A 72,089-nucleotide genomic window follows, 5' to 3' on the forward strand; every position below is an offset into this window, starting at 1 on the left:
GGCGCAGTGGGGTGTCCTCACACTTCTTAGCTAATGTGATGAGGGGGTTTGTAGTGCTGTTTTGCTGCGTTAACTAGGTTTAGCAGTTTAAGGGTCATCAGCGGAACCACTTTTCGCTTTACAGGAATTATTCAGGTGGGCTCATACGAGCAACAGTTCCTTTTTCTTAAAAGTGCTTTATGAATCCACAGATATTTCATCTTACCGCTTACAAATATGTAGGGCGGCCGGTGAACGGGCTTCTCATACAGGAAAGTGACGTTGGCGTAAAGTGTTTATAGTTGAGTACTGTGGTAATAAACTATTGTATGCGCCCAGAATATAGAAAAAAATGCTCATGTTGAGACGTCTAACCGTAGTATTCACCAGCGAAAGCGAAGAGTGGGCACACAGTATAACGTTAAAGTTTGCCTTTGCTTGACATTTCGCAGCCTCAGGTGGCTATATGTGTTTTATCATTCAATTAATCCTGTCTCTTGCACTGATGGGCGCACGCAAACAGCCCATCCGGCAAGCCATATTGATGGCGAGACTACGTAACCGCCGGCAAAGCAAGCGTCAAGGAAGTGCTTTTATGGTCGTGCATCGTGGCTGTCTCGTCTTTGTTCCTGTAAGGTCGCTCAGCACGTCATTTTCACATGCCAGTCGATAAACCCTCGACTAGTCACGCGGGTAGCTGGCGCTCAGCAGCACGCTCAGAAAGCCCAGCAGCCGCTGGGTAACAAGGCGCAGCCGAAACCGCCATTTCCCCCTCGCCTAGCCAAGCGGTGTCATTTGACTCTCGCCTAGCGAGGTAATACCGTTTCCCCCTCGCGTAGCAAGCGCAGCAATGAGAAAGAAAGGCACAGCTTGCTCGCCTCCGACTTAAGATCATTGCGACGAGACGAACGAGTTTTCAGTATCTAGCGTGATAAAGCTTTCGCTCTGCAACTGGAAGAAAAGTTGGAATATTATGGTTTTCATTCCAAACGGATCTGGTTACCCTGCAGAGCTATGAAAATTTGCCGAATAGAAGGAGCGTTATGCGCCCCTGCAAGAAATCACGGTACTAATGTACTTTTACTTGGACATCGTCCAAAGAATAGACAGAAATTTATTCTTACAGAATATCCAGCTTTGTCCGTAAGCAGTGGTCTTTATGTGTCTAACATCTTTCACTATTCACTATTTATGCACTATGCAAGTGATCCGGAACATTTTGTTACACCCAGGTGGCCCACTCGCGTCTTGCAACATGGCTGGAGAAAGAACGCTGGTTTTCGTGGCAACAAGCCCTACGTTTGATACCTAGAATTTCAAGTTACCAACGTAGCTTGCTGAAGGGTACATATTTTTCTTCTAAGAGTTCCGACTGTAATTCTTTCTGTCTTAACGTATGTAGTTAATTTTCGAAAAAAATATGGCAGGTTTATAAAGTGTAACAGGTTTTTTTTAAATTGCGGTCATTTTGCTTCACAAGGGACACAAAACAGGTACTAATCAGGGTCAAATTGACGCTGGCATAAAACATCCCCTTCCATTGTGCTGCCCGCTTGATGCTGTTCTGTATATCCCTGCTAGCCTTGGATGTGCTGCCAGGAAACAAACGATTTGTAAGCTAATGGAGCGCATGCTAGCTACACGTCTTACTTGGTGGCTTGAGCAATATTCCTGGTACAATCCCACCCAAATTGGATTCCCACCCCAGTTGGGCAACGAACACGGACTGCAGTTTTCTGATATGAGCCTGTTCTGAGGATGCTCTCGCCGGATTCGAACCGTCCTTGCAATGCATATTAAGAAGGCGTATGACAATGTCAGGGGCGAAGCCATTGTTCGGATCCTAGAGTGGATTAAACTGCCCAGCCGTGTCTGCACATTTGTGAACGCCTTTCTTCGGGACTGCACCTTCACCCTTCGCTTGACCGGGAAGGCTGCAAGACACTTCACATCGCACCGTGGTGTTCCACAGGGCTCTGTGTTGGCGCCGGTATTGTTCAATATCGCCTTGCTTGCCCTAGCTTGGCGTTTGGCGGATATACCTGACGCGTATTACTAATGTATGCTGACGACATTACTGTGTGGTCCATGCATCCTGACATCTCTGTCCAAGAAAGCGCGCTACAAACGGCGTTAAACATGACTGATTCCAGGTGCGCCCAAGTAGGACTTGAACTAACGGAAGAAAAAACGTCATACATGTCAGTGACTAACAAACATGGGCGACGCCAACTTGAGAAACGGTCTTTCCGGTTGTTTTTTCATCAACAGCCTCTACAGGAGGTCCCAGCTATTCGTGTGCTGGGCCTTGATGTTGCCTCGTATGGGTCCGCGGCTCCATGGGTGAAGAGTGCAAAGGATCGTGCCGCAGGGACAATACACTTGATACGTGGAATGGCGACGAAGGCTGGCGGGTCGCGCACCAGCATTTCTCGCCTCCTTGTGGGGTCAGTATTGCAACCCAGACTCGTGTACCAGGCTGAATTCCACCATCTCACCATGAGGGACTGGGTACGCCTCGAAGCCATCAACCGGGATGCCATGCGGGCCATTACTGGACTACCCCGAATGACCCAGATACCAACTCTGCAGGGGGAGGCCCAACTCAATCAGATAGATGAGCAGGTGCACCAACCCCACTCTGTCCGGGCCTGTAAAATCTCGATGACCGGTGCCGCCGCCGCGCTAGCCCGGTACATGGGGTACATTGTACCAAGTACCAGAGTGAAAGGTTCAAACATTCCTCCGTGGTAGCGAGTACAGTTAACAGACCACAAACCAATCGGTCGGCTCCGTCACCCGGTACCTCGCCAGGACACCACCCAAGTCTCTCGCCTGCATAGCCCAGACGCGGAGACGGCAATTGCATATGTAGACGCCAGCGCAAAAACGGCATGGTGCACGCTGCACTCATCTGCCACCAGCTACCAGAGATGAACCAATGTTGCTCTTATGAAACTAACCCGATGCCACCAGCGTATCGTCATGAACCAGCAGCGATACACGATGGGATGGCCGCAATACTGCCTATTGTACAGGCAGGGCCATACCGAATAATAATACGCACAGACTCTACGCAAGCCATCCACGACATCCTCCGCGTAACGCAAGCTACAGCGCTCGCAGATGCCATTCACCACTTAGCACGAAGCACTCTACTGCAGATCCGCACAGAATGGGTACCCTGTTAAGCTGTACCTGGCAGAAGGGACGCAGACACAGCTATTCGCCCGCATTCCTTGATGCGACTACTACCACTTTTCCCTGAAGATCCAAGTGGAAACCTGGCACAACAGAAGGAAATTCTCCGGCGCACCACGCGAGTCCTCATACCCCGTGTGGTTCAAACGTCCCTGGTGACTAAACTCGCCGAGAGGAGGTTGCGCTGCGGAGAATACGCGTTGGGATGGCCCTTACGCCGCCTGTGACCGCCTCTTGGCCATCGCAGTACCGCGGCCCATACGACTCTACCTGCCCATTCTGCGACTCCTCCGTACCGAATATGAATGAGCAGCATCTGGTGTGGACCTGTCCCGGACTGCATCAGATCCGATTACGGCACCTTCTTGCAACCGGCCTCCACCATGGCCGCCCTCCAGACCTGCAGCGCTGGGTTCAAGGACCATTTAATCGGCACCCTCTGGACTTTATACGAGAAGCAAACTTGTTCGTGTACCTGTGGATCGTGCACTGTTATGTCGCAGGGCAAACGTTCCAATAAAAAAAAAGGTTTGAAGAAGAGTGTAGACACGTAATCCCACGCACAAACTATAGCAGCCACAAAATAGTAAAACACGCAGTAACGCACACAAAAAACGCGGGAGCATGTTTGAATATAACTTTCATGAAATTCGATCTAAGCCGCAGTCAAGAAGTAAATAAACAAAGCCTGTGTATCTAATTCCCATTCTGTATAACATACGCTTTAGATGTAGACCCAGTGCGTTATAGCTATAACAATGGCTGTAGCTATATTAGAATGCTACAAAGAGGATGCTTTCGTTTTTACGCGACATGACAGTGACGCTTTATTTATTAACCGTTATTCTTCACAGCAGTTTCCCCACCAGCAAAGCACCATCTGGACGTACCAGATGCCCAGATATTAACGAATGCCGATTGTCTGGGCACCAATGTACCCGTGACAGCTTTCCTAGGACGTCTAACTACCGGGAAGGCGATGTAAAGAAATGTCTTAAAGACCAATGTGTCTCTAGAAGCGTGTGGGTATGCTTAATGACAAAACCTATTCATCAGCTTAAAGCTTGACTTATTCAACTGCTCATCTAATATTCCAAGGCTTTCCACAGCACGAGTGCTTCCTACAACATAATAATGTACGAGGTTGCGCAACTTCGTTACGAGGCACTGAAGATGCCAAACGCAGATTCATAAACAAGGACGGAGAAAAGATGTACACCACACAAGGGCTGACATCGAACTGGTCCTTCTCTCCAAAGAGAGAAAATATAAAGATTCGAGCGGAACACCCCGAAAAATATTAACATTAAGTTATTCCGGACTGCTGATACTCAGATTAGTTTTATGACGTTGAGCTTTGGGAATCTGTAACGCGACCTGCTTGCACAAAACAAAGATCTTCAATACGGAGGTGCTAGTGGCTCGTATACCCCCTCAACAAGAACTCTTACCTTTTTTTTCAATTTACATTCATATTTACGCTATTGCTATTTTAAAATGTGCATTCGAGAACGTGTCTCTTAAAAATATTGTATGCGTTTAAACAAATCGCTGCGCGGTGTCACGTCTTAACGCTCGGCTTGGTATAGGATCATCACCTCTCATTTTGCATAAAATCAGATGTCGTAGAGATAGTGTCCCAATATGAAGCTTAGCTGAGCTGTAGCCAAACGTTTATGTTCGCTGTAAATGTCAGACGAATCAGTGGTACAATTCTGGACAGAAAACAAATAAAACCTTCCAAGTATGTGGGTTTAATGTTTTACAGGTGCTGTAAAAAGTTCTTATCTATTTACACATTTCTCAATTCAAGCTTTTCTATTCACCCTTCTATCAATATTTGCAGCCCTCTAAATACATTTTCCACTTGTGTGGAACAATCTATTCCTTTTGAGTCACAAGTAAACTTGCCTCATAGTTAAACCTGCGTCTGTCCCGAATTTGTGTCGAACGAACCGAATTCGTGTCTTTCGTTCTGTTCCGGTAGACACCATGAAGCGCGTTACCAAATTTAGTCTGCCAAATTAAATCTGGGGCCATCAAAACTTGTGCTTTAAAGTTTAAAATAAAAATTTACCTGCTGCAACTGTCCAAATGCGCTCTCTTTTTTCCAATAAATCCATCTATTGGGATCCGAGAGCCTTATTTTCGGTTCTTCTTTAGCCCACATTTAAAGAAATTCCCACCACAATCTGAGCTTACATGTGCGAATTGCTTCGCGTACAAAAACCAAACTGAAATCTCCAAATACGTTGAGTTATAACTTCCCCCTTAACGGTAAATCCTGGTTTGACCCAGCTTATCACCGACAGTCGGTAATGTACTGCTGGTAAAAGAACGATAGCATTTCGCCATTTTTGCGATGGTGAGTGTTGACTGTGCTTATATTTGTCTAGGTTTTCTTTGTTTTCCATGGGCAGCGTTTTAATTTGGTCCTCGTATTGTACCGAACCCCTTCCTTATTGCTTCTTTAATAATATGTCATTCTAAACGGACACTGCAGTGAACACCTCGAAGCTTGTTTTGTGGCTCCATCATCATCTTCATCATCAGCAGCCTTTGAAGGTCCACTGCACGACGAAGGCTTCTCCTACTGACCTTCCACTGCTCCTGTCCTGCGCTACTCGATTCCACAGCTTACCGCCGAAGTTCCGTATTTCATCTCTCAATCGTGTTATCGGCATTGCCCTTCTTCTAGACCCATCTCTTGGTATTCCGTCTATTACCCTAATATTCCACCTTTTGTCGGTTCACTTCACTCGAAGACCATTTCTTTTTCTTTATTTGAACTATCATACCATCATCTCTAGTTTGTTTTCTGACCCAGGCAGTTTGTTTTCCCTGAGGGTAATTGCTAACATTATTCGTTCCATGGCCCTTTGAGCCCACCTAAGTTTACTTTCTAGTTGTTTATTAAGGCGCCAGTTTTCAGCTCCGTACGTCACCACCGGCACTATACACTGGTTGTCAGTTGTTCTTTTTAGGGACACAGGTCGCTTAATTTTTATTACTTGGGAGTTCATGCCGAGTGGTCCCCATCCCATGCCTATTTTGCGCCGAATTTCTCTCTCGTTGTCGGGGTCAGCACCGTTCGTTTCCTAACCTGAAGAATGCGTTCTTGGCATTCTTATTCCTCACTATTTTACATTTATTCATATTTCTTTTAGCCACATGGCAGTGCTTTCCGATTGTAGTTCTTCAAGCATTGTTTGCATGTCTTTTGGATTCTCACTCAGCTAGACTACGTCGTCCGCGAACCTCAAATGGCTCAAGAATTCCTCGCTTACACGTAATGCTAAGTTATCCCAGTAAAGCATTCTAAGTACACTCTCCAGACATGCGGTAATAGTTTTGAAGAGGTGGCACCTCCATGTCTTCCTCCCTTTTGGATGGGAAACTTATCGGTAAATTTTGGAGGGTTATCCTGACCGTGCACCCCATATGTCTCCATGGTAGGTGCTGTGATCGAATATTTAGGTTTTCAATGAATGTACAAGACTTGATGATTGATTGATTGTAGGGTGTAACGCCCCGACGCAACGCAGGCGATGAGGCGCGCCGTAGTGGAGGGCTCCGGATTAATTTTTACCACCTGGGGATCTTTAACGTGCGCCGAAATCTCGTAAACACGGGCGTTTTTGCTTTTCGCCTCCATCAGAAAAGCGGCCGCCGCGGCTGGGAATCGAACTCGCGACCTCGTGCTCAGCAGCGCAACGCCTTAGCCACTGAGGCACCGCGGCGGGTAATGTACAAGACTTGGCACATATGAAGTGCATGGCTGAACATAAATTATGCGGCCTTCTTGATCTTCCCAAAAAGTGCCGAATTTGTCATACTGGTCTAAACAAAGTTCCATGCTATCTCCTCAAAAATATTTTATATTTTCGCCTAAGTTATAGAAAGGCCGATTTCTTATTTTTTACACCTGGCAAAATATGGCCAAAATGGACTGAAATTCGCTATGTACAGACATGTAGATTTACGAATACGTTTTTACAGCTGACATATTTAGATATGCGTGAATAATAATGTGAGGAAAAGAGCACTTCGCAACGTGCCTTACTCACTGAAATGTTCTTAGGTGCGCCAAAATAAAGAAACGAAGGTTGACCTATGCAGGTTTTCAGTATTGTAACGTAGCGTGAGAACGCCTAAAACGTAACTTTTGGGCTCCTGATGGAAATATTAGGTTTAACGTATTCTGCACAGGTTAACTCGAGACTTCCTCAAGCTTCGCTTTATGTTGAAAGGGTTATTTCAGAATTATCTATGCATACAGTTTGTAGGGATTCTCCCCTGCGACCGCTCGGGTTATTGCGTTTGAACTGCTGCGCGCCACCTCTCACACCCTCTGTGAACTCACAGGGTTTGTGCACGCTAGATAAGCGCAGCGGCGCTTGTCAGCGGGGGGGAGTCGCCAGCCGGGAGTGTCGCCAGCCAGGCGACACATGCCGCCGCCAGCCGCTTTCAAGGAGCCCGCACGACAGGAAGTGGACAGCCGTCCGTTCCTCCGTGCCGTAAGACTCCAGACATTGAAGTGCTTTGGTGAAGCACTGTGGCGAATGATTCTCTTGTGCCATTTAGGTTTTCTTGCCACTGCTGAAGTAAAGCCCGTATTTGAGTTACGACTTTCTATGCTTCGATGTTGGGACAAGGTTGTTGCCTCAACCACCCTCGGTGGGCAGGACGACCTACAAGTTGTACGGAAACTTCTTTGATTGGAACTAGATTGCACTCAAAAAAGTGTATTTCAGGCAGAGGCAATAAAAATACATGGTTTACATTGCTATCACATGCCTCCTCAACCTGCAATTGCAGGGCAATCTTTGAGGAGAACACCCATTGCAAAACATAATTGCATAAGTAGAATGTGGAAGGGAAAGTTTTGATAAAAATATATTTTTATGCACCGCTTTTTGTCTCCAGACAGTACCCTTAAAGGGGCCGTGCAGAAGAAACACAAGTTTGGTTTATTCGGAAGATTGCGATGTTAGAATCATGCTGACACCACGTTTACCGCCCAATTCGCTCAAATAAGCTATATAATTAGAAAAACTGGTATAACAATGCGACCCGCTAGCTCCTTTCCCGCAACAGAACCTATTATGTGATATGCCCAACTGTGCTATTGGCTGAGACCGGCAAATGCAAATTTGGCTGTGCTTTTAATCTTGCTGAACGAGCTATTTGCGCCTAAATGTAATGCATATTCATTTTACAGCGGCAAGAATGGTGGGGTAAACAATGAAAGTTACGAAAATGCACGTAAACATAGAAGTACCGCTGCGCACTGCTGTTGGTACTGGGCGCACTATGCTTGTTTTAGCAGCACAGCTGTCCGCCGCGTTGGAGCTGTTTAGCACGAGACTGGCCGATTGGCGTAAGCAGTGTTGCTTTACGTGACCGTGTTTGAGAGCATACCGCATGTGTAACAAAACAATTACTCTCAACTGTAGCAAAAACAACGCAGGCGCAAATACGGTCAAAAAACAAAGCAACGGGGGGGGGGGGGGGGGGGGGGCAACGGTCCACGGCTCGTATTAGTAGTGCCATATAAGGAGCCGGACGGTAAGCAAGGCTGCAGAGCTTAATGACGCACTGAAAATTTATTTGAAATCTCGCCTTGGTGACTTCATGGCAGACGTCACAAAAACACGATTTGGCGGGAGAATCAAAACTTTATCCTAAATTGATTGGCTTCTCAGTCAATACGCATCATTTCCTGTCGGACAAGTGCTGGGGCACTATAAAACACAAAATCTTTCAAATAAAACACACTAGTATTTTGTCTGCATGGCTTCTTTAAGAGCTATGCGCACGGAGACTTGTACTTTACGGTATTTTTTTTGCATCAGGTGCACAGAAAAAATACAAACATAAAAGCTATGATATCTAGCTCCTCACCTGTGTTCGCTTCAAAGGTACCTATGATTTCTGCAGTCTATTAATTAAATTTGGGAAAGTAAGAAAATATCAATATTACCCTGCATAGTAATGCTAACCATTTGCATGCCATAGAAAGGTTCTAGTGGCTAAAACTTTCTACAGCAGTGGTTCTAATGCAACAGTGTCTGGTATCGGCCTTCTGCTTTTGTCGAAAATTCTCAATGTTGCGAATTCTTTATGTCGCTTTTTAGCTGTACAGACCTCCCACTTGCTTTCATTTCACACAATAAAGAATACCTATGTGTAGGAAACACCCCACCAGAATCAAGTACCGTTTGGAACAGAATGCCTTATCTGCTGTAGGCTGCTAACAAAGGACTTTGAAATTGGGCACCCATAAGCGCGAATTTTTTCCCACAGTTGCGCTCTGAAGAACAATAAATACATGTCATTTAAAATGGAGAGCGAGCGGCTGGAAATATGGAGTGAGAATCAAAGGAAAGGGTGAAAATCGACCCTAATGCTATATAAACAAGCACGCTTGCAACAACTAGGTAACTTGAAAGTTCTCACTTATATCGGTAATATCGCTTGCTGACCTCTAAGAGAAGAACGTTCTATGGCTGCAAAAACTTGTTTTTTAGGTTTTGTGCTACTCCTGATAGCCCTGCATGGTAAGCTGTTGGTTCACTAAGATAGCGTTTTTTTTCATGATTCCAAACTATGTTTCGAGTCAATGAAAGTAGAATTGCGGGATCAGCAGACTTGCCTAAGCAATTTATAATTTTATGTTCTCCTTTTTAATGAGGATTGTCATAATTTAGTATTTTTTGTGTGTTTAATACCTCGCGTTGTGGGGTAACCCCCAAAGAAATTGTCGCAACTAGCATATAATAAATAAAAGCATCAACACGCACGAGGTCGCGGGTTCGATTCCCGGCCGTGGCGGCCGCTTTTTTGATGGAGGTGAAAAGCAAAAACGCCCGTCTGTACGAGATTTCGGCACACGTTAAAGATCCCAATGGGGTGAAAGGTAACCCGGAGCCCTCCACTACGGCGCGCCTCATCACCTGCGTTGCGTCGGCGCGTTAAACCCTACAATCTATCTATTGAAAGCATCAACACCCCACACGTGAACAAAATCAGGGGATAGTGGGGCACTGTATTGCACAACGACAGCCGTCAGTTTAGAAAATGAGCCCTTTGTAGATTCTTAGTAGCCACTATGAGTCGTTACATCATAACTTTGAAACATAATCGCGGCAAAATATGTTTGAATGAAAACATACATTTGTAAGCAGTCTCCACCAAGCAGAATTCGAGTGTACGATGCAGTGTAGCTAAACGTCCGGAGGTTATTTTTTCCATGTAGATTTTTACCACTGTGTTGGTCGATAGCCTGTGCGACCACTAAGCCCAAAGGCATATAACCTTCGCATTACTGAACACTCTTGGAGAACAATTCTTTTATAACGTATGGATAGGGTATAATCCACATTAATCCAGCTTTGTATGATTGCTGGGATGTGAGGGACCTTCGTGCCCGTCCTGGCACCGTTTTCCACCCGCGTTCCCTCCAGATTATGCTGCCAGAGGTGCTGAAGGCAACTGCCGCATAGTTTATACCAAACGCTCCATATATAGTGCCGTCCAATGACACTGTGATCATTACACTAAACTGCAACCTTGAGGCGTTTTCTAACGTAATGCCGCACCTGGCGACATTTTTATCTCTGTTTGAATACACAATTTTACAATACAACATTTCATCCCTTCCAATACATAATAACGCAGCAGAACATAAGGCAACAAATCTAACCCAAGAAAAGATATCGAAACAATATTTGTGACTCAGAAAAAAGTGAAACCCTCCTAAGAGCCGAAAAAATATTAGGAGGGTTCGAAAAATTGATTAATACGTTATATAAGACTGGCCGCTAGGTCCAGCGGACCATGTGCGGTATGTACTGACGATGCCCTGGTCATAATAAGGAGCCAGTGCTCAGGTCGTCAGGGGGACAGAGGTATCTCCCTCTGCTCAGGAGATGCAGTTAGATTCAATCTGTGGAAAATAAAAAAAATAATAATAGGAATAACAAAATGTACTTACAATAACAAAAGAAGGGTATTAATCGCGCTTGACGTTAGGCACATTGTAACACTGAGCGGAGACAAAACCTGTGCGTCATCAGGTGACCTTTTTCCTGTGTGGGAGGATACAGAGAAACGCCATTGTATGGGCGTGGCACAGTTTTCGGAAAGGAGAAGAGAAATATCAAACTCGGAAATCCCACCAACAAAAACATTCAAAGAAAGAACCAGTGAGAAAAGTGGTTCGAAAAACTATTCACACTATGTACACATGCCGCAGTTTCTCGAAAAAATGAAGAACGTTGAAGCTTTGCCTTTAAGACCGAAATACATGAAGCGAACTTTCCCGACAAAATTCGGTGGGCTGCGCAACACGGAGCGACTGGAGGGCAACTGCAAGTGGCGGAGGCAAAAAACATTTGTGAACCGCATGGTAGTGTTGCTACCATGCCCCCTCATCTAAGCGCAAGTTATGTGGCTTGCGGTTGTAATATCACACTCATTACTGGTGAAGCTATCACACCTTAGTTGGTGGTCGTTCGGATCTGTGAAGCATGCGGGTGGAGAAGAATAAAAACCGTAATTATGAAGAAAAGTTCTAGACATTTATTGCCTTAACGGATCCGGAATCGGGCCCAGTTCTGCCTACGGTATCACCATTCTAATAAATTTGCGGTAAGCATATCACTGCTCTTGTGTAAAACTTGCAAAACCTATTTGTTACACAATTCGAACACGATTTTTTGCACACTGTTCCGCTTTACTGGGACAATATTTTGAAACATTTCTCAGTGAAATTACGGCCGAGTTTCACGCCGTGAATTCGGTTTTTACCGTTAACATTCTCAGTAGACCACTTTATTTTCGTCCGAATGCTGCCCATTGTCTTTGTACTCCATCCGTCATTTCTTCCGAGACTACAAATGCACAAAACCGCTCAATAGTTCCGGCCAATCCTTCAGGCCGCAGCTGGTATCGCATAATTTCCGAATATTTGGAAGCAAACTTCGACTCCACAGAATATCTCTGTTCTTTAGAGAGCTATTGTAAATGCTGTGGTTTTATGGCGGTTACGAAAAACGCGCGTTTTCCGTCAGCATAGAAAAAATACTGCTGTGAAAATTACCCCACGAATAACTCAGCTTTAAAAGAAAGCTTTGTTAGGCACATGGTTTTAGGATGCAGCTTGCTGTTGAGAATTATTAATTTGGTTAAAAACGTTTTGCGCGTTGATTTTATCGAACGCGGTCGTATTGACACTGATGGGGTAGAATCTCAGCCTGTACTCTACACCACGTGTTTCCTCGACCAGCTGCGTGGAGGATACCGCAATACACTTACATGCAAAAATCGCTTTCAAGGACCTCCTATTTCGGATGTTCGACTGGAGGAGGGACTAAGTATGCACGGTATATTTCGCAAAAAATCTTAGTGAAGCAATTGCTGCTTAGCGTTGCTCTAATACTTGTTATACGCACAGAACGTTTTTCAAAAGAGAGCAGCGATTGATGAAGCTCATTTCCACAGTAAATGTTCAGCACTTTCAAAAGTAAGTAACGGCACAGTCTCATGTTTTTAAAAATTATTATGTAATCAAACTAGTATAGAGCAGCTGCATGCATTCCAGACGCTCCATATGATGATTCCCGCCGTTTTTCCTCCCCAGCATGAATAAATTCAGGTCACCCAGCATTACCGAATTTATATACCTTATTTACAGGCGTATAGAAAACACAACAGTTAGGAAAGGTTTGCCAGAAGTAATTTAAAACCCATCGCAAAAACGCCTTTTTCCACAATGACACGTAAAAATGTAACACATTTTAAACGTCGCGTAAATTGATAAGAGTAGATTTCTAGGCCGGCTGCGCATCCTTCATGCGGATAAAGCAATGGTAAGCCGAAACTTGACATACGATCGTGATTATGGCAAACTACCCAGAATATAAAGCCCGTGATGGCAGTTTAATTTAGGTCCATCCTGCTGTGCGTCCTGAGAAATAACGTGCGTGAATACGAGATTTCTAAATTTTAATAAATTTTTGCTTGTAATAAACCTACAAGAAAAATCTCGTTCGCATCATACCCAAGAACTACGGTTTTTTTTTATTTTTCAGACTCGAGATCCGAGGAAACTACTGACCGAAGAACAAGTCCTTGTACGTGATTTGCAATTCGTTTTTATTTGGGGCGTGTAAGACAAGCTCACCCACTGAGCTATTTATCAAAGACAAGGCCAACGTTGAAAAAGTTTTATTATTTAAACACTTTTTATAGAACCGGACCCCTTTCGACATGTCGTAGACACTCGAGTTACGGCCCGGGAGTTAAACAGTAGGTCCCATTCACCCGAAGAAGTCAGAGTGGGGCTGGCTACCACCCCAAGCACACGAAAAAAAAAATTACATTGACATAAATACCTCAGAAAGTGGAGAGGAAAAATAGCCCCGCCGGTAGCGTAGTGGTTATCGTACCATACCGGTATTCTGGAGGTCGGGGGTTCGGATCCCACCTGGCGGGCATTTTTTAACCACTTTCTTTCCGAAATCTTTATCTGTTTCTATGGCCTACTATATCCTCCCCTTTGCTTTCCGAGGTTTTCTTGACTGCCAACCCTTATTTCTGTCTTAGCTCAACGAGCCGCGCATTTCCTATTCTGATTCGCTATATATATAGCGAATCAGAATAGGAAATGAGGGGCTCGTTGAAAATAACATAGAAATAAGGGTTGGCAGTCGAGAAAACCTCGGAAAGCAAAGGGGAGGATGTGGTAGATCATTGAAACAGATTAAGAATTTGGAAAGAAAGAAAGAAAGTGAAGAAAAAATGCCCGCCAGGTGGGATCCGAACCCACGCCCAGAAAAACACGCGCTTAGAGTGGGGACCGAACCCACCGAACTCACGCCCACTCTGGGCGCGTGTTTTTCTGGGCGTGGGTTCGGATCCCACCTGGCGGGCATTTTTTCTTCACTTTCTTTCTTGATTGAAAAAAAAAAAAACAAGAAATGAAAAATAAAAGCAAGAAGGGGAGATAGAAAGAAGGAAAAATCAGAAAAAGAAAAAAGTATGGTGACAATTGGAGTCGCAAGCTGCCCAAACACACTCGAGCAGCGATTCATAAGGCTGCCGGGGATGGATTTAAAAAAGCGACACAACTTGTTTCGCATTGTGCCGATAAGCAGTGGTGTACTTTGGTGTTTTGGTTGACAGTAACGCTTTGTTCCCTATTATCCTCTTTGCGATATATTGCATATTTTATTCCTTTGACTGGCTTATAGTTTATTGTTAGTTACTAAAAAGCACTGAACGACCTCTTAAGGCCCTCTTTTGAATGTACGGTGGAAGAAAAGCCCTGAAATATATGAATAATCATCACTTCTCTAAGGAGCTAGAAACTAGCCAAGTCACCACACAAAAACTTTAGTCGCTACGAGCCTCTAAAAGTTTCAGCATAGCGAAAAATCGTCAAACCTGGCGACCCTGCTGGGGAGCACCGACTCCCCGGTCGCGATGTTGGTATCGCACCACGCACCAGACCGGTAATCTCGACGTCGTAGGTTTGGGTCCCAGCAGTGAAGCATCGTTTTCTCCACTGTCTATCATTCTAATATCTCAAAATGAACTATATCTGTTTACGCATCAATAAAGGAATACCAATTTTTCCTTTGTCTTCATCGCAGATCTTCACTGTGTGCCCCTTTTCTGTGTTTAATCAACGATCGCTTTATTTACTATTTTCCTTCGCTATGTATATATCAGTGTGTTGAACCGAATAAAATAACTGTTCGATTACGGTTCTGGTTCGGTTGAATTGATTTAGTGCGGGTTCAGTTTCGGTTTGACTAATTCACAACCCGAACCAACCGGTTCGCAATCTGAATCGCAAGCCTGAACCTGTTCGCGAACCGGCTCGCTGAGTTAAACTTTAAGCGATGAAGTGCAAAAAGCGAAGTGTTTTGCAGATTAAAGCAACCACAACAAATACATACAATTGTGGTGCACTCAAAATATTGCATTTTACCAACAAAAGTTGCGCAATTGTAATCGCAAAGTGAGCAAGTATACCAGGTATTAAAAAACATGAAGTAGTGACGATTTACCAGCATCTTTCCCACCCAGCCCCTATGTTGTCTTGGGGACTATTTAGAACTAACAAGGGCCGTAATTGCCTTTGGGATACACTTTCGTTTTGTTGTGCTGAAGTCAATATCTCATCTCTGGAATCACCTGTAACCCTGAACATAAAACTCCTACACTTAGGCGTGCACACGGTTCAGTCCCCCCCCCTGTTTATCACCAGGGGACGTGTTAAAATCCGAGCAGTGCACTTCTTTTCATTAATTGTAGCGTATAAAAAATAACCCAACAGCAGCCAGGTAACTGCGACCTAGGAATTCGATTGTTTTTCACCTAAGATAATTTGTTAGCAGTCACCTACTCGAGTGTGTGAACGAAAATGTTGCTAAAAGGGAGTTTTAGCTAACGCTCAGTCACTCATATTATTCTAATCCCTGGGGTACATTTTTAGGTAGCTACTACGGATGTGTGCGTCACTAATACGTCGCCATTACGCCTGACCAAAGCTCCGTTCCGTGCACTAACATGCGGAATCCTATACAGTCAAACCTCGATAATACGTCCCCCGGCTTTAGGACGACCCGCTTCTTACCACGGATCACCACGGTCCCGGCAAACTTCCCACTGAAACAATGCATTAAAACCCCCATGATACGACGCTCAGGTGCACGTGGTCTGCTTCGTACTACGGCCGCTGGCGGGGATAAACCGGCATTTTCCCCACCTTTTACCGTGGCGGCGGACAACTTGTTAAACAATCTCAAACAAGCATGGGAATACTAGCTGGCGGGAGCTTAATTCAACGTGCGATGGCCCGACGCGGCAGCAGCGCCCTAACGCGCCAACCGTGGGAAGTCCAGGCGGCCGGCGAGCCGACGAACGTGAAAACCAACTCCGCTTTCCTCGTCCACTCGATTCAAGTTTTCCCGACGCTCTCCTCCCCCCCTTTCGTAATTTCAACCTCCCCATCGCCCCGTCCTTTCTCTCCGGTCTTTACCGGTCTTCCTACCTGACCACTGCTTTTTTTAACGTCTTTATTTCTGCATTGTACAGGTGATAAAGTTTGCGACAGAAATGGGGGATTTATGGCGGAGGGGCAGGAGGGCCCTGTCCACGTCTTCGAGGTGGGGTGGTCCCGAGGCTGGCTCTGCAAAGAAAGGCCGGGTCCTCTCTCGTCCTTAAAATATTGAAGAAAAGCCCGCCAGAGCCGGAGTGCGTCCGATGGTCCAACGTGTGATGGTGGATCGATCCACTCCTTGAGGGTGCCTGGCCGGCGTCCGCCGAGAGACCGAAGTGCAGTCTCCCTAACCGCGGTAAAGGCATGGCACTGCCACGGAAGATGTTCAGTCGTGCCTCTTGCGGGGCATAACGGGCACTGTGGGGCCACGTATGAGCGCGGGTTGATAAGGTGTAGCCGCGCTGAGAACAGAAGTTGGCCAGTCTGGGCTCAGCCAAGAATTACCGTCTCTATTTTTCGAAGAGTGCTGGGCGGGTGCCGGTATTTTTCCTCAGTGTTGGCCAAGTGCCGGAGAATGCTGCGGCAATAGCATTGAGCAGGATGCCATGTCTCCGCCCTATCCATTAGAGGTGACGATGGGTGTGCAACATCGGCAATGACCGAAGAAGTGGAAACGACCGCGCATCCAGGAAAAGGTGTGGAAAGAGCTGCAGCGCGCACTGCCTGGTGTGCCTTTTTGTTCCCAGTAATTCCCTCATGCGCAGGAATCCATTTTATGACTATGTTGTAGCCTTCCTCCCGTAGGCGACGGGCTTTTTTTCCAATTGTTTTAAAAACGGAGTAGCACGCTCCCCCTGCACGGCAGGCGGTGTACGTTGCTTGAGAGTCGGTGTAAATATAATTGGTGCGAGATGACGGATCGCGCCCTTCCACTATTCGAGTAATGGCAAGGCGCATGACGATGAGCTCAAAAATGATGACCGTGTGTTCCTCGGTGAGCCATTGAACTACAGTCGTGTGTCTCAGAATCGTGGCAAGCTATTGCGGCGCCATTTTGGAACTGGGTGGCATCCGTGTATAGTTGGACGGTCCCTTCTAGGGATAGCTTCTTTGACATCTTCATGTGGCGTTTAGCGGCAGCTTTGCGCCTTTGGGGATTAGCTGAACTCGTGTTCTTTGGTAATCGTGTACCATCCACTTAAGTGGATGAGTTCTCATGGTGGGGCAGGAAACGAGAGCGGCTCTAGGTTGTCGACGTCGTATCCTAATGCCCGCAAGATCTGACGGCTAGCCACCGTTGTTGAAAGACTGACGGGCTGGGCATGCGATACCTGCTCTGTCACATTCTGCAGGGCACTGATTTCGCTGCATGGCTAAAGGTCCACTAGTGGGCAGTACTGCGACAGCCCAGTGACCAAGCGCATCGCTTTGCGATTTATTCTCTCAAGTTGAAGGCGTTGGGTGACGTTAATTCTCAAATACGAATATGCGTACAGGAGTTTTGACGTTTTGAGGGCTAGGGCGATCTGTCGGAGCCCCGCTTCTTTGATTACCCATCCACGGGCGGAGACGCGACACATAAGATGTAAGGCCTGATGGCAAGTATTCATCGTGCAATGAAGCCAGCTTTTAGCTCCTCCGTCCTCGTCTATAGGCATGCTGACTATACGAATTGTTCGTTTCCGGCGTATGACTGAGCCCCCTAAACGAAGGGAGATAAAGCCTTGTTCGGCCTCGGATCGCAGTCGAAGTCGCGAACTGTTCATGACAGCCACGATTTCGGGTTTTCTGGAGAGGTTTTCATGCCGCACTGCTGGATGTGAACGACAATTAGGCGTGCCTCCAGGGCTAGTTCGAGCTCTCCGGGGGACCGCGAATTGGTCCAAAGGGTTATGTCGTCTGCATACACGGCACAATTATGACCGGGTATCGACGTCAGCATTGGTGGGACACCTGACGTGACAATGTTAAATAGAGCCGGGGATATGACAGTGCCTTGTGGGACGCCGGTTTGGTTGCTCTGCCGTTTCCCCTGAGTATCCCCAACCATTACTGAGAAAGTTCTGTCCGCAAGGAAGGCTTTCACGAAGCGGTATAGGTTTCCGCCTACCCCTATAGCCTTGAGTCGGTTAAATATAATGAAGCAGGGCACGGAGTCAAACGCCTTTTTCACTTTCACGCCAACTACCACTCGGAGCTGCCCGCTACTAGGGTACGCGACAACATGACAACATCGTTATGAAGCCTCCTGAGAATATCTTACGCACAGAGGCTGCGACGAATACCTACTTGCATAGGGGACAAAAAGTTGTACTTGTCTAAGTATCACTCTAGCCTTCTCAGAACCATGCGTTCCATGACGTTACACAGGTTTCATGTTAGGTATATCGGCCTGAGGTCTTGTAATGTCCGACTCGGTTTGCCAGGTTTGGGTATTGGTATCACTAGTGATTTATTCCAGGTAGGGAAAAGATACCCATTGATCCAATACTCGTTGATCACTTTCCACAAGGAGAGTTTATGTGATTGGGAAGGTTCAAAGTGTTGAATATCGCACACCTTCCGGCCCCGGGGCGCTATTAGTGTTGGAATCATACAAGGAAGCGTCCAGGTCGTCTAACGTGAAGGGAACGTGGTATTTCTTTGCATCTGATGGCGGGTACACAGGAAAGGCGTCCACATTCTCAGGTTGAGGACAAAAGATCTTCCCTGCATGTACGGCGATGAATTTCAATTCAATAGAGACGTTCAATTTCAGAGCCATGCATTCCGAAGGGGAAACAGGCCTCTTGCATCCAAGCATAGCTCGAAAAATATGCCAGGCCCTCGACAAGTTAGTGGCTTCGTTGAGCGAGTGGCACAGCAGCTGCCAATCTTGCCTCGCAAGGTTCATCGTATACTGCTCAACCTCTTGAGAAATTCGCTTGAGAGCGCGCCTCCGACGGAGTGTCCAGCCAGATCGGCGAAAGGCCTTGAGAGCAGGGAGCCTACGATTCCACAATCTCAAAAGGCGTGAGCCCGGCTTCGGAGCATCGAACTAGGCTGAAAGCTTCGTTGTAGCTTTTTTTGGCATCACTGATCTGGGCGATCAGCTCAGGCGATCCCGTGGGGACGTCCACCTCCCTGAGCGTCGTAGGGAAATCATTCCATAAAACGTGTTCTTCTATCCGATGACACTGGGTCGGCTGTAATAAATTTCGCCCTCGAGGGGTCTACGACAACACCAGAGGGTAGTGGTCAGTGCCGATGCCATCATGGACCCATGACCATTGGAACTCACTGTGAAGAGAAACAAGTGTCAGGTCTGGAGAAGTCTCCTGTTTACCTCCGTGCTGACCAAATCGAGTGAGTAGCGCCAGGTCGTTGACGATGGTGAGTTTGGATTTGACAATTTGTTGCCTCAGGTGTCTTCCCCTGCCATCTGAGCGTTCATATCCCCAGCAGGCGTGCATGGCGTTAAAATCGCCCCCAACAATAACGCGATCCTGGGGATATATTCTTTAGAAGTGTTCCAGAAAACACATTTAAACTCGATATGTAGTAATACCGAATGATCCGGCATAAACTGAAAAGACCAAGACTCGTTGGTCACCATCTAATGTAAGGCGCACTCCCGCTACCACCTGCGTCTGCGTGCACCAATCTGAAGTATCCAGCTCGGTGTGGGCCGCCCAAAAGAAAACAAGGACGCATGCCTGCCCACTAGCTACGGGATCCGCAGTTCGCGACCCTGTCCCGGGACGTCGGGGCTGTATGGAAGGGGTGCAGTAAGGTTTATACCCTATTAGATTTGGCCTATTAGTGCCCGCTTCCTGCAGACAGCTAGAGGGAGCGTTGGTGCGATGGACGGTCTTCTTTGAAGTTCACCTTGTTTGCGACAAATTCCCCGGCAGTTCCATTGCAAGAATCAGGTCGGCGAATCTGAAGCAAAGATGTCAGGTGGGTTCGCGCTACTGCTTGCCATTGAATTTGAAGGTTCGCAAAAATAAAGATGATGTATGTCCGAGTTTGGTCTCTTGGTTCGGATATACTTGCGGCATACCTAGGAGAGGCATTATTTGTTTTATTACCTCTGCGGTAATCAGTTCGATAATGTGCTTGAGTTGGCCTTCTTCCAAGTGTACCACGCGTGAGCGATCTGTCGAAAAAGGTGCTTCTGCACCCCCTTGTATAGCAAGAAGAGCATCAGCATAAGCAGGATGTATCTGTGCCTGCTTTGGTCCCGTCGTAGGTTGCTCGAAAGATACTGAGAATGATAAAGGAGCGGCATTCCCTGTAGTACCCTCAGACTGCGTAGTATGTTTCTGCACATCGTGCCATCTCGCTTTGCCTTCCCTGTCTCCTATCTTCGGTAATGACCGCCTTGGTATTGGCGGGAAGTTCACAGAAACAACCACAAAAGGTTCTGAGGCTGATGGTTGTGTACTAGAAGGGGTGGTATGCGCAGTCGTAGTCGAGTTTTGGTTGCCGCGACGAAGCTCGACTTGTTCTTCACGCTCCTTTCGTCGCTACACTCGGATACGGCGGGCAATGCCGTCTCTCAGGCTTTTGGTAGCATGTTGCCGAGCCGGGTATTTGAAGTATGTGGCTAGGTGGTTACTGCCGCAATTTCGGCATACTGGTTCTGCAGGACGACAGGCCTCGAGGTTGCCATGTGCGGGGCGACCACCGAGAAGCACCGGCGCTGATCGACGAGGGGACACGAATTTTTCCTGTGTCCGATTTTATGACAGGTCTCGCATACGAGAGCTTTGGGGTGATAAGGCACTACCGGTAGGAGTTTGCTGTATAAATAAATTTTGCGGGGTAGTCTGAGGCCCTCAAACGTGATTAGAGTAGCTCCGCTACTGCCCATTGGCTCGGCGCTGATTATCTTGCACGAGTAGCAGGTGAGGTTAGCCATGGGCTGTTCACTTGTTAGCCCGTTTGCACGATATATGACACCACTAATCTGGGCGTGGCGAATGGTCTCCTATACCTGCACAGGTGCCGCCTTACCGGTAATTTCGAGAGACTGTAGTCCAATAAGGTGGTTCCGGGCATGGGCATGCGAAACGTCTACTGCGAACGGGTTCCTCTGTTCAAGAAGCCGTAATTGAAATTCTGAGTGGAAGTGGATTTTTTGAAGTTCTTCGGTGATAGCCCCGTGCAACGAACGTGCGGGGAGTGCGCCTAATTGTCCCGGTGATGTCAGCTTAACAGTCACAGTGGGCTTAACAATGAGTGGATCGGTAGCTGAAGGCTTTTTCTCTCGCCTGCCAGGCTACCAATTCTCTTCGAGATGTTCATTGTCATTCAAAAGAGCGTTTCTGCCCCGCGAGGTTACTATGGATGCTGAGGCAGAACCCCGCGTTCGAAATTGTGCGCCCGTGTAGCGAGCGCTCCAGGCGGTCGGCGAGCGGACAATTACACTGACCTTGTGTTTGCATGTGCGAGACGTGCATTCTTATATTCTGGGCAGCTTGGCACATTTCGAAGATGCGAAAAAGTGCAAACTCGTACCTGAGAAGGATCATTTCCAGGCGCATTTTTCGTGGGCAGCACCATTTCGCAACCATTTCGCAGGATTCATCATCCGTCATGGTGCTTTCGTCGGCTTCAAGCCTAGTGATAGGTTGCGCCGCGTTATCGGCGTCGCTGCAAAGCGATGTTGCCGCTTCGTCAGGCTGAGGCGGCCTCGGAACCATGTTGCAATCGGCGGCGGGCGTAGCCGAACCATCGAGTTGGTTTTTTTCGGGTGGTATCAGACGTAGGTACACTGAATACGTTGTGCACAGGCGAAGAAGATCCAGGTGATGGGGGCTATACATTTTTGGGTTTAGAGCCCAAAAATGGCCGGGCCAAAAAACTAGAGGAACTCTGAGAGATGCGAACGTGCGTCCGGTCGTCCTCTGAATATGAGGGTCTTCGAAAGCCGCGTTTTCGCTGCGTTCTTTCCTTTCCTAGGGTGCCTCGAATCACATGCATCCACCGTACAGGGTGGAGACACGTGTACTTGGCACCGCCATTTTGGGTCACTCGCTCGACGCCGCAGCAGGTCGCTGTAGCAAGACTGCGCTATAATTTTCGCACTTCAGCATTACTTCAGAAGTCACATGGATTCTTATCCGCGCACCACGGGACATCTTCGGAAGTCTATGTACATGGATGACCTGGTAATCGGTGCACATACAGAACAAGAAGCGATTGATTTTTACAATGACACCTTCAATATTTTCAAATTTGCTTCTATGAATATCAGAAAATGGGTTACCAACAACAGGGCCATGGCCTCTGTTTTTTCGACCACCAAACAGACTCACCTTCTACCGTATGCTTGCCGCATTCAGAGACTTCGAAAGTTCTTGGACTGAAATGGGACACATTGAAAGATGTGTTTGTTTGGCGGCCGCAAGTCCCAACGAATGAACGATCGGCTACAAAGAGATTGCCACTGAAGGCTATTGCCACAATATTCGACCCCCTCGAATTAACTAGCCCTGTTATTATCCCAGCTAAGATACTCCTTGAAGACTTGTGGAAAAGACGTCTTGATTGGGACGATGAACTACCCGAAGACTTGCCGCACATTTGCCAGCGCTGGTGTGAAGAAATGGACGCCCTTGAAGGGATTCATATTCCACAATTTTTGGTCAAGGGCTCAATCAAGACATCGCGAATGCTACGTTGCACGTATTCAGTGACGCCAGCCCTAGAACATGTGGTGTCGCTGCATATCTCTTTTTGGAAGACTCGACACAAGCTCATAAGACACGTCTGCGTATGGAAAAAAGTCGAGTGGCCCCTGGGAAGACTATCACTCTAGTCAAGCTAGAATTAACGTCTGCTTCTTCAGCTGCACGTATGAGCCAATAAATTCGGGTAACCCTGAACCTTGACATCATAGAGACGCATCTAAGGTCGTATTCTTTGATTACTCTATGTTGGATTTGGTACGAGACCACTATTTGGAAGCCCTTTGTGCAGAATAGAGTAAATGAAATAAGAGGAATTACCTTATTCAGGCTGTGGCACTACTGCCCAGGAAAGGAAAATCCAGCGGACCTCCTCACTACAGGAATTTCACCCTGCCAATTGCAACAGTCCACATCATGGTGGCAAGGACATGCCTGGATTGCTACACCCGAGGTTTGGCCAACAGAACCAACGCCTTCAGGTGGACAAGGCAAACAAGTTACGGAGGAGACCCGAAACCTGATACTGACATTAAATGCCTCAACTTGTGCTGTCGTCGACTTTACCTGATTTAGTTCCCTCTTACGCCTCCATCGAGTGGTAGCTTGGATACACCGGTTCATACATACCCTCCGGAACAAGAACCAGATTACGGGTCACTTGACAGCCGAGGAAGTTGGAAAGGCCGATCTTTACTGCATTCAGAGCACGCAATTGGCTGGTTTTGTTGAAGAAGTATAGTGTGTAACGAAGGGGCTTCCTCTATCACCAAACTTATCTCTAAAAGCAGTGAACCTGTTTCTTGATGATCAACGACTCCTGCTAGTACAATGAAGACTACATGCCAGCCCTGAAGACTAGAGCCAGAAACACCCTATTATTATTCATCACAAGTGTTTTTACGCTGAACTGCTCGTACAATAAACCCACACGAAGTTAGGTCATGCTGGTCTCCGTGACACTCTGGTTCAGCTGCGAGAAAGATACTGGATCATGAAAGGACGACAACTCGTCAAGAAATTGCTTCATGCCTGCGTGCCATGCAAACGATTTCATTCAAGAGCACGTATTCAATTCAAGATGAAGCACCCTTACCCAAGGAACGAGTTATACAAACTACTCCATTCGAAACCTGTGGAGTAGACTTTGCTGGTCCACTCTACCTAAAGACAACATCGTCAGACAACCAGACTACGTCGTTCTTTTTTCGTGCGCAGATACTAGAGCGATTCATCTTGAGCTGATACCAGACATAACATCAGAAATTTTCATTCGCGCTATGTGGCGTTTTGTTTCGAGACACGGACTCTGTCATACGGTGTACAGTGACAATGCGCGTACATTTAAAGTCAACGCCTGAGAACTCGCTTCTATGTGGAAAACACTCAAGCACCACAATGTACAAGATTATTTACGTCCTCGTCAATTTCTTGTAAGTTTATCGTGGAAGCAGCACCCTGGTCCGGGGGGGGGGTGCTTTTATGAACGACTTGTGCGCTCGGTAAAAGCATATTTGCGAAAGGTATGAGGACGAGGGCTGATAGACGTAGCCAAAATGGCTACCATCATCACGGAAGTGGAAACCATGATTAGTTCCTGGCCCCTCACGTTTGTTCACAACGATGTTACAGAACCTTCTCCCCTATCACTAGCTTGCTTTCTTGTTGGAAAAAGGCTGTACTCATTAGCACCTTGGCTGCTGCATCTTAAGGATCCCCCTAAAAGGGAGTCGACGTCAACGATGCTGGAAAGGATGTGGAGAAAACGGAGAAAAGCATTCGACAAAATTTGGTCACGGTGAAAAAGGGAATACCTCTACGAACTTCGATCTCAAAGCAAGACACGTCGAAAGGCATCTAATGAATTAAAAAAAGGATCGGTCGAGCTCGTCAACGATGACTCTAAACCACGTGCATTATGAAGTCTAGCTCGTATAGAGACGCTACATCCATGTCGTGACAACAAAGTTCGCTCCTGCCCCTTGGGGCTTCCGGGTGAACTAATCACAAAGCGACTAGTGCAACGTTTGTACCTGGTAGAAGCGGACTGAACAGAGCTGCCTCGTGGTAGGGAAAATATAGAAATTTTATGTGTCATCATCGTTGATGCCCCGACATCACCATCATTGGTGCAGGTCATGACGCGAGCGGCCATCTCGAGCTGCCTCATCCTTCTTCAAAAAGTCGCCATTAAGAGACATTGCGATCTGAAAGGTCGCTCTTCATTTCGTGGAGTTCTTCGTCGCTTGGGCTTAGACTCCCGCATGGTGCAAAGAGCGAGTGACGGCGCTTATCTGCCCCAGTGAGGATGGTTCCTTGCCATTGGAAAGCGCGAAAAGCCGAGGTGCTTCAAAATTGTGAAGATGCTGCCATGCCAATATAACAACAAGAAAGCTTGGATAACGACACGCAATTTTCCGACTTCCTGCAGCGGCTGGATGCTAAAATGGTAAGCAGGGGGAGGAAGTTTTTGCCGTTTTTGGACAACGCAACGTACCACCCAGCCAAAACTTCCAACTTGCGTAACATCGAGGTGGTGTTCTTTCCACCTAGCTGCACAAGCCGTCTCCAGCCACAGGATGCTGGCATCATAAAATGCGTCGAACACGGCTACCGGAAGCTCTTGGTCCAACTGCAGCTGGCGGCCATCCAGCGCGGAAACTGCGATAAGAAAGCTTCCTTGCTGGACGCGATGCACTATATCGCCAGCTCGCGGAGCGCAGTGTCGAAGACACGATCTCCAACTCGTTCAAGCACTGTGGCTTCCGGTGACTGGGTGGCTCTCCTGCTTCCTACGAAGCAGGCAAGATCGGGGAAGGCAGTGTTGCGAGCAATGATTCCGAATTTGAAGCACTCAAACTTGCTTCTATAAAGTTTGCTGAGTACTTTGACGCCGACGACAACGCCGCTGTCTGCGAAGAGATCTCTTTAGATCAAGCCGTCACGGAAGCGTTGTCCCATGGTGACGCCGATGCCACTTCGGAAGAGGACGACGATGCGACAGACGCTGCCGTTCCTGTGCCCATGTTCGCTGAGGTGGTACGAAGCATGGACAATGTACGATGCTTTGTCTCGGCACACGACACTACGGGTGACCTCCTTCCACACGTTGCCGCCCTCGAAAGGCAACTGTTGCGGCACGGCCCAAAAATAGTGCAGAAGCTCACCGACTTCTTTTAAGGAGGATACCGGCCGAACGAAGTAATACGTTTGAGCGGCCTTTACTCGTGAAGTAAACTGGATGTCGAATTCAGCGTGATTAAGGCCTGCACTACATTTCTTTCCTCATTCTTCAACAAGTTTGGCTTGAAACCATACAGAGTATTCGCTAATTGTATGTATTTGCATAACTTGCTGTCTTTCAATTTAACACTGGGGCATCAGGAGGTGGGTGCACAAACCGAAAGAAGGATTCGCGAACTGTGCACAGAAAAAGCGCATAGAATAAACCGCGGCAAAGCACGAAAGATCGACTTTTAGCGCGCACCTTCAACAGCAGGTAAGGTAAATTATTTGGGTTCTTGAAACTCGTTAATGGTCTTAATTTCAACTGCTTGTTTTCGCCAGTACGGCTTCCCCTTCCCTGAACGACTTGCTTGCTGCCTTGGCCGTTTTCCAGCCTCGACATTTCCCCCTGTCAATTTTCCTGGCCACGTCGGCATCTCCTAGCTTCTCTCTCGCACGCGAGGCGCACGGCTGGCGGGCCATAAGTAGCTCCGGGTGGCACGGGGGTTGCGTGGCACACGGCCTATAGTTGGCGGGCTAGTGCGAATGCCGTTGAGGGGAGGGGCATAAAATATGCGTCATTATAAACTTGGGATTTTAGCGAGCGGTTCGCAAATTGGGCGAGAACGCGTTAAGTATAGCAGTTTAAATAGTTTCTCAGCCAACCCTTCGCGCGAGACCGTCTTTTAGGGCCACGTTTGCCTGTACCCTGGTCGTACGACACCCCGGTCACACGACACTTTTACGTGGTCCCTTGAAAGCCGTATTATCAAATTGCCACTGTATAATAGTATGCCATTAAAACGACAGGGTGATTACACTGTCGCCGTTGTGGTTTGGGAGAAAGAAAAAGGAAAGGAAGTGCACTGGGCATATTATAGAAGCTCAGCTGGGAGCACAGCAGCGTACAACCCAGGGCGAGGGCGGAGAAGGTGGGGGAGGGACTCGTAACCCACTTGGCGGAGGTCTTTTTTCGGGAGGCGCGTTTTAATTTATCGACAGGAGTATCGCCCCCACCCCCTACCCCAGTAGCAGTAGCAGCACAACAGTGAGGTAGCCTAGTCACTGAAGCGGGTAAATGAAAACACAGCATCCAAGCATAAAAGTATTACCGCTGGGCAGTAAGGGAACACTTTATTGAAGGCGAGAGGCCATGAGGCCCTACGGGGAAGTGAGAATGGGTGAGGCGGAGGAGAATGTGGAAGGTCATAATTCACACGAGGTACAAAGTTCTAGTGCTGGGGTCCCATACATCGCTGGGCAAAGGTAATAATGCAGGATCGGCCTGCCTTCGCTACTTGTGTCTTATACTTGTTTGGTGTCATTTTCTATCCAAGATGAAATACGTGGTACCTGCGAGGTAGGGAGATAAAATTAATGCAAAAGGAGAAAGTCCGTGCCGTATGCTGCCCGCTTCCTCTGCTATATCTGTTGTCAATATTTGGATCAATTATAAAACGCGAAGTCGTCAGCTCTACGTGTCCTCAAACAAAAGGCTCCAGTCTACGCTGTGAAGGTAGCTGCACTGTGAAGCTATAAACGACACCCAAGACGATTACCAATGCGGCGTCACTTGAATTCAAACCCGTGGCATCCGCTCACTCCGACCACCCATCACGCTCTTCGCCTCCTTGTCTCATTCCTCGCTTGATGAAGTGAACAGAGGTTCGTCCAATGCAATTCAAATTTCCCGCCTTCGCAGTGCTCGGGCGCCCCTTGCCCAGAGCAGCGAGAGCGGGAGTTCTGTTCTCATTTTGCTTGTTTTCATGTCACTCGTACCGGCGCCTCACTGCGCAGTTTAGAACGCGCCGTTTCTGGCGGCCACTTTTACGTCTTTCGAAGTTCGAGGAGTAGGGCGACACTCGCGTCTTCGGGGTCATCTCTCTCACTGCATCCCCCTCACTCTTGTTGCATGCGTCGCCGACAAAGGCACACTTCCCTCCGAGACGCTGAATGTAAACCACCGTCTGTCTGCCCCATCTTTACGTGTGGGCGTAGCTTAGTCGGTAAGACGACAGGCCCTCGCTCCTCTTATCTATGCGGACCAAGGGTAAATCCCTGGCGGTGCCAGCAGTTGGTGTAGCCAGGGTGTAGCTAGCATCTGGTAGTAGCCTGGGATATTTGTCTGTGTAGCCAGTACTAGCCTGAAAATTTTCTGCCGACGTGGACACAAAACGTTCCTCGACTGGTTAGGCGTATACTGCCTCGCAGTAAAACTAAAATATGCATGGCACAACGGTGCTCGCTACAAGCGCCTGATGACACGTTCGGATATGTTAACCATTGTACAAAGAAAGGGATGTCTAGACCAAAATATACCTTTTGGTGTTTCGCTTATTGGGTGGCTGAATGCAGAAAAAACATAAATATTTGGTGTTACAACTCGGCGCGAAATAATTAAATCACGAGTTGGGCTCATAGAAACACGGTTGTCAAAAAATGTCTATGGGTTAGCTCAGCTAACCTTGAATATGCAAAGCAAAAGCTTGGCTTTGACTGGTTTAGACATGCTGTCGTTTGTTGGTTGAAGGCTGTCTCCCAGTATTAAGAAAACAGTACTTACAGTCTGAGAAGGACAGGATCTCGTAGCTCAATGGTAGTGTGCAGCCGCAAGGAGAACACTGATCGCCAGCTGTAGACATCAATTTCATTAAAACAATTTGTTACTTGCATTTCTACGGAAGTGTATACCTTGCTTTTCTTCGACGCACATCGTTCAGGAGAACAAGGCGTTGCTGAGATTTTCCACTCCTCTCTATTTCACACTGTTTCCCTGATTCAATGGCAATGTCATTACTCGTTACCATCAGAGGCTTACCAAGATGCGTGCAACCGTACTGGAGACGCCTCAAAGGACACAAACAGAACTCTCCGAAGAGAAAGTCTGTTCATCATTGTGTGGTATTCAGCCGAACTTGTCTACTGGCTAGTTAGTCCCCGGAAAGAGCTTTCTACGTACAGTGGACACACATAGGCGATTCAGTATGATAACGGTGATGTTCAAATCACTGCTGTTTATGCTGGTGATTGTGAGGATTATTGCCATGTTGATGGTATTAGTGTTGCTTGTAGCGTTGGTGGTTGTGGTAGAGTTGGAGTTCATGGTGCCGGTGATGACGCGTTTTCGCATAGTTTATATAAACTAAAAGTAGGATCGAAAATCTAATCGAACCAGCCTATTGTTTTTCCCACGCGACATCATTAAAGCTGGTAAAATGTAACGTTGTTGGAAGGACATCCGTTCTTTTGGAAGAACTAAAAAGAGTGCTTTGGTGGCTCAGTGGGTACAGCTGTTTGCTACTGGGAACAAGGACGCGTGTTAGATTTCGGGCGCTATGGCCCTCCAGTTTTTTTAGGCAAGAGCTGAAACGTCCATGTGTGTATTTTGTCACGAGGAAGAGACGAAGTGGACAATTACCCATGCCCCCATGTTTACCCAACTTCGAAGAAGGTGAAGCACATCGTGCGACGTAGCCGTGCACGCGCCAAGATAGCTGACACCCATTAAATCATCGCTTCATCAATCATGGTTCGCCTCATCGTATTCCGCCACCTAACATTTTGGTGGAGCGTGCGGGGTACCCCTTCCTGGCCGCAGTTTTGCACCTCGTCGGCTTGACCGCGATCGTCGACGGTACGCGGGCACTGTCGGACAGCCCCAGCTCCGCCGCGACCAGCACTGGAAAGACCACGTCCCCCGCCCTGTGTCCCCAGCCTGTGACCAGCCCATGAAGACCAGCCGTGACGAGTTGAGACCAGACGAGACGAGCCGATGACGCCGTGTCCCCAGCCATCTCTTCCGATGTGGTTCCGAGTACACACGACGCTTCGTCGCTGCTTCCAGGACATTGCTATAGCTGGGCCAGGCATCATCCATGAAATCCTCGCTCAGCGTGGCGGCAAGTACCTCACTGTTCACTGAATCGAATCGCTTGTCTTCATCGCATTTTTCACGTCTCCGTGGCCTCGACCGGGACGGTCGCCCTTGACCGGGGGAAATGTCACGAGGAAGAGACGAAGTGGACAGTAACACATGCCGCCATGTTTACCCACCTTCGAAGAAGATGAAGCACATCGTGCGACGTAGCCGTGCACGCGCCAAGATAGCTGACACCCATTAAATCATCGCTTCATCAATCATGGTTCGCATCATCGTATTCCGCCACGTAACAATATTTCGGCGCATGTTTTGGCGCATGTTTCGGCGGATATTTCGGTGCCCCGCCGGGTGGCAACCCGCCAGCTTGGGGCACTACGTTAGCTGTGGTAAATGTAGATTCGCTCATAGATCCTCCAAATTTTAACTGAATCCAGTAGGAATTTTTGGCTACCTCAGCGCAGAAAATTTTAGTCTGTCTGCCTAAAAAAAGTTTGAACGGGACGCGTACTTAGGCGAAACCATTTGAAACGACTGAAGTTACTAATATTGCACATAACATTTAACCACATGGTGAGTAAATGAAACTCCAAGCATGTTTGAGGCCGACTATAGCTGTTAAAGATATAAAATACAAAAAAATATAAAATAAAATACGTAAGTGTGATGCAGAGTAGTGCGATGGCGAAAGATACCTGCCGCAGCGGCGGGTATTTTGATGGAGGCAACAAGCAAAAATGCCTGTGTGTTCGACAGTTCAGCGCACGTTAAAAATCCCCAGGTGGTCAAAATTAATCTGGAGCCCTTTACTATGATGCTCTTCATCGCCCGTGTGGCTTCGGCGGATTAAACCCCCAATCAGATCGATCGGGAAAGAAAAGTCTTCTTCGGGCACTTCTGTCCGCTTACCTACTTTGTAGCCGGAAGCGTAGCGACACTTAGTAATGACATTGGTGATGGTACATGGTTTTTTGCGTCTCCTTTTTGCTTTCTTTTTGTCCTATGGCCCAAATTACTTGGCCCCACTCTTTCTATCCTAAACCAGTTTTGCGTCTGTATTTTTAATTTCATTTCTTTGTCTTATTCCGCTAATTACGCCAGCAAGCAGACGGTCACGCGCCCAAGCCTCCCTAGAGCTGCGATTCTGTGTAGCTGATGTGCACCTGTTGTACTCTCATGTGCAATCACGTTAAGCATCAACCCGCCGCGGTGGCTCAGTGGCTAAGGCGTTGTGCTGCTGAGCACGAGGTCGCGGGTTCGATTCCCGGCCGCGGTGGCCGCTTTTCTGATGGAGGCGAAAAGCAAAAACGCCCGTGTGTACGAGATTTCGGCGCACGTTAAAGATCCCCTGGTGGTCAAAATTAATCCGGAGCCCTCCACTACGGCGCGCCTTATCGCCTGCGTTGCGTCGGCGCGTTAAACCCTACAATCAATCAATCATCGTTAAGCATCACACGGCGCGCACTCTACTAAAAATCTACGTACAATTCACTGTTTCTTAAGGTTCCGTAACCCGGGCACATTTTTTGAGGCATGCGTGTGCCTCCCTGACTTTTAAGTTGTGTCTGTGAACGTTCTGTCATCGTAGTTACGGTGGAATTTCAAAGCTTTTAGGGCTAGTCTTCCAGGCAATAAAGGAAAAGTTCTGGAATAGCACGCTCATTTAAGCATCATGTTTTCGCTTTGGAGACACGGGTTTGAACCCCACCGGGTCATACGTGTCTTGCTTTTCTTGCTCTTTATAATGGCAGTCGTTTTTTTGACCAGATAACAGCGCTTCTTCGCAGAATGGGGAACCTGATGATTTCGCTTTAGAGATATTGTCGCTAAAATTGTATCACCGAAATGGGACATAAAAGCGAGCGTTAAAGCAGAACATGTCTCGTGGAGCAGCTACATACGAAAAAGAAAGAAAACGTCTCAAGGGATCGCGAGTTAAAAATGCGGAAGCAGGAAAATTTAATAAACCAGAGAAGCTTCCCTCCATTCCTTATCACAAGAGAGGGACAGTTCGAAGCAGGAGGGAATAAAGGGCGCTAAGGCGCAGTGTCGCAAAATATTTTCGGAAGGACTTGCAGCAAAGCCCGAATAGATATGGCTAATTTTTGAAGAGCGTGCCATTTTTGTTGTCACGAAAGTGGCACTTTAGTGTTGATACTTTAGAGTTAAAAGGCAGCAGTCACTTTCTTCAATAACATGTTACATGAACAATCAAAGTGGTCTTTCATTGTAGGCTATTTTTAGATGCGACTGCATCTCATTCACTCGCCTTGTCCCTGCATCCGGCGTCGGCGTTGTTGTCGGCGTCCGCCCCTCCCCCATTCTCCTCGCCACGTGACCTGCGCTCTCCGCCGTTCACCCCCTCTCCTCTCCGATAGCGAACACTCTCTCGCGAGGGGCATTGGATTGGATTTGAATGAATTGGCTTGAATTGGCTTGGCTTGCCTTGGCTTGGCGTGGCTTGGATTGAATTGGACTTGGATTGGATTAAAGTGGATTGTGTTGGATTGTGTTGCGTCATAGCCGCGGCAGACGCACTTGCCCCGGCGCGTCCCCTCACCGTTATGCGCGCTTTAAAACGCGGTGCCTGCGCCTCTCCGCTCCATCGTTCCAGCGCCGTTCCTCCGCTGTCCAACGCTGCAACGTCAACCCCCTATGCGTCGCATCTACACAGGGGTTCCTGCGAGGGGAGGTGGGAGATTTATTAAAGAATGTTTTGGCAAACGGGGTTGTGCTTACCACCCAGAAATTGCGCAGCTCATGTTCAGAGATTTCTTGCAAAGAGAGGCCTTCATAAAACTAATGCACGGCAAGCGCTCTTGTTAGGCGGCGGAAAATTCTTTAGGAAAGTCAAATACAACTATTGGACAGTTGCAGAAAAAAACGAATGCCTTGATACCTATTGGAGGACGCTTCTGTCTTGCCAAGAAATTATTATACCAAGATAAGGCTTAGGAATAGCGCTCATGACCAAAAATAAAGTCATTTGTAATCATGTCAGTTACGCTCACTCAAAGGCACTCACGTCTCGGGAAGTTTCTTGCTGTTGATTTTGAAAGTGGCGAAAAGACAGTTTTCTGGGTTTTTTTCAGATCGACCCCCACAAACGTGCAGAGGTTTCCCGTACCCTGGCACTTGCACGAATTACAAAACAAGGTGGTACTATGACTACAGATGGAACCTTTGTTTCCCGTTCTTGTACGGCGGATGTGGAGGCAACGGAAACAAATACCGCGACTGCTACACATGCATGATAAGGTGTTCCCGTAGGTGCCAGTTTTCGCATTTATAGAAGCTAAAACTCCCTCCTTGAATGATTTCTTTTAACTTATGCTTTTGTTACCTTCGCGTAACAAGAAAGACTACGTTATGCGTCTCTGGAATCTTGAAAGAAGGGGCCATCTCCATTAACGTGAAGGCTAGGGAGGGGCGAAGCATGCAGTGTGTAAAGGAGCCATGAAGACAAAATACAAGTTGGGCTTATTAGAAAGACTGCTTAGTCCCGATAACAATGATACCAATATCATCGCAATCTTGGAACAAATAACAGAGATATTAAAGAAAACATGTGAAGCAGTCGCGACCCCCTAGCCAATTTCCCGCAACTTTTCTATGACGTCACGGAACCTTGTTTGTGCGATTGGCGGCCGCCTAACTGACCTGTCGAGACGACACAGGACTGGACGTCTGTAATGGCGCCCCTAGTTCCATTTGACCGCATCACTTAAATGCTAACGTGCAGTTAACGCACTGAAAATTATGTTTTATGGTTGGCCCGTATGACGTCATTCTTGCTCATAACACGTCACTGTGGCGCAAAATTTGAAAGGTTTTAAATACATCTTGCTTTTTTTTTGTTAAAACATCTTTTGTGGCTGTAATGGAGCTAAGTGAGATACTGACTCCTAGTTCTTTCAAATTAAACGAAGTTGTATTTTCTCTTCATTTCTCCTTTAAGTGTGTTCTTGGGGCTTTAGCGTTTTCCCAAACGGCAATAAAACCGTTGGTGGGTAGAGGTATACAGATTTTTCTGTAAATGTCTTGTCTTTGAAGCACGAAGCTCTCCAGCGTGAGACGTAAACGAGTGTACCGGTGTTTTTTTAGCACGCCTTACGTTCTAGTTCGAGGCGTAAATGAGTTTCCAGTTGTTTTAGTACCGTCACTACATGAGACGACTGTTGCGTCGACGACGACGACGACGACAGGAGACGCCAACAGCCCCAGCCCCTAAGGGGCTTTGCCCATAAATATTCGACTTCTAAATTGAAATGTGAGTGTGAAAAAAACAAGTTCTCAAAATATTTTTTCAGTAAAGATGTCGCATACTACCGTTTTACTTTCGGAGCAACAATTGCCATTAACTGCAATATCCCTCTTTCCTTTCTCGGTACTTAGGTACAACTTTTTCTTAAAATTTTGACCTTGTTTTTCAGTTGGTGTTTTCCAAACGCTACTATCGGCTCGTGGAACCCAATTTCAGCTTTTCTTACACTTGAAACTTTCCTGGAAGCTAGAACATACCATCAATGTCATTCAATATTTTTTACTGAACCTGAACCTGCTAGCGTATTTTCGAGATATATTTGGAGTATAGAACCGTGTGGATTTCTTACAATTTTTAGTGTATATACTCATTGTCATCGCTTTCCGAATAATTTGCCTATAACTACGGAAACCATATTTCACTTTTCAGCACTTCTGTTTCCATCATTTCTGTTTTTTCGTCTTTTGTGGTATATTCTTTTAAAGAGCAGTAAACCAGTAACCCATCAGCAAATCTTTTGGCAATATATCTGTATGCTGATCGGACAGAAGGTTCGTAACAATCTTACTTCTGATAAAAAGGCAAAAAGTTGAGCTATTTCACATTTTTTTTGAAGCGCCTCCTTGTCATAGTTCAGAGCACGATGTCGTATGCCTCGCGATACTAGTGCCATTTCTAAAAGAAAGTACCTTTACTGGTGCCTCTTTGCGTGTAGCCAAGCGTAAGCAAGAGTGAGAAAGCACTTTCAGTGAGATGTGAAAGGCGTCGCAGGCGGGCCATGTCACCATGTGGAAATGATTGAAGACACAGGCCAAACTATTTCATTTTTGGAAACAGCTGGAACTTTTCATTTTACGTGGGAAAGGAAAATTGGGAAGGGTGGACGGTAGGAAGATGCACAACGAAGACACCCTTTATGACGTTGGGTAAGAACCGCTTTCTCGGTTTTAGGATGTCGACATTAGTCTCGGCTAAAAAGCTGCAGCGCGGTGTTATCGTGGCTGTAGGTGAAACCACGACTAGAACCCCAGATGGCTACTGCATAAAACGCGAAGTGCGGAAGTCTTTTTGGCACACGGATTGCAACAGCAAATATGTAAAGAGAGACCACAACGATGTCCATGACCCCAGCCGAGTCTCTCAGAACGCAAAGATCGCCCACGCCCACAGCGCGAATAAACTCGGCCTTTCTGTTACCTGACAGCGACGAACCAAAGTGGGATATTGCTGTTCGACCGGGATGCTATCAAGAAAGCTGCGCCTGGTTGCGAATTCACAAATCATATCACGAAGAGAATCGCACGTCTTTGTGGCACATTTGACAAGCGAAAACTAACTAAAACAGGTGAAATCATCCTACGTGAAATATTCACACCAAAAACACACCTAAAATAGGAAAAACCAGCCACAAAGCCAAAAGCCAGGGCTTGTTTAAGGGGAGTATTACAAGCGCGTGGATATATGCTGAAACGCACATATAGAAGCGCCACGCGTATGGAGCCCCAACGGTAGAGCGAAATCTCTTTGACACGTTTTTCACGGGAACCGGAACATAAAACGTACTATACGAAACTCGTATTATCCAACTAGGTTAAACAGAAGGAAACTATGCAAGCTCCGTCACCAACTCACTTCTATGGTGCAAAATTAAAGTAACTGCTCAAATTCAATTGTTTTTTTTAAATATCCACGTGTAAATTCTTTTAAAACGTTCAAAAAGAACCTGTCGGTACTTGTTTATTTGGTAGGCATTGCCTTGTACGACAATCCGCGTTTTGCCGTAAATCAGTGACGGCAGCCTCCGGATGCTTGAAAGTTTTGAATACCCGAGGGCAGCGCGCGTTGTCATCGGATTCGCGTAGGACTGACCCGTTGAAGTTCACTCGTGCCGCTCTAACTTTCTTGAATTATGTAAGCAGGATGTTTTCCTTTTACTCATGCTTTGCACCTCGCGTTTGTTTTACGCAAGGCCCAAAACCTTGCAGCTTCTTTAGAAGTTAACCTTGTTTACCGACAATAGTGTTGAGCGTTAAAACTGGCTAGGAGAGCTGTCTTTTCAATTCCACGCACTTCCTGTTCGGGTTCTCTTCGAATTGGAGTACAATTTCCTCTCGCGACTTGCATTTCTTTGACGTTGTCACAAGCCTTGGAACAAGGCCGCGCATAGAACCAAGGAAAAAAGAGAACAAATCACTGCGCGGAAAGCACGGTTCATGGGAGAAGCCGGGAAAGGAAGTCGCGCCTGCCACGAGCATTCCGCGCCTTCTTCCTTGATTATGATCCCATTTGCTACATGGTGGGGTGCATCGCCTGACTTATCGTCAGCATTGCACGGAACGGCCACGCATTGCATTAATGTTTGTTTCTGCCGGAGAAGCGGCGCTTCCACCACCTTAGTGTCTCTGCGACGTGCAGGTCGTGGTAGGTTGGAATGCGGTTTGAGCGAGTATGCTTAAGAATAAACGTAAGGTTACTAGAAAGGTCTGTCGAGATCCGCTTTCGCGGTCCTATTATCCAATTTTCGGCAAAAATGTGATCATAATAAACACAAAAAATGCATTATTTCTAGGGGACCTTGGGTGGGAAAGAAAATAAAAACGTACCAGGCCGAAAAACGTACTATTCCGAATCGTATCGAAGAGATTTCACTGTGTACGGTTCGCGAATGCAATGGTGGGTTGGATGCCGCAGTGGGGACGCACCACCGTGCCTGTGGGCAGCTCCATCGAAAAGTAAAAGAAACCGATCGGGAGTGGTGCGTCCAGAAAGACGGACGGAGCGCTGAGCCGTGAGCGAAAAGCTTGGACGAGGGACAAAAAGCTTCGCTGTAAACACAAGCCAGGAGTAGAATCAACAGGATACGGTCGCTGAAAGAGCAAAGAGTACGACTCCACTTTTACCTTCGTGAGAAGACCATGCGAACATCTGAAACACGAGAGCTCCGATGGCACGCCAGGAACATGTGCACAACCAGCCAGAGAAAATTACCTCCAAAAAACGTTGTAGCAACGTGAAATGGAAGGATAGACGGAGGGCATAAACCCAGCTGTTGACACCTTAGAGCTTTGCCGGCCTTCCGCTTCCTTATGACAGTATGACCAACGCTTCTAAAGAGAAGCTGGTTACCAGCAGCACCTGCGTGCATCACCTGGTTGCTTTCCGAGTGGGCACATGAGCCAGAAAATGGCCGTGAACAGAACGTGTCCACGCATTGAACTCCTGGTAGAAGAGGAGAAATATACGTGTTTGTGAGGCAGCCAGCCCTGGGGAAGAGTCCTCATTCCAGGACCCCTTGAGTCCGTCCGGCTTCTTGGGCTCTCTGCACCAGCCAAAGCTGCTCGTCAGGGTCCGAGCTGGACAGTTCTCTCTCCCAGTGCTCAGGGGAAAGGAAAGGCAGGGGGGATAGGCGGGGGTTCTTAGCGCAGCCCCACATGATACGGTAAAGGGTGCCCGGAGCCTCGAATCAGCGGCATTGCGAGGAGATCTCTACCAGGAGACCCAGCATTACCGCCCGAAACTCCTGGTAGTGATAGGTTGATTCAGCGTTCCTGGACTATTTGGGCGAGGCGCGGCAGCCGTGGCGGTGCGGGAGGCGGTGGAGGAAATGAGACGCCCGTGCTCGGCACTTAACTAGAGCATCCAGGTAGAGTAAAAGGGTTGAAATTTGGGCGAGGTGGTAATGATGCATGTTAACGGCGCAAATTAACGGCGACACGAACACATGAAGAATAGGAACATAATTTGCGGGCAGTTTTGTTTTTTGAGATCCAGGTAGAGGCCACAGAAAGCGCCGCAGCAACAAGAAAAACAAAGGGGAAGTTGGGATAGATGATTTCGGCTAACCCTACACAGGAACGTGGGTACGGCCGGCCGGCAAAGTGCACATTTGGTTCATTTATTTGGACGGTGCCCATGTTTATGTGGTTTTATTTTGTAAATATGGGCACCCCAATGGAATCAAAACTGATTCACTGGGCCGTCCGCCTTCCTAATAATCTTTGGCTCACCATTTTTTGGTGGAGATTGCCATTTGGTTTCTGCCAATGTGGTGTACTCTATGACCGCGTTACAGTTCAGTCTTTTGAATGATTCGCTACTTAAGTGCTGCAGCTTGTTAAATGTGTGTTGGCACGTACAACCCTCTGAATACCTCAACGCGCGCATCTGCATTTCTCAGGGTATTACGCAGGTGCATACACACCCCCTGTCAGGTATGGCGGGCTGCCAAACACTTGATATAAGTCAGGTGTTGTGCTAAGTCACCTAGGAGTTTCGCAACCGCGCTCGCCCAAACTTTCTTAGCAAAGTAAGTAAAGCTGTAGCAAACCAGCCGGTGTCCTCTGTCACCGAGGCCACCTTTGAACTGCTCTGGGTCAATGCATCAGTGTCGAATCGCTATAATTATCGACACAGTGGCTGTCGTCACCCGAACGTCTGAGTACGCACAACAAATGAACGATAACATTATGTTGAACAATGCCATCTTCCGTCCAACTTGAAATAACTGCAGTACACAAGCCATGAATGCTACGCTCACACGTGGTCTCCGCTTCATAGAATTCAGGTCCAAGTCATCGCCAACGTTACTGCAGGACATCTTCGTCCCGACGAGCGCTGAAGTGTGCTGACACAGCAAGCAAAAGAGACATTTGCGAGCTATTTTGATGACTGCACTGAGCCGTCACAACGCGTCCAATCCTCCGTAATGGAAGCAGACAATGTCCCATACAAGTTAAAAGGGTTGACTACAGCGTTTTGCAGATGCTCCTGGCCGGTTATCTGCACGCTACCGCATGTGTCCATAAAGTTTAGACCAGATAGGAAAGGAACCAGCTGTAACTTGGGGAGCTATTGTTTGGGAGTGGCGAGCGTCGCGGCAATGTATCATGAGAACCCTACACGCTGTTTGGTTCAAACAACTATTATTATTCGGAAAAATTGTACCCGTGTAGTGGTCCCACCCTCGTGCAAAGCGGAGCCACCAATTGCCTTCGTACCGTCGCTCGGAAACGTCGCCCGAAAGCAGCTAGCTGAGGCTCAGCACAAGGAAACGATGGCTGCACACCTTTCCTGCGCCACCGCAGCAGCACGGCCAGCGCAACGAGCAGAATTATTCGTTCTCCCCCTAAACAGAACCGCGACAATCTTGCCTACAGAACCGCGTGCGCTCGACAGACTAGAGAATGGATCTTGCCATGCGTGTCCCGACTCCAAGTTCGGCACGTGCGAGTCATAAGCAGGGCCATTGCCCTATCTGTTTTTCGTCCGAAGTATTCGCGTAAACGTTTACTACATCAACGGGAAATCACATATTTCGCGAGCGCCGGTATCATTCGTCTGATGTGGGTGTCTGGTTTACTGAAACACCCACATCAGGCGAACGACATTGCAAGACACGAGCAATGGGAGGCCGCGTTGCTTAGCTCCCAATCCGACGTCCAAACAGCAGTCATCCAGCTGGCAGAAGAGGCCACCAGGGCCAATGGGTTACTGACCGCAGTCTGACGGGACGAGGACACCGCCACTTCCACAGTGACTCCAGTTGAACGGAGACGACAATACGGTTTATCGTCATTATCATCATCATCAACAACAACAACAACAGCAGCAGCAATAACAACAACAACAACAACAATGGTGTCGTTCAGCGGCACCACTATAACACGCCGACCAGAGCGAGTAACCACATGAGACCGTCAAAGTCACGCGTCGGCCGCTGAGTAAGCATTCGCTAGTAGACACATTTTATGTACCCTACCCCTTTTAGTCAGTTATTTTCACAGCGGAGCACTTTCGGGGCGCGGGATGTTGTCCGTCTAATATGGTTGCCGGTCATGCAAGTGAAATGTCGCATACCCACTTAAGGAATTGGCCAAGAAGAATTTGTTCTATTCGTGAAACCCAATTACGAAAGACGAAATAGGGGAGCAGAAGAAATCATTTACTCAGTAAGTTCAAATAAGAGAAGAACAGGTAGAGGAATGGGAACACAAAATAAAAGTCAGTGTGATCGAATAGTTGTTGCAGGGCAGCTAAAGCGTCTCTGCAACGAATGAGCGCACGGCCCGACACAGATTCGTGTGGCCCTGGCACAACGTATGTGTGCCCCCGAAAGAAGAATCCTCTTTAAGATACAATGACTGCCCTAGGCGTCGCAGGCGAGATTTTAGGAGCCTCCTCCTATGATTGTTGTGCCTCGCTTTGCAGCACAAACCAACGAAGGAATCTGGGCAGAAATCGGGTAATTTGAGGGGTTCTTGCGCCCGATGTTATTAAAACAGATAAGCAAAAGCTAAACACAGGAAAATGAAACCTAAACACATAAAAAGAAAAGTAACACACACACAAAAAGCTACACACAAGGAAGCTACAGAAAAACAAAAGCAAAACACCAATACACCGAAGATGAACGCAAGGTACTCAGCAGAATGATACAAGGAAGACAGGCAAATTCCTGCTGCGCCCTTCCGACAGCTTTCGCGCTGAGTGGAACTACATACATTTTTATTCTTAATGAGCAGCTATTTTCGATTGCGGAAATGCACGCAGTTAGGAGAACATTGACATGAAAAACAATTTTGTCTTTCCTGACTGTGTAATTGCTAATAATGCTTGCTGGGAAATCATGAAATAATGCGAAATGTATTTCAAGGGAGCCCTTCCAACTCTTAAAAAAATATTCAGGATAAAAAATTATTCTTAGCACAACTTCTTTCACTACTTCATTTCTACTTTGATGTTATGTACCGTCTGCCCAGCGACTTCGAAAGGTGAACAAAAGCAAAGTTAAGCGCTGCCTTCCTACGGAATTGAGACTCAAACGTCGCTTCTAGATTGATAAGGTAAACAGGCGCTTACACTGGGAAAAAGAGATCCAATTGACACTTAGTACAAATTACTCCCACCTCCCCTTGCGGGAACCCCTGTCTAGATGCGACGCATAGGGGGTTCCGTTGTTGTTTCCGTTAGGTTGATTTTCCCATCGCGTGAAACGTGCCGTGAACCCCCTTCCACGGCTATGACGCAACACAATCCAACACAATCCACTTTATTCCAATCCAATCCAAATCCAATTCAATCCAAGCCCAGCCAAGCCAATCGAATCCAATCCAATGACCCTCGCGAGAGAGTGTTCGCTATCGGAGAGGAGAGGGGGTGAGCGGCGGAGAGCGCAGCTCGCGCGGCGAGGAGAATGGGCGAGGGGAGTGGACGGACAACAACAACGCCGTATGGAGGGACAAGGCGAGTGAATGAGATGCAGTCGCATCTAAAGGAAGAATAACGGTTCTGCGCAGATGCGAAACATGCACCTTCAAAACAGAACATATCCCGAACGCCCAACCGCTCGACCGTATTGGAAGATGTTTCATAGGGGGCAAGAATTCCATACAGTAATCTAAGTGCTTAGAGTACCGTCTGGTGTGTCTAGTTTTGGATGTATTGGACAAAGTTTGGTAAACGTAACGTCCGTTTCTCACTCACCGATCATCTAGACGAGTCGACTTATGCTACTTCAGCCAGCGATGAGGCCACAACTTCTTTTTCTGGGAAAAAACTACCTGAAAATTCAAATATCACCTACGCAAGCCCCAACAGCAACCAATGGAGGGAAATACGGCGCTAAAATTCAGGCGTTGATAAGGCTTGTTTGTCACTAACCGATCTCTCAGAAAAAGCACATCATGCTAATACTACAAGCCATGTAGCTAGAGCTTCCTCATTTACCTCATAAAAAGCTTTCGCAGATACCCGATCTCTCCGATAAAAGCCAAGCTAGCCACTAATGGAATGCACGCTTTCGAACAGATATATCTTGCAATTTGTCTCCACACAGCCGACGGCCGCAATAGAATGAATTGGTCACCATCCCGTGGTGCGAAAGTGGATGTCTTCAAAGCTGTTGTAAAACGCTACAGGAAGGTGATAGAGGAGGGTGTGAAATGTTTCTCATTGTCTCCGCCGCCGCCATGATCATTCATCAGTCCGCATTACGTGACATTTGTTTACACTGCGACGAGTCATGGCCGCGGCCATTCTCTTGTTTATACGTTTCATTCGGTCAACTCTGGTAGGCTTAACTTGTCCTCCCTCCTCTGCGGCTGCGCGCAACTGACGCCGTTCTGAATGCAAAACAAGGATTGCGCTATATTCGGTTACAACTCAAGAACGGCACCACCTCATGTAGTGTATCACTCCGCCAAAGCGCCGGGCCCTTGACATCAGTGCGCGCGCGTTTTGAAAGGGGTTTGCTATGAATGCGCGATATCGTACGCCTTCTCTCATGCAGTTTGTTTGTCATCACTGGAGCCGTTTATAAGCATATTAAGTTCAAAAAATAAAAAATAATCACGGGAACGGCTCATGCCATGTTCAGCATATTCACAGTAACGCCCTACTTGCACCACGCGGAGAAACATCCCGCTACAGTGATAAGGCACATCGGCAACTTCTGGTGTCGTTCTGAAGTTGTCCCCGAGTGTAGTAAAAACACTTCAGCCGAATTAGTCTGCCTAAACATGACGTTTTGCTGCATCTTCAGTAGTGTTGTTATAAAACGACCCGGTCGCAGTTAATGGTGAGGCAGTACATGCGGCAATCCGCAACACTGAAGAACGACAGAATGAACGCCGTTGCATGGTTGCGTGCCTTAGTGGTGGTACTCGAATACCTTATCTACTGACACTCCGCTCGGCTTCTCTTGGAGCAAATGCTGGGTCCTGCCTACCCTGACGCATGCGCTCGGTGTCTTGAGCAAGAACTGCTGCATTTACTGTATCTAGTCCTGCGTAGCGTTCAAAGATAATCTGCAAACTTTACAAGCAACACATGGTTGGGGGCCCCACTGCTCCCAGGCGCTTCATAATTCATAATGGGGTTCAGATGCTTGCATCGTTGATTGATTGTAGGGTTTAATGCGCCGACGCAGCGCAGGCGAAGAGGCGTGCCGTAGGGGAGGGCTCTGGAATAATTTTGACCACCTGGGGATCTTTAACGTGCGCCGAAATCTTGTACACACGGGCGTTTTCGCTTTTCGCCTTCATCAGAAAAGCGGCCGCCGCTGCCGGGAATCAAAGCCGCGACCTCATGCTCAGCAGCGCAACGCCTTCGCCAATGAGCCACCGCGGCGGATGTGCTTGCATCGTGGTTTCATTACACAAATTCTGAGCTCTGATGGTGTATACCAAATTAGCCTTGCACATGCGTTCGGCCTCTTAGGCGTTGGGGCCATGGCGTTTTGCCCAACGTAGAATTGTTTAGCCTACGACGATGAAACCGTTGAGGGTAGAGGTATACAGCGCTGATGCAACAAAAAAGTATAATTTTGTGCAGAACTCAATAACCTCCAAACCCCGAGATGTGCAGGAAGCCCGAACACTGCCATTCGCTTTAAGATCAGTCCTGATACTATGCCGGCTTCGATGCATGTGAAGCGCGTACACTCACGTTTGGCATGCATTTTGGTGACGCGGGGCGACGTCGACGCGTTAAAACATGAAAATACGTTGCATGTGGTGGCGGCATAACCCGTCCCCTACTGCCGCCATCCAGTAACCTCCCCCGGCAACTTCTCTACGCTCTTTTTCCCGCTAACCCTTGCTTACTGCCGTACAGTCCCCAGCAGGCCCCTCTTGATGAGCTATCAGAGCGTCCCAGAGAGAAAACAACCTTTCATGAGCCGTCCCAATTTCACTGTACGCCGACCACACTCACCACATTTGAGCTTGCGGTCCCACGAGGCGTGATTTGAACTGTGCAGGAAAATTCGCATTCACAGTGTTGTAGGCAAGAACGGTGTCACACTTGAATTGTACAAGTCCTCTATTTTTGCCAACATTTGTGTGACCTAACTGTGGAAGGCGCCACCTATCATTGCCTTAACCTACAATGGAGCCAGAATTTTCCTCCATTTCCAATAATTGCTAAAATTCTGATGATGATGGTTGGATGTTTATGGTGCAAGGCCAACAGGGGCAAAGAGCGCCAAAACAATAGTCATATATGAGGGGTGAAACCTTAACCACTAAGTAAAGTCAGCAAAAACAAAAGTAAAATAAAAAATGACAATGAGCATGGCTCGTGTAGAGGACCAGAGTTTATTATGCGTAATAGGAAATGAGGTTTAAAAACTTGACGTCTGAAAAATACTCAAACACACGTTTCACGGAAACAATGGCATCGTCACCTAGAAAAAACGATGGATGTAGGTGAATATGTTGTCTGTAGAGTTCTATGAAGTGTTTGTGTCGTGTTGTGTGAAGTGCCTTGCATGTGATTAGTATGTGCACTACGGATAGGGCCTCTCTGCACCTGCTGCACTGGGGTCTAGAAGATCCCGTCAGCAGATACGAGTGCGTTGCATGGGTGTGCCCTATCCGCAGCCTACCCAAGGCGACTTCCATGTGTCGGTTGTGTGAGTAAGCTTTGCATCATCCCAAGTGTGGCTTTATTACGTGTAGTTTGTTGTCTGTCTGTTCATCCCAGTATGTTTGCCATGATCTGGGCAGGTGTTGTCTTATGTGTGGCTTGAGGTCTGTGTAGGGTATCGTTCTAATGTCCACAGTGTTCCTGAGTGCAGCAGCACCGGCCTTCTCGTCCGCCAACTCGTTCCCAGCGATCCCTGCGTGTCCTGGGACCCAGTAAAGGACCAGCTCATGCTTTTGTGCATTCACGGACATGATAGTGCTGAATACAAGATTAATTATGTGGTTTTTGGGGGGCTTGTGCGAAGACAGTGCGCTAACAACACTCAAGGAATCTGTATAGATGATGGAATTGGGAATTTGATTTTCAAGAATGTGTCGTACAATCAGTAAAATTCCATACGCTTCTGCTGAAAAAAATTGTTATGTGCACGCTCATGGTTCTGGCTGCGTTGAAATTTGGACCATGAGCAGCGCACGACACCATAGTGGAGGTTTTAGAAGCGTCACTATAAAATTCTGCACATGTGTATTTAAACTGCAAAGACAGAAAGTGCTGCAGTTTTGCAGCTCGTGGTACGCGATTTTTGTGAAGTCTCATAAAAGAAAGTTTGCACGACACAGGGCGAACTTGCCAAGGCGGTAAACTGTTTGAAAAGGATGACCTGTATACATCTAAAAACGAAGCACTGAGATCCGAGGCTCGCTCTCTCACTCTAAGTGAAAAGGGCAGAGGAACGGATGGGCGATTTACAAAGAGCATTGATGTTGATGTATCGTTAAAGACAGGATGAAAAGGGTGATTATTCAGTGATGAAATTTTAAAAGCATAAAGCAAGTCCATGTAGGTTCGTTGGTTCTCAAGGCTCCACTTATCACACTCGACATACAGACTCTCGACAGGGCTAGTGCGAAAAGCACCCGAGGTGAGACGAAGCCCCAAGTGTAGCACGTGGTCAAGCATTCGTAACGCTGTTTTACTCGCCGACCCATGCACCACACTGCCATAGTCCAAGCGAGACCTAACCAAAGCAGTATACAAGCGCAGCAGGAGTTCTTTATCGGAACCATAGGATTGGTGGGAGAGAACCTTAAGGATATTCATTGTTTTGAGACATTTATGCTTAAGTTTCTTGATGTGGGGAATGAATGTGAGTTTGTGGTCAAACACCACACCTAAAAACTTGTGTTCCTTGTTCACAGGAAGCGACACGCCATGAAGAGTAATGTCTGGGTCCATATGGACCCCGCGCTTCCTGGAGAACACAACGGAGGAGCTTTTTACAGGATTCATTTTAAAACCATTGTTGTCTGCCCAGCCGGCAAGTTTCTTTACACCAAGCTGGACATGACGTTCGCAGATTGACATATTTCATGATTTATAGGATATCTGTACGTCATCTACATACATGGAATAAGAGATTGTAGGTGGCAGTGTCTTACCAAGAGAGTTCATTTTTACTATGAAGAGAGTGCAGCTCAACACTCCACCTTGTGGCACGCCATTTTCTTGCACGTGAACCTTTGAGAGTGCACAACCAACTCTTACTCGAAACGTTCTGTCTGACAAGTAACTAACAAGAGTGTTCAACATGTTACCCGAAACACCGAATGACTTTAGGTCACTAAGGATCCCATAACGCCAAGCGGTGTCGTATGCCTTCTCAAGGTCGAAAAACACAGTTAAACAATACTGCTTATGCGCGAAGGCATCCTTGATGTACGAGTCAAGAGCTACCAGTTGATCGTTCGTCGATCGCCCCACCCTGAAGCCTGCCTGGCTGCTCTCGAGAAGACCGTTGTACTCAAGGAAGTAAACGAGCCTGCAATTTACTATCTTCTCGAAGAGCTTGCACAGGCAGCTCGTCAGGGCAATAGGACGGTAACTTGAGGGGGACGACGGGTCCTTTCCATCCTTCAGGAAAGCTACAACTATAGCCTCCTTTCAAGAGTTTGTAATGTGCCCCGAAAGCCATATCTTGTTATATAGGTGTAAGAGTGTTAGAAGAGTGTCTGCGTGCAGGTGTTGTATCATTGTGTATGTGATGTTGTCTAGGCCTGGAGCTGACGGTATACACGTTTTCAAAGCAGCTCTCAGCTCATGCAGTAAAAACTCTGAGTTATAAGAAGATGTTGACCTATTGTTATCTAGTATAGGCTTCTTTTCGGCCGTTTGTTTGTGTTTCATGAAAGTGTTTGTGTAGTGTGCTGAACTGGACACGTGTTAGAAGTGATGTGCGAGGGTGTCAGCCTGGTGTTTGAGTGTGTCCCCTGTTGTGCTGACCAGAGGCAGGCTGTGTGTTTGCTGTCCTTTGAGTTTGCGTATTCTTGTCCATGCTTTCCGTGTGTCTGTGTAGGAGTTTATTGATGGAACGCCAACTCTCTCGTTTTGCCTCACGGCGCACACGTTTTGCTAACGCCTTGGCCCGTTTGAACAAAATGAGGTTACCCAACGTGAGGTACCGACGAAGGACACCCCACGCCTTGTTCTGGGCCTCTCGCGCCCGCCTACAGTCCTCAATAAACCACGGCCTCCGCTGGTTGTGCGGGGCACCAGAGGCGTGGGGAATGGACTTTTCGGCGGCGGCGAGGATATGCGCCGTGAGCAGTTGGGTAGCTTCTTCAACGTGTAGGTGTTCTATGGATGTGTGGTGTAGTTTGGATGTCGCTGTAAATGTATTCCAGTTAGCTCTTGCTTCATTAAACCTTTTATGGAAAGATGGACTGCTCGGGCCTGTACCTATATACGTTAATGAAGTGGGGAAATGGTCACTACCATTTGGGTCAGTGCCCACACCCCACTCAAGACATGGAAAGAGAATTGCAGAACCAATAGCCAAGGCAAGATTTGAGTATGTATTGTGTCCTATGTTATGGTATGTAGGCTGGTTCTTGTTGAAAAGGCATGCTCCAGAGGATGTTAAAAACTTTTCTATCAGGCGACCTCGGGCATGGGTACGAGTAGAGCCCCAAAGACAATTGTGTGCATTAAGGTCGCCTGTTAGGATGTATGGTTCGGGCAGCTGGTCAACCAGCGCCTCGAAGTCAGAGCTCGTAAGTGCAACATCAGGAGGAATGTATATGGAGCATACCGTTATCAACCTATTAAATATTATTGTGCGGATGGCTACAGCCTCAAGGATGGTGTTCAAGGTGATAGGGTGGCATGCTAAGGATTTGCGGGTGATTATGGCCACACCGCCAGAAGACTGTGTGGAGCCATCCCTGTCTTTCCTGTATACCAGGTAACTATTCAAGAAATTTGTGTGTTTTGAATTCAGATGTGTTTCCTGGACACACATTAAACTTGGCTCTTTGGCATGCAGAATCTCATACACGTCGTCGAGATTATTCAGAAGGCCTCTGCAGTTCCATTGAACAATATTTTCTCTTCCCATTATTATGTGTTCAGAGCTACTGGAGTGTGACTATTTGTGTAGGGTCTTTCGGGGCTTGGACTCTTGGAAGGTGTTTCCTAACCTTCTCTACTGACCTGGACGTCGCAGCCCGTTGCTTTCGTTCCGATGAAAGCCGGAAGGGCTCGACGTCCATGTCATCATCTGAAGGCAAGGGGGTACCCAGCGGACTGGGCTCCCTTGACGTGGTACCCTTTCGGGTGTTCTTTGCCTGCGCTGCCAGTGCCGAAGGCGTGGGGAGCACCACAGATGGCACAGTCAGTGAGGCGGGTGAGGTCGCTGCGACTGCCTCCGTCTCCATCTCCGTGCCCTTGCCTTGGCCCGGTGCTTTGGGCCGGTGGAGAGGAAGCAGTGGATGCAGCGGCATCCCCAACAGGCGTTGTTGCTACCACAGCCGCTGCTGGGTGAGCGAGCGGTGCAGAGCTGGTTGGGCTACTCGGAGCAACCTTGGGAAGGGGGGGGGGGGGGGGGCGGGAGCGGGACGAAGTTCGACTCGCGGCACTGGGTCCCCGCCGAAACCAGACGCCACTCCGCCCCCCGGCGAGCAGCGTCGGCGTACATTCCCAGGGGAAAAGAGGCGAACTTCTTTCGCGCCTCCGGGAAGGTTATGTTTTCTGTTACCTTTACGTTCATGATTTTTTTCTCCAGTTGAAACTTTTCACAAGCGCGAGAGTATGCTGCATGTGGACCCTGGCAATTCGGGCAGGTAAGGTTGGTTGCAATGCAGGTGTCGGATAGATGATCATGCTGGCCACATTTGGCGCATGTTGTTCTGTCACGACATGAGTTGGTACCATGCCCGAACCGCCGGCACTTGAAACAGCGCCGCGGGTTCGGGATGTATGGCCAGATAGGACAACGAATTAAACCTGCGTTGACATGTTCGGGCAGTTTGCAGCGGTCGAAAGTCAGAATCAGATGTTTGGTGGCTATTTCTTTGTTGTCTCTCCTAATGACGATGCGCCTTACTGCTGTCACGCCTTGGTCGTTTAGGCCTTCGAGCAGATCGGTCTCTGTCTTGGTTAGGAGATCTGACTCCGATATCACACTCTGGGAGCTGTTGAGGCTGCGGTGGGGTGTGACTCTGATATCAAGGTCTGCCATGCGGGTTGGGCTCATGAGAGTTGTCGCTTGCTGCTGCGTGTTGACCTCAACTAAGACCTCACCGGTTCTTAGTTTTTTTGCATTGTACCTCTTGCCAAGGATGGCTTCAAGAAACTTCGATACAAGGAATACGGATTGTGAAGAAATAGGCTTGGATTTGTCAACAGATTCAACTATCAGAAAACGGGGGTAGTTGTCGGGTTTCGGGGAGTTGATGGCAGGAAGAGTTGGGAAAGATGCTTCGGTGTGGACCCTTTTCAGGGTCCGATCATGTTCGGGGGGGGGGGGGGGTTCGATTTACCATATGGCATAGGCAAAAGCAGGGGACGGGGGTACTTCCTTCGCTCGGGTTACCCTGATACCGAGAGAGGTCCCGGAGCTCCCTGCCTGATAAACAGACAGGGAGCCCATCTGCCGGAGCTTGACCTGGGCTTCGACGGCCACCGTTTGAGGTTTCTACCCTTCACCTTAAAAACACATCACCACGGTAGGTCACAGCTCATGTTGGGGGGCTCGGGGTCCGCGGTATCGCCAGTACCGTCACCAAGATTACTCAAGGTACCCCGTGCGGGGAATTGCTAAAATTCTAATCTCAATGTTATGACAACTTTCTCCACAGCCATGGCAAACGGTGAATTCATAACTTGTTCAACTGCCAGCTGCCTCCGCTGCTCGTGTCATTATCCACAACACTTCGTACACAATCGTATTCTTCTTCCTTCCACTTTGCTATTATAACGTCCTCTTCGATTACGGCATTAACGCCATAATGCTGCCATTGACTTTTCCCAGGCTGATGTCGAGCTTTCTACCATTCGCTTGGACGATTCCTATCACGTCGAAGTCAAGAATGGATGAGAACACAGACGTCCCGCCCTGCTCCTCGGTGTTCGTTAAACCGTGTTGTACCTCCGTTCCAGATGTAACTATCCCTTTTACACCCTCCTTCGCCGCGAATGCCTTCCCCTGCCTTCCGTAATTTAGTTGTGCACGATGGCGCATTCATAGAGGACTTCATGATCTCTACAAAACGGAAAAACGCTGATTTCCTGGACCTCGTGGCCTTTATGTATTTTGTGTAACGCACCCGACAAGTCATGACATATTTAGGTTGATGAACTGAGTACTCCTATAGTCGTGCCAGACAATATGCCAATGAATACGCTCCTTAATTGCATCGACGACAACCTGGGAACGAACCGACGAGTGCAACTTACCACCTCTGTTTAAGAGTTATGTTCATCATCCTATTATGAGAAACTCTGGCTGGGCCAAATCAAATTTGCTGCGCATTCATTTTGCTGTAGCTGGATGCTGGTATTCGACGGCACCTGTACGGCGCCTCCCCGACAGAACGTCGACGGAAATATTTCTATTAGGTGTTTTCGACCCTATCCGTCAAATTTCGTCAAATACATATAGATGCAAAACCAGAACGGAAATCGCTTCTTAGTGTCGAAGGGAAAGGTATGTGAAATCGGAGGAGCATCAGTATTTGTTGAAAATAACCCACAGCCTGCCCACAGCCTGGTTATAGTAACTTGAAGTTGCTGCCATATTAAAATTTGAAGTCCGTTCGTTTTGATAACAGACCTTTCGGCTGCCGCTATTGCAGCTCTTTCAGGTGGTGAGATGAAGAGAAATTTTCATAACATGACAACAACACGTACTAGCGAAATATGATTTTAAAACCCTGTCACAGAAACCTATGTATTACGCATCCAGCGACGTTTTTTTTGCTCCCGTTTACTGTGTATGTTATGAACATGAAGTCTTTTTATAAAGCGCCAAGTAATTAGTTCTTAATATTCCGACTAAACGACCTAAAACACCTGTTCTATAATCACAATGTACCTGCCATTGCATTCACAACAGAGACTCGTTTACCTAGCATTATCTCAACTCTAGTGTACGTTTCTCAATTATAATTACCAGCGACTCCTCGTAATGCCTTTACGCCATCATCGTCATCATCACCAGCCTATGTACGCCCACTGCAGGGCAAAGGCCTCTCCCATTATTCTCCAATTACCTCGGTCCTGTGCCAACTGTGACCAATTTATCCCCGCAAACTTCTTGATGTCATCTGCCCATCTAACGTTCTGCCGCCCCCTGCAGCGCTTGCCTTCTCTAGGGATCCACTCTGTTACCCTTAATGACCAGCGGTTATCTTGCTTTGGCAATACATGCCCTGCCCACGTCCATTTCTTCTTCTTAATTTCTACTAATATGTCTTGACACCAGTTTGCTTCCTGACCCACTCCGCTCTCTTCTTGTCCCTTAATGCTACACCTATCATTTTCCCCTCCATTGCCCGCTGAGTCGTTCTCAATTTAAGTTGAACCCTCTTAGAGAGCCTCCAAGTTTCTGCCCCGTAGGTGAGTACCGGTAAGATGCAGCTGTCATACACTTTCTTCTTCACGACAATGGTAGGCTGCTATTCATTATCTGAGAATGTCTGCCATATGCACACCACCCCATTCTGATCCTTCTAATTATCTCTGCCTCATGGTTGGGATCTGGGATCACAACTTGGCCTAAGTAGATATATTCGCTTACCACTTCCACTGCCTCGCCACCTATTTCAAACTGCTGTGCTGTCCCGAGGTTGTTGATCATTACTTTAGTTTTCTGTACATTATTTTCAGGCCCACGGTCCTACTCTGTTCGCCTAATGCGGAAAGCATGCTTTGCAATTCGTCCCCCGAGTTACTTACCAAGGCAACGTCATCAGCAAATCTGAGGTTACTGAGGTATTTTCTATTAACCCTTACTCCCACCTGTTCCCAATCCAACCTTCGAATACTTCTTGTAAGCATGCTGTGAATAACATTGGAGAGATTGTGTCTCCTTGTCTGACACCCTTTCTTATAGGTATTTTACTGCTCTCCCTATGGAGGATGATGATAGCTGTAGACCCATTGTAGATATCCTCTAATATTCTTACATAATGTTAATCTACCCCCTGGTTCCGTAATGCCTGAATGACTGCTAGGGTTTCGACCGAGTCAAATGCTTTCTCATGATCTATGAAGGCTATATATAGGGTTTCAGTATACTCAGCGCACTTCTCTATGACCTGATTGATCGTGTGAATATGGTCCATTGTTGAATAACCTTTACGGAACCCTGCTTGTTCTTTAGGTTGACTGAAATCTAAGGTTGCAGAGATTCGGTTAGCGATTACCTTGGTAAATACCTTGTAGACGACTGACAGTAAGCTGATCGGCCTGTAATTTTTCAGGTCCTTCATGTCGCCTTTCTCATGGATTAGGATGATGTTCGCGTTCTTCCAAGATTCCGGTACCATTGCGGTCATTAGGCATTGCGTATACAGGTTTGCCAGTTTTTCAAATACAATTTCTCCGCCATCCTTCAGTAGGTCTGCTGTTATCTGATCCTCACCAGGTGCTTTGCCCCCTTTCATTTCTTTCAAAGCCTTCCTTACTTCTTCGGTCGTTACTGGTGGGATGTGTATCTCCTCTGAACTACTGTCTCGTTCGGCATTATCCTGTATGTCCCGGCTGCTGTACAGATGCCTATAGAACTCCTCGGCCACTGTGACTATTTTATCCCTATTTGTGATGACATTGCCTTGCTTATCCTTAAGTGCATACATCTGATTTTTCCCCACGCCAAGACGTCTCTTCACTGCTTTCAGGCTACCTCCGTTCTTTACAGCGTATTTGATCCTCTCCATATTATACTTCCGTATGTCAGTTGTCTTACGCTTATTGATTAACTTCGAGAGCTCGGCTAGTTCTATTCTCTCAGCTGCGGTGGAGATTCTCATGGTTTGCCGTTTCCTGATTAGATCTTTCGTCTCCTGTGAAAGTTTACCAGTATCCTGTCTAGCCATAGTGCCCCCGACTTCTACTGCACACTCCCTGATAATGCGTGTAAGGTTGCCGCTGGCTTCCTGTGTCGTAAGCTCGGCTTCGTCGTTAAGGGAGGAATATCGGTTCTGCAGCGCGGTCCTGAATTCTTCTACTTTACGTCTTACTGTTAGCTCATTTATCAGCTTCTTTTGTACTAGCTTGTTGCGGTACCTCCTCAAATCTAGCCTAATTCGAGATCTTACCATACGGTGGTCACTACACCTTACCCTTCCGAGCACTTCCACATCCTGCACGACGCCAGGGTTATCGCATAATATGAAGTCTATTTCATTTTTGTGCTCCCCCTTCGGGCTCCTCAAGGTCCACTTCCGACTCTCCCGTTTACAGAAGAAGGTATTCATTATGCGTAGGTTAGTCCGTTCTGCAAACTCAACTAGTAGGTCCCCCCTGCTATTTCTACAGCCCAGACCATAGTTCCCAACTACCTTGTCTCCAGCCTGATTCTTGCCTACTTTAGCATTGAAGTCCCCCATAACTACGGTATACTGTGTTTTTACTTTAGCCATTGCCGATTCCACATCTTCATAGAAGCGTTCCACTACTTGGTCGTCGTGGCTAGATGTGGACGCGTAGCCCTGCACCACCTTGAGCTTGTACCTCTTATTGAGCCTAAATACAAGACCTGCTGCCCTTTCGTTAATGCTATGGTATTCGTCTATGGTGCCAACTATGCTTTTATTGACTATAAATCCCACTCCCAGTTCTCTTGTGTCCTCTAGACCCCGGTAACATAGGTGGTGTTCATTTTTCAGCACCGTAAAGGCTTCGCCTGCCCTCCTAACCTCGCTAAGCCCTATTACATCCCATTTAATGCTCTCTAATTCCTCAAACAACACCTGGAAACTTGCTTCGGTAGATAAGGTTCGCGCGTTAAATGTTGCCAAGTTCAGATTCCATTGGCGGCCTTTACGCCATAAAACCAAATAAATATGTTCCCCACCTTTCTTCTAGAGCAAACGACAATATAGAAAGCCGGTTCGTTCAAGCACATGTGGCTTTGGAGCTAACCCAGCGCTGTTGCCCTTTGTAGGTCAGAAGTTGCAGGAGACAATTCAGATGCGCCAAATTGGAACGAGCACCTGTAGCGATAACCAATAATAAACCTCCGAATCAGACACTAAAGGCAGTGATGGCTCGTCAGTGCTTGTGACACAATGGAAGGAATAAAGGTAAAGGAAAGGCAGAAATGTCAACCAGGCTGTGGCCTAATCACGTTCCCAGGCCTCTTCGTGTTACACTGCCCCGGAATAGTTTGCGCACTCTCATTGTGTCGTCACAATCAAATGCTCGCTCCCATTGGATTGTGAAACTATGGGAGTGCACAAATTATACCGGGGTAGTCAAACGCGAAGAGGTCTGGGAACTTCACTCCTTGCTTTAGAGTAAGGCGCTCAAGGAGTCCACCAAATATATTACGCACATGAGAGCCAGCAGAGCCGCTCTTTAGTAGGGCAAAGGTAGACTTGTGGGTAAGCGTAAGCCCTGTCCGTTACCTATCATTAATTACTGATTACAAAAGCAAACAGGCTCACTTTGTTGCAAACAACCAGAATAGAAAATCTGTAGTGGTGGCCGTGTTTAGTTATGTCGTAAATGTTCCATCTTCTTTCTTGAGCAACCTTTGTAGGGACATTATATAATAGTGTAAATATTCCGAGTACAAACCAGATGTTACTTCCAGATGTTTACATAAATAGGTAATTTGTAGTGCTCTCTTCCCGGCATTTGTCTTTTTCCCTATAGTTTCATTCAACAACCTTGATTTTTTCTTTATCCTTTTTCAGGCAGTTTGACGAGGGCGCAAAGATACTGCGGATGCACCACTCCATTCGTCACGGATCGTAATTATGGCACTTGAGCGATATAGTTATTGCCTGGTGACTTATGAGAACACTCGTATAATTTTTCCCGCCCAATTGACTTTTATGACCGAAATAAAGCACAAGAAATTGGTGTTCTACAACGAGAAGACACACATACCGGTCGAAACAAGGTTGCCTCTATCTCTACATTGCACTGCTGTGAATCCAAATGTACCACTCATGGTAGTAACAGCCTCTTATAGTACATAAACGGCCAGATGCGTGAAAACATTTCCGTGGCCACTTCTGGCGGACTAAAAAAACTAGAAATAGTGCTGCCTCGTAACCCAGGTGTCGCTTCGGCGCATGCAGGCATGGAGCAAAGACAACCTGGAAATACGAGATTTTGTTGACCCGCAAGTGTCCAACGACGCCCGCCGTTATCAGTTCGTGATCGCCAGATGACAGGAGGAGTCTCTTCAGTCCAGGCGGCAGGAAGGCAAATGAAATTGGGAAACCTGTGAAGTTAATTGTGAGGACTGAAAGACAGCGGAGCTGGTGGCCTTCCAAAGTTTGACTTGACTTTCTTAGGTATGCGCACCTTGTCGTTAGATCGGACACTCATGGCGCCGAGCCCACGCCATCTCGCCTCTCAAAACTAAGAGGACACGTGCACTTCAGAATTTACGTCATAACTAGGAGCGGCTAATTCCCAAAACAAACCTTTCCGCACAGACATCTCCACTCGCTACCCACACTTGCTTTCAGCCCCTTGCCTCCTTGCCACTTCCTTTTGCACATATTGGCGTAGAGATTTTCTCCTCCTCTCACTTTGCTGCGCCCATTTTGAAGCGACGCCAAGCAAGACTGAAACTAAAGCTTAAACATTCTGAAGTTTCTCTTCTACCGGAAGAGATTCGCAGCTACTTGGCGAAGTAGAATTTCAGCAGAAATTGCGATGGCGGTTTTCAGTCGTTTTAGGGAAGCCCTTTGGCACACGTTACCTGGGTTTCGCGGGAGCAGCGTCTGTTTATGGGTGCGTAACCGAGTGAGCGAACGCGGCAGCGATGAAAGAAAATGGAGAAGAGACATTCATGGCTGTAACTTTTGTGCAACTTTAGACAGAGACAGATACAAAAAGGGACACGAGGACCAGGGCTGATCTTCGTGTCCCTTTTTGTAACTGTCCCCGTCTAAAGTTTCGCAAAGGTTACAGCCATGAATTCAGATTACCAACTAGTCCGCCTAACCGTGTTATTGGAGAAGAGAGTCTAGCGAAGGGTTAGGTGGAGTACGACACGTGCGGCTATGGTGTCATCTCTCTCACTGCCTTTCCCTCACACGTCTCAGGCGTCACCATCAAGGAGCACCCTCCTCCTGGCAGTTTCCCGAGACGCTGTTTCATTCTCCGCTAATCCAAACCACGTGACGTTTGCGCGCGAGGTTCAAATACGATATGCAACAAATGCCCGCTGCCCCCTTGTGCGGGGCTAAGCCGAACCTCGCGACATTTGCGCGGCAGGTTGAAACACAATTGGCAACATGCTGGCTGGCGGCGGCGGCGCACTGCGAGGTAGCAGCAGAATAGCGCACACCGCTGTGCGTTCGCTGATCACCCGAACACTTCCTGCGACGCAGCAGAAATGCGTCGTGATAGAGAAGACTGCAGCTCGCGCTGCGCACAAATTTCATATTAGGGAGTGCAATAATTGTCAGTGCGTTTTTTACACCCATCTGTGTTTATTTTTTGCAATCATCTGATAACCGCACTACCACCGGTAGCTGCCGACTGTGCAACTTTGTAAGGGTAATCGGTGGAGGTGAAGGGGAAAATTGTTTTTAAAGAGGTGTCAATGGTAGTAAGTAGGAGCCCCAAAGCGGCGCAAAGTAAATCGATGACACCAGAATGAAAGCAAGCGGGGGGGGGGGAGGGGAGGGTGGAAGCGCGGGAGGGAAGGTTAGACGTGCACTGCTTTGCAGTAAAAGTATATAAATCTGGACGGGATATAAGAAAGTCGTTCAAATGGCCAACTTCGTGACTGTTTCAAGGAGCCTACATGTGATGAGATCTACAGAGAATTAATGAAAAAGATGCCGGTGCCGCAAGATCGGATTGTGTTGAGGCGACCTTTTCGCGCTCACACTCTCGACACAGTGTAGGTCACAAAATAGCCTATATAGCTCCGCTCTAAAAAGTATTTACATCGCAATGGATACCCTTGCAATAGATACCACACTAGGTCCAAACAACTCCAGTTTATTGCTGCAAAGGTAAACCGCTTTTAAAAGTGCGCAAGCACTATTAGCCTGCCTCTCCCTGTCCCGTGAGTAGGGTTCCCACCTGCTGGTTTTTGACCGGCGCGACCCGATTTTTCGACTACGTGCCCGTTTCTGGTCCATACATAAGGCCGGCCATCACTCGCCGGGTTTTTGGACAGCGTGCCGCGAATATCTTTTGCCCTTTTATCAGCGTCACTTCTGCAAAAAACACGATAAATGTGCCTCTACGAGCTGCGCATTCACGCGAGCAGAGTTTGATTGATTGATTGATTGATTGATTGATTGATTGATTGATTGATTGATTGATTGATTGATTGATTGATTGATTGATTGATTGATTGATTGATTGTAGGGTTTAACGTGCCGACGCAACGTAAGCGATGAGCCGCGCCGTAGTGGAGGGCTCCGGGTTAATTTTGACCCACTGGGGATCTCTAACGCGCGCCGAAATCTCGTACACACGAGCGCCTCCACCAGAAAAGCGGCCGCTGCAGCTGGGATTTCCACTCGCGTCCTAGTGCTCAGCAGCAGAATGCCTTAGCCACTGAGCCACCGCGAGCACAGAAAATACGCGGGCAAGCGCGCGAAGTAACTGGAGTATATGCGGTTACTTTTCGGTGAAGTATACAAAGAGAAATAACCAAAATCCCAGTCACTTTCAGTACAAACGTTATGTTGATTTCTGCGTAAGAAAACGCTACAATAAATGGTACTGCAAGCCAAAAAACATGGCGTCTTTTTACAACAACAAATTCAACTTTTTAAGTTATTGAACTTTATAACTCACAAGGCATACGAGCACACGCAAGCAGGAGGCCACGCTGGCATGCGACCATCCGTCATTAGGCCTAATATCCCAATTAGAGGTTTAACGCTGTCAAGACGTACCATATGACGTCTCTTGGCACGTCGTATGGGTAAACTTGAAAGCTCAAATTAATGTCGCGCTTTTAGGGGTAAAATGCCGTCAAGCAGTACTTTTAGTGCGCAGCACTTAAGCGCCCGCTCCTGTGGTTGGCCCTCGAGGCCCTCGCCGGCCCTCGTATTTAAAGAAGCAAACGAACGGAAGAAACACCGATGACCAAAGAGATAGAAAGAACAGGAAAGCGGACGAGGTAGTATGGACGAAGTGTGACGGCGAGGGTGGTATGCCGAGACGGCGCGAGGCATTCTCTCCGGCAGCCACGCTCTACAGGATAACCGAGAGAACGAAGAGGCCACCGAAGATGGAGTGAGCAGGAAAACGAAGCGTGAAAGTATGGTGAAAGGCCCTAGACATGGCCCCCTTCAGCGACGCGACGCACTACGAAACAACGCCCGAGTATAACGCGCGCCTTCGTGCGTCCGCAGATGTGGCGATCTCTTCGTGAGACGCAGCAGGTATGCACCATCACCAAGAAGACTGCCGTTCTCTCTGTGGACAAGTTTCACATAATAGGGCCCATGCGGGGAAATAAAAGCTAGTTTTATTCAAAATATATGGTGTTTTATAGTGCCCACAGCACTTTTCTGGAAGCAAGTGGTGCGTTATTTCCCGATAAATTAACGACGTTAAAATTTTGATTCTCCCGCCGAATCGTGTGTTTTCTGACGTCTGCCATGACATCACATGTACGGGTCTTCAAGTGAACTACAACTGCGCATTTAAGTCACCAACAGATGGCGGAGGGTAATTTACCGTCAGTCCTCCTAGATGGCGGCACCATACTGCTCCGCACCACTGTTCCCCTTTTCTTAGATTATGACAATATTTACACGTCTTGTTTTTGTTAGGTTATGTAGTAATCATTTCGTGAGACATGGGGCATGTTCGACAAACAGGGTGACGCAAGACAATGGCACTTAACCAATCAGCAAGTGACGTCTGAGGCAATCTCGAAGCGCTCGGCTGCTGTGCAGTATGACAAGCACAGTGCGCGCACTAGTACCAACAGCAGTACTTTCATAACTTTCATTGTTTCACCCCACCATTCTTACTGTTATCAAATGAACAGATATTACACTTAATAGAAATTACCTCATTCTGCAAGCTCATCAGCCCTGCCTAACTCCGCGTTCGCTTTTGCCGGCCGCATTCAATCGCGCGGCTGTGCATATGACGTCATATGTCCTAGTGCTGCAATAAGCTAGTGCATTCCATGGCCATTCCCGGCTTGCCTAATTATGTAGCTCATTTGACCGAAGTTTACGTTAAAAGTGATGTCTGTACTTGTCTAGTGCGGCAAGCTTTCGAATGAACCAAACTTGTGTTTAGTCTGCATGGCCCCTTTGTTTTTATTGATTGATTGTAAAGTTTAATTGCCCAAAGTAACGCAGGCGATGAGGCGCGCCGTAGTGGAGGGTTCCGGATTCATTTTTTCCACCTGGGGATTCTTAACGTGCGCCGAAATCTCGTACACACAGGAATTTTTGCTTTTTGCATCCTCCAGAAAAGCGTCCGCCGTGGTCGGGAATGGACCCCGCGTCCCCGCGCTCAGTAGCAGAACACCTTAGCCAGTGGGCCACCATGGTGGGTCATGGTCCCTTGAAGGAGTAACGTAATCGTCAGCCAATTTTTGGCTAGCGCACTCAGTGTATGTTAAACTCCTGGTACTAACGATTGATGATGTCGTAACACCTCAAAGTGAATCTTTAGTGCTTAGTCGACGCCTGTGAGGGAGTTGCTGTGGAGTACGGCAAAATGTTTTGCACACACAATGTAGTATTCAGCAACAATATTGTATTGACCAGTGAATTAAAAGCTTGATTCGTGCTTGTGAATATAGAAATCAATCAATCAATCAATCAATCAATCAATCAATCAATCAATCAATCAATCAATCAATCAATCAATCAATCAATCAATCAGTTCGAACGCTAGCATTGGGAGTGTTGACCAAAAGTTGTCTGCTCCATACTCTGAATCTTGAATTATTGGACAGCAGTTCATAACGACAAATGTGTTCTACCGTTTATTGAAAGTGGGAGTTTTTACGCGATAGCGTTATTAAGCTCCTTTTCGATATCCCCGTGCCTCCTAGCCGTCCGCTATCAGCCGTGCTCATCGAGTGTCCACGGAAATACGTTATCGCTGCCGAAGGGAAGCTGCGACTGAGGAAGGCAGATGCTAAAGCTCGTCTTGATCTGGAATTACCCATAGCACCAACTAATATGGGGAAGAAGGACAAGGACAGTGCCGTCGACACGGAAGAAAGGACACGCATTTTAAGGAGGTGCCGCGCCTGCACATTGAAATTCGTTCAACGAAAAATCATTTTTAGCATACTTGACAGATACAGGCGCCAGCCGTTCTCGAAACTGACGCCATCACACCAAAACGTCTTTCCAACAAACGATGAAAATAATCAAATTTTCCTTATGCCCATGCCGAAGCTCCACGTTGGCTACTAGTTGCGACTTAGTAGAAGGCCCCAAAATATTTTGAACAACTGGGTGTATTTAACGTGCGCAAAAATCGACGCATGGATGTTTCAATTTTCTGTTTCCACCAGGAAAACGGTCGCCGAGGCTGGGAATCGAGCCCGCGTCCTCGGGCTCAGCAGGGCAATGCCTTACTCATTAAGCCACCCTGACGTGTTTTCCACCAAAGCTGATGACGGCACCAACATTACGTCACCTAACTAAAACAGAGGGCCAAGGATTGTAGGAAGACATTGACTTTGAGCAGAGACGAACTCAAATAAATCGCAGCATATAGGGTCTCACATAAATCTTCAGGCTTCTTTTCAATATTCCCGTGGTTCTGTATCCGCGCTAGCTCTATTTGGAAAACGATGGAGGGGGCCGCACGGCCAAGTTAAAAATCTCCACGTAAGAACTGCAACGTAAGAATGCTCGGCGTGGCTCTGGAGTCAAGCGGGAGAACCCAATCGCCAATAAAAGGGAAACATAAACCAGTTAATCACATTACAAAACGCCAAACCAAGAGAAGCGCAAACAAGAAAGAAGAAAGGACAGTAATACTGTTTAAGCCACTGATAAAGAGCCGGGTAGCGCTCAGCCTACCACGCCACAAATTTACCGGCACCGAAGAAAATCAGAGAAACGTCATCATCAGGAAAGCCTATAACATGGTTCTCCACCTCTAAATTTTGACCGTCAGACAAACTCAGAACAGATGAACCACCAGGGTAACAGGAGGGGCAGTCAGAGATGAGTCTAAAATAAAAGGAAGACCCGCCGCGGTGGCTCAGTGGCTAAGGCTTTGCGCTGCTGAGCACGAGGGCGCGGGTTCGATTCCTGGCCGTGGCGGCCGCTTTTCTGATTGAGGCGAAAAGCAAAAACGCCCGTGTGTACGAGATTTCGGCGCACGATGAACATCCCCAGGCGGTCAAAATTTTTCCCGAGTCCTCCACTACGGCGCGCCTCATCGCCTGCGTTGCGTCGGCACGCTAAACCCTACAATCAATCAATCAAAATAAATGGAAAGGCATTAACTAGAGGGGGGATGCAATAACATTCGGAGGCAAAGAATAAACTTGGGCAGCGCAGGACAGGAGTGGTGAAGGCCGATGGGAGAGGCCTTCGTCCTGAAGTCCACCTAAATAGGAAGTTTATGATAGTTACGATGAATCACGCTTTAGAAGAAATCACAAAAACCACCCCAGTGAAACCAAGAGAGTGGTCGGAAAAACGAAATCGAAACTGAGGATTCTATGGAAGACAGGCATCCCGTCTGAGAAGAAGCGACTGCACGCCGTGAAAGACATGTCGCCGATCCAGCGACTCCGCACAAAACTCTCCTCTACGAAAAACTTGGATCCGAACCTACAGTACAACAGGTGATATGGTAGGTTCAAGTTCATTTCAGGGCAGTTTGAAAATCGCGAGACAGCAGTATGCCCCGACGCTAGGATGTACGAAACTACAAGACATGAATGGTCGTAGTTGGCTACTTTGGCAATCTGTGTGGCTACATGTCTCTTCTACGTACGGGAACAAAGAAACAGAAGTCGGAAACAACATTCTTCTAGTCCCCCTAATGGATGTATCGAATAGAAACGAAAACATAATTACAGACTCTCAAATGCCGCTAGGCTGCTTTCTGCATGCAGAATAGCTAAATACTTGGGCAATGCACATCTGTCCAGAATTCAGAAAGTTACTCATCAACTCGACACGCGCACACCACAGTCTAGAAGAGAACGAGGCAAAGGCCAAAATGCACGCGATTTCTTACACCGGGCTCTTGCGGTCGAGTCCACCACCCTCCCCTCTAAGAGAAACGCTAAGAATGAATTCTCATTCTACGCCTAGGAACACAATTTTTACCCTTCTTAAAAGGGCGAATCAATGCCGAAGAATCCGAAACTCTGTGAAGGATGAGCCAACACAATTATCTACAAATCTATGCGGACTGAGTTTTTCGGTTAAAATATTACACATTAACTGAAAACTCTGTAAAATCGGGCAAACGTCATCCCTCTTCTACGCAACTTAGCCATCTCCAAGGGCATACTGCGAAAAAACTAAAACACAGCATATTATACTTACATCTAGACATAGGAGGCAGCTTTGACTAGCTTGTTACCTCATGATCAGCGCAAGCTGATCAAAGGAAAACAAAGAAGCTACTGCATCGGGCACCCTAGACTTAACGTTCCACCCTTGAGCTCCATACCATATCTTTGCTCCTTTTCCTAAACCAAACCATTTCTTCTGCAACAAAGATCGTCATTCTTTCTCTCTTTAGTTATCTTATTCCGCAAAAAAATATTACTCTGGTTAAGACATGTCGAAATAAACACGTTGTAACACTGACACTGACACCTTCTCGATCAAACTGACCAACACCCTGCAGCCGGATCCTTTCACTCACATCTTAAGCAAAATAAGCGCAGAGGGCCTTTCATCTCTCCCGGCCAACGGCGAACAATCCCTTCGGTGCCAGTCTTTCCTCTACGCTGAACACCGGGGCTCGGAAAGCCTAGATCATAAATAGAGCAACTGGTTTCAAAAACGCTCCCTGGGAGTCGGAGTAACGCTATTGCGTCTTACATCGTAAGACTTACATCGTCTTACATCGTAAGATGTCGCCTGCAACTTTTTTTAAAGGGATCACACGTTTATGATTGCATAAAGGTTAGGATTAAATTGAGTGAGCGATGATCAAGGGAAATAATAAATGCAGCTAATAAAGAAAGTTTTATCGTTTGGAAGGAATTATCGACCCGTTTCAATCCACCCCGACTCACAAATATGTGGGGTAAACGACAGACCATGTCTACGTGCGCACGAGATATTAGGCGCTATGAAAATTACTGTACCTCCATCGCTCTCCGACGTTCGATGACAGTACTCTGTATGATACGACGGGAAAGATTACATGTTAACGTGAGAATCAAAAGGCCATGTTTGAGGTATGCATGAATGAAAGGAATGAACGAAAAAAAGTGTTCAGCGCAGCTATGAAACTCTGAATGTTGTCGAGATTTTTCTTGATTCTTCGTGCATTAAAGTGAATTAGAAATAAAGAGAAGAACCTTCGTTAAAAGAAGAACCTTCGTTAAAAGAAGAACCTCTTGTTAAAAAGAAGAACCTTCGCATATTGAGGGGACTGCAAAGCCATCGGTCGGAAGGTGGGGACAGTTTTTCAGAAGGGTACTTGATTTAGGATCCCACTGCTCAAGGGTACTTGAAAAGCGGGAGATTCTGTTGTCTAGCGGGCGCTTGGAGGACCATGCACTCCCTGTATTCCGGGCTACGAAGGCGCGGTCAACAAATGGGTCCCTTACCTAAGGATCTACTCCTGCCTTTGCAGCCGAAAAAATGTTTCATCAATTGCTCTCTCCTATTTGCCTGAACAAAGCACTGGATGGCGTTAGCCATGCGCCACAGAGAATCATGGCAGTATTCGACCTCCATCACAAGCATTCTCTGAATATCGATTTTGTTCAGTCTAAAGTACTCCTCTAGCTCGGGCACCCTTTTTTTAAGGGCTGCGTAATTTGCTAAACACTCGTTGTTCGACGCTACCAGCTCAGCATGTTTGGCGTTCATTGAGTCGTGCTTATTACTCGAAAACTTAACACCTTCGGAAAGCTCAACGTGCACAGAAAACCTTAATTTTTGAAACTTCCTCTTTAACTTCTTGTTAACTGCATCGATCATGCCTTCCAGGTTCTCATGAAGCAACGCCTCAAGCACTGCAATCTTGAGGCTAGTTCAGCAGTTTTAGCCATTTTTAAGCCAAACATGGCACTGAAGAACGCCACAAAATTAAAGCAGTTCCGCTTAACGTGAAAGCTGTTGGAAGCGGTTCACCAAACGGGCTGTGTTTCCCTTCTCCGCTCTTTGCTGCCACCTCGCACCCCCTTTTCTCTCTGTCTCACTCCTCTCTTTATGAATTTAGCTGAGGTTTGTTCAATGCAATTCAATTTTGTCGCGTTCGCAGTGCTCGCGCGCCTTCTCCTGGGAAAAGTCGCATCTCTTTCTTTAGTTTTTGTGTCTTGATCTCCTTGGAACTGAACGAGCGCTACCTCCGTTCTTTTCGAGCGTGCTTTCATTTCGCCCGTGGTGAAGCGCATCTGCGCCATTTTTAACACGTCGTTTCTTCTTCAGCAGTCAGTTTTTTCGCTTACTATCATAAAAGAAGCCGAAGGAGCATCCCTAACATAATGGACGCGGGTACTGCCGGTTAAGTTCATATCTTTTTGATCAAAAGTACCTGCAGTTTACTTCGCGCAAAATAATGGGAGCATGTATGAAAAGTTCCAGCAGTTCCAGGAGTTTTCAAAGGTTCTGCTTATACAAACATCTTCTTCCAGTCTCCTGTTAACTTCTGGCTGGAAGGGTGAATCGAGGGACAAGCGGGTATCTTTTCGAAGCCTCTGTTTGGATGCGTGACGCCGCGTGGCTGCGGTGGACAGATAGCGTAGGCGTGGATAAGCCGGGTCCCTAAAGTGCTCTGCACTGTAGGGGCCCGGCTTGTCGTAGCTAATCCACGGTCATGCTATCTGTCCACCGAAAACTCTGGGCAGCAGCAGTTGAGTCTGGAAAAGAAGGAACAGTTTGAATAATGATACCACCAATCTGAAAACATTGCAGCGATGACTCAGGAAAGGGGTCTCGAAGCCGCAAATGCTGCGGCCAAATGAAGCCGGGGTTGCCGTGGACGCTGCTTTAAGAACCATCTTTGTGGTGAGAATAGCGGCACAGGCTCAGCAGGCAGAAGACAGCGCCGGCTGAAAAGAGTGTCTGTAGGGCCAACACTCAGGCGCACACAGAGGGGTAGTAGCGTAAACGCACGTGGATTAAATCACTGGGGCAAGCATGGCAGGAGGACTCAGCGATCATGTACTGGCAACGCAGGGTGAAAACAGAGCCTACGCGACTCTGGAATCGGGTCTCACAGCCGCAAATGCAGCTGCCAAAGGCTGCCCAATGTTCCGTTGCTGGCTATTCAAACCATCTGTCATTGAAAGGGAGGCTTTCTTGGTACACTGATTCCGGTGTCGTAACCAAAACGCAATGAAGGAGTGCCAATATCACACAATTTCAGAACACATTATGTAAATAGGATGATTATTATTATTATTATTATATTATTATTATTATTATTATTATTGGTTGGTTATGGTGCGCCGACCGCCGAGCTCCAGGGCCATCTTTGTTTCGAAGTTGTCGGCTAACACGACATCTGGGCAACTGTTGGCCCACTTGTCGAATGTGCAAGTCACGCCATTGTCGTGCAAACGTCTTAAAACCAAGCATGACTCCTATTCTTCTTTTTGTGTAACTGTTGACGCAGAGTGTTTCAGGCGCCTGTGCGACCCGTCTATGTGGCCAAAGGGCTGCCTCTTCAAGCCGTTCCAAGGCAAGCTCCACCCTGGCATGGTGCACAGCTGTGAAACTTCTGAGAATGACCAGTAAGAACGACACTCTCGACATCTATTATCAAAATGCTCGGGGTCTACGTACTAAGTCCTCCGAATTTCTTAGAAATGTTGTGTGCTCCAAATTTTCTACGATTGTTATTACCGAAACTTGGCTTTGCGATGATGTCTCATCTTCCGACTATTTTCCTCCGACCTATGAAATTTTTAGAAGTGACAGAAAGTTAACTGGGCCTAAGCAAAAGGGTGGCGGTGTTCTCATTGCCATCGATCGCTCAGTGCAATGCGTGCGGCGTGCAGACCTCGAGACTGAGGAATCAGTCTGGCTTGAGGTAGGCCTCAAGAGGGGCGAGAAGCTGCTCATCGCTGCATTCTATATAACCCCGGATATCTTACCTGCTGAATATAATCTCAAGCTCACATCTATTGAAAATGTTTCCAATTCACACTCCAATCATAAGCTAATTATACTTGGGGACTTCAACACCCCAGGTATTCACTGGAACAGTCTTTCATTTCAGCATAAAAACCATTATGCAGCGCAGAAATGCACCATGTTATTAGATTTTCAATCATTCACCTCCTTGCAGCAGTTCTGCCACATAGGAAACCTCTGTGGTAATGTCCTAGATGTGTGCTTCTCGAACTTGAAAAACGTACAAGTGTGTGCCTCCGAAATATCTCTTGTACGCCCCGACAAGTTTCACCCCCCTCTTATTGTCTCTATCTCTGTCGCTGCCCAGCATTGCTATGGTGGTGTTGACGATTGTGCAGTCCCGCGATATGCTTTCAAGCGTGGAGATTATGTTGGGCTCTATCACTTTTATTCATCTGCTGAATGGTCTAGTGTTTTTGATGTCAATGATGTTGACGAACAGGTTCGACGTTTTACCGAAATTGTCAGGAGTGGCATGGAAAAGTACATCCCTTTTTATAAGCCTGTTCATTCCAAATTTCCCCACTGGTTCTCTAAAGAACTTCGAAGTTCGCTTAAACTTAAGGACAGTGCCCACAAAAAGGCCAAGCGGTCTGGGCTTGACAAGTGGAAAGCGGATTTTAGTCGGTATCGCTCATTTTGTAAAAGCCTCTACCGGCGTGACCACCAGCTCTATATAGAGTCGTTAGAGGCTTCTGCGTCTCAGAAACCGGCTGACTTCTGGAGGTATGTACGAGGCCGTTCTAAGGCGTCTAAAGAACGCATTAGTCTGATTAATTCCGATGGGGAACAGGTTGAGGATGTCGCCACGAGCTTTGCTCAGTACTTTCATTCTGTCTTTCAACTGCCAGATGGTCCCGACGAACGCCTATCGTTTAATAATATGTCTAATTTTAGTACACTTATGTTCGATGAAAAACTTGTCAATGATAGCCTTAAACGGATGAAACCATCATTTTCCTGTGGTGCAGACGGAATTCCAGCAGCCCTCATGAAGGCTTACGGCAACATTTTTGTGCCTGTCTTAACTTCCATTTATAATAACTGTTTGCTTTTCGGCAAATTTCCTCGTGCATGGAAGATTGCTCGAATTTTTCCAATATTTAAGTCTGGTGATAAGTCAGCCGTTACCAACTATCGCCCAATCTCACTCCTTTGTGTCGCCTCAAAACTCTTTGAGTCAGCTCTGGACAACGTTCTTGCTGCCTGCGTCAAGAACGTTCTGATACCAAATCAGCACGGCTTTTTCTCGGGTCGATCGACGCTTACAAATCTTGCAAGCTTCATGACTCAGGCTTCGGCTGCAGTTTGTGAAAACGGCCAGTTGGATGTAATTTATTTTGACCTCAGTAAGGCGTTTGATGTAGTGAACCATAAATTAATAATTAACAAGCTTACTATGTCCGGTGTTGATGCAAGTCTTGTTGCCTTGTTGTCCAACTATCTCCTTGACCGGTCCTTTTACGTAGATGTAAACTTCAAAAGGTCTAGTGTTTACACTGCAACGAGTGGTGTACCTCAGGGTTCTGTGCTGGGTCCACTATTGTTTTCTATCTTTATCAATGATGTGTCAACAGTGTTAACAAAATCTTCATTTCTTCTTTATGCTGATGATGTCAAACTATTTAGGCACATTAGCAGTTTTCAGGACTGCTGTGCCTTGCAGAGGGATGTGTCGGGATTATCGGTCTGGTGCAGCAAAAACTGTCTAATTTTAAATCCAGCTAAAACAAAGGTTGTCACGTACAGCCGGAAAACCCATCGTCTACTGTTTTCCTACAGTATAGCGGGAGCTCCGTTGCAAAGGGTTGAGGAGATTAGGGACCTCGGGGTTCTTTTCGACAGTACCCTCTCTTTTTCTTCTCATATTAGGCTCATCACCCGGCGAGCGCTCCGAAGTCTTAGATATGTGTGTCGGATTACAAAGGAATTCTCTTCTCCAGATCCATTTCTAATGCTATACAATGCAATATGTATCCCCCAGTTAGAATATGCTTCTGTTGCCTGGAACGGCATCTCCAAATCTAGTAGTGAATTAATAGAACGTGTGCAGAAGAAGTTTTTATCCATATTTAAGCACCGTCATCACAATCACAGTTCGGGTCCTGATTCTGACTTACCCATAGTTCCTTCCATTCCTTCGTTGACCTGCAGACGTATGCGTGCAGACCTTACATTTCTTCACAAAATTGTTCATGGTGACCTTTCTTGCGCAGACCTGCTTAACTGTTTAGAGTTTAGTGCTCCACAGAGGCCCACCAGGTCGAATCGCCCTTTCTTGACCGCTGCGCGCAACTCCAATCATTCTCCTGTGCGCAGAATACAGAATTGCTACAACCGCTTCTCTGAACGCCTTGACATCTTTCAAAGCTCCTTTACAATTTACCGTACTGCTTTGTTGAACCCAGTATGTTAAACATCTATGATATCTCTGTCGTTCGTTTTTCTTTTTTTTATTGCTGAAATTTGGTTTCTCTGTGGTTCTGTTTAACCAATATAGTTGCCTGTTTTTGAAACTGTTTACTTATCATGGTTGTCTTATCATTTGTCTCTATACTTTGTCATTGTTCTTGTCGTCTTACTGTTAAACTTTGTTCTCTGCTCGTTGTGTATTCATTACAATGAGCTGAGCCACAAAGGCATCTTCTTTTTCTTTTTTACCTGTACCCAGGCTCCGCCTGTGCTTTATTTCTGTAATTTTCGCTACTTCAATTTGTGTGTGGGTTGTCGCTTGTTTGTTTCTTTCAATATGTTTCTTGTATTTTGCTTTCATGTAACTATCCGTGCGCCAGCACCCAGGCCTCTGGCTGTTCCTGGGCATGTAAATAAACATGATTGATTGATTGATTGATTGATTGATTGATTGATTGATTATTATTATTATGATGACACAATAAAAATATTAAAGCCTTTTCACTCAATGCGAAAGCTGTCGGAGGTGCAGAGCAATGATTCGCCTTAATGGGCTGCAGCACCGTTATCCGCTCACTGCTGCATTTCAAATTTCCCGCTTTCGCAGTGCTCGCGCGCAACCTGCCTGAAACTGCGGCAGCGGGAGTTTTGTTCCTTTTTAGCTTGCTCTAATTTTCTATGCTGGTCTGTTTTGCGTCATTTTGAACGCGTAATTTCTTTTGCGAGGTTGGAGCCTTTCTGCAGCATTTCAAACACGCCATTTCTTTCTTGCTCGGCGACGTTTTGTTTACTATCGTAAATACCCACCCAACGAGCGTTCCTAACTAAACGAACGCGGGAGCTACTGGTTATATACAGTGAAATCTCATATAACTAACTTCAGGAGACCGCGGTAAATCGCTCGTTATTCTGAAAGGCTGTTGCAGTGAAAATCGCCAAATTTAAGACAACAAATAGTATTTTAATGCCTAAAACATCCTACGTGTACAGCAGCGCATCCTTGAAGTCAGTCATTTTTCACAAAAAAAATGCACCATTGATCATGAAACAATGCACGTTTATTTTTAGGTAGTTGGCAATTTTCTTGTGCGTGCACCACAAGCTTCCTAACACGAAGGACTCCAACTCTTCCGCATTCCTTTGGACTGAGTCAGTGGCCGTGTGGTTTTTCCCCAGAAATGTGCGGAGTTTTCATACGCTGTCGAGCACATCCGCCGTCTTCACGTGCTCGTCGAAGACTTCGAGTGCTGCCGCAGCACCCTCAGAGGTATCGTTGTTTTTTTTTAATGCGACAGATTGTCCTACGGCATAACAGGGAGGTTTATAGGCACAACATTGCACTAGTTGCACGCAGAAATCCAAGAAGAGACCGGTACTGGGATCCCCATATTCAACGCTTCAGATCGGGGGTCTCCCAAGATGGAGCCCTGTGCCTCGGAGGTGTTGGATTCTAGTGTTTCTAAGAACTGAACAAGCCCACAACAGGTGTTCAACGTTAATCATGTCGTCCTCTCTACCTTCTTCATTCTGAACACTCACGCTCTGGAGAATGTCCTCTGTTGTCAACTCCGCTGATGTCCGTGAAGATCGAGCAAGCCACCTAATCAGCGGCGGAACGTAGAAAAACTTGGGGTGGGGCGCAAATAGCGCGGCCGCGGCTTTCTGGACGGAGACAGCCACCCATGCTTTATTGTTTTTCTCTTTTCCTCACCTTCTTTTTCCTCTCTCGCATCGGCTCGCACATTCTGCGGAGCAAGTTGCAGGACGTCCTCTTCTGCACTGCGCTTTGCCGTGACGTCTATTAGCATATGGCTCCGGTTGCCGCGATTGTTTAACGGAAGTCTAAGAATATCCGGCCTTGAAAATGCTAGTTTTTAGTACTGAGGCGTGGTTAAAATGGCACGGAACTACATAAAATGACCGTTATTTTGAAAAGTTTGCTATTCTGAAGAACGTAGTAGTGAAATAATTTAATATTAAAACTATACGCAGTCGGCGCGGGATTTCTTAAACGCTCGTAATCTGAAATGTTCTTTAATGTGGTGTTCGTTGTACCGAGATTGCACTGTGCGCATATTTTGCCTTAAATGTGCCTGCTCTTTATCTGCGCTAAATAAAGGGAAGATGTATGACAAGCGCCAGTGGTTCACGAGGTTTGAATGGTTATGGCTATTTAAACCGCATGGTTTTCGGAGACTCTGCGTGACTTCCTGACCCTGGTTTAGAAGGCTCTACTTGGGTCCGTTATCTCGCTGTGCCGCCTGATTCAGGCAGTCGCATTAACCGTTAGCGAGCTAAGATGATAAGGCGAACCCATAAAGTGCTCTATCCAGTAGTCGGAATCGAACCACGGTCTTTCGCGTTGTGAAGCCGACGTCTATCCGCCTACGTCATCATCGCATTTGGTTCGCTCAGAATTTCTTTTGGGTTCATTGGGAAGGCGTTGGCTATAGAGTGTAACTTAGTTAAAGTGGACTTTGGCTTTGCACTTTGGCAGTTTGCAGTTTGGACAATTAGTGGCAAGCAGTTTGCACTTTGATCGTTGAGGCTGTGACTTTGCCACGGCTTTATCTTTTGCATTTCGTAATTTGATTTTCGCTCGCCAGAGCTCTTCGAGTTTCAACTATCGTCGTCGTTAGATGGAGGTCGTTGGAGTTCTTTTTCTTCCTGGTTGCGTAATTTGTAGCACAGTTATCCAAAACAAATTTGCAACGCTATTCTTCGAAAACTTACCAATGATTGATAAAAACGGTGATGCCATGCCGGAACACATTGTCTCAAGTGTTAACTTCGCCTGTAAGCTCCTCCATTACCAAGGAATCGTATGGCCCGTCTCCAGACTCCCTATTCTTTGCTTCCACATTGTAGCAAAGCCTTATGTTCAATTCGAACACTTTTTCAACGTAATTGAGATTGAGAAAGACATAGTGAGAGAGAACAAACCTTATTGAAAAGAAAAATTGGGAAAGCGGGTTGGTCCTGAAGAACACAGAGGGGAGCGGCCCCTAGTGGAGGTATTCTGATTAGACATCCCCTTCCACAGGCGGCAAACCAAGATGCTTTGGACTTTCAGTGCGTGACCATCTAAGGCTGCTTCGAAGTCGAACCTAACGCCGTCAGATGAATACGACTGAATCAAATCGGATATATTTGAAAGCACCAACAACGGGTATTCAACTTTATACATATCTAGAGGGACCCCACAGCACTTTCTTCAACTTTGTTTGAAATCTTAAATGCTTGAAGAACGTAG

The 72,089-nt window shown here is 47.0% G+C and overlaps 1 long non-coding RNA gene across 1 annotated transcript; it reads left to right on the forward strand.

Annotated features, from left to right (window-relative positions):
- Window positions 1-9,638: 9,638 nt before the first annotated feature.
- On the forward strand, window positions 9,639-55,006 carry LOC144150970 (uncharacterized). Its single transcript, XR_013318590.1, has 3 exons — window positions 9,639-9,740; window positions 13,275-13,316; window positions 54,857-55,006. It is a non-coding gene; the product is annotated as an uncharacterized LOC144150970 (long non-coding RNA).
- The last annotated feature ends 17,083 nt before the right edge of the window (window positions 55,007-72,089 follow it).

This window comes from Haemaphysalis longicornis, unplaced genomic scaffold, assembly GCF_048455015.1.
Source record: "Haemaphysalis longicornis isolate Haplotype H1 unplaced genomic scaffold, Haemaphysalis longicornis Haplotype H1 scaffold_86, whole genome shotgun sequence".
Taxonomy (NCBI): domain Eukaryota; kingdom Metazoa; phylum Arthropoda; class Arachnida; order Ixodida; family Ixodidae; genus Haemaphysalis; species Haemaphysalis longicornis.